Below are 67,476 nucleotides of genomic sequence, written 5' to 3'. Positions count from 1 at the left end.
TCAATGCACCTTGGCATAGATTCTACAGGTGTCTGGAACAAGAAGTTCCATCCTTTGGTGTTTTGTTGATGGTGGTGGAAACCGCTGGTTCAGGCGCCTCTCCAGAATCTCCCATAAGTGTTCAATTGGGTTGAGATCTGATGACTGAGACGGCCAGGGCATATGGTTTACATCGTTTTCATGCTCATTAAACCATTCAGTGAACACTCGTGCCCGGTGGATTAGGGAATTGTCATCCTGGAAAAACCACGCCCATCAGGATAGAAATGCCGCACCATAGGTTGAAGGTGATCACTCAGAATAGCTGTGTATTAATTGTATAAAATGATTTTCCATGCCAGGAAAATGCACTCCACATCATAACAGAGCCAGAACCCTCATTTACTCAAGTGTTTCTTTTATTTTGGCACTTACCTGTGTATCTTAATAGGCTGCTGTGACAATGTACAGTAGTTGAAGCTTTTTTTATTTGATGTGACAGGTTTAATAGAGGTTAATCAGGGACAACAAATCAGAAGGCTCGTGAATGTTTTCCACGGCTATTTCAGGCACTTGTCAGAGCCTGTTATTGTGATATATGCAGAAGTGAGATGTGATATTTAAACAATAAGGCACAGTGGGGTGTGATATATGGCCAATATACCACGGCTAAGTGCTGTTCTTTTGCATGACGCAACGTGGAGTGCCTGGACACAGCCCTTAGCCATGGTATATTGGCCATATACTACAAATCCCCGAGGTGATATTATAAACTGGTTACCAACATAATTAGAGCAGTAAAAACAAATGTTTTGTCATACCTGTGGTATACGGTCTGATATATCATAGCTGTCAGCCAATCAGCATTCAGGGCTCGAACCACCCAGTTTATAATATGCAGCAAAACACTGACATTCATAGTTCCAGTAGGATAGTAAAGTTGTCCTCAACTTTAATGATTGGTATATCTGAAGTATTTATAGGCCCAATGTTCTGGAGCCGGTATTCTATGTGGCTTGAGCTTCTTGTGATCTTGTCTCCCCCCCGGCCTCCCTCTCCAGATAATAAAACATGTAGTTATGACAACGGGGACAGGCATGTCCCTCCTGTCACCAGTAATATGCCACATAACTGTTCAACTTCTCCTCCAGACATTCCACATGCTTCCCCTGGCCTATACTGTACATGAGTTGTGTGCAAAATGGCAGCCTATTTATAGTGCACTACTTTTGACCAGGGCGTTGGTCAAAAGTAGTGCACTAGGCTACATCCACGCAATAAGGACCGAGAGGGTGTGGTGTATGGCCAATACCTCGCCTAAGGGCTGTTGTTAGGCGTAATGGGAAGCCATGGTATGTCAAGAACAGCGCAGCGATACTCCAGATACAGCAGTAAAGAAGTATTTTTATGTCGTCCCGGCTGGAATGCTGTTTTTAGACAGACTACCCGTTTTATGAATAGGGAATGGGGTACCATATTAGATGTGCTCATGATCTGTCTTTTTGGAGTTCAAAAGCATACTCTTATAGTATTTATAAGGAATTTATTATACATTTTATGAGACCATATTTATTATTAGACAGTCAATTGTTGGCATGTCATAAAGTTTCAAGGGATTGGAGGAAATATGGCAGTCAGACACATGAAAACATATCAGTCGCCACAATGCCACTCTGAATCAATCCCCACAATGTGTATAACGTAGCTGTATACTGTAGTGTTTATAGGCCTGTACTGTTGTTTTTGCCGAGGGCTCAGAGCATATACTGGATGGGAACTACAGGGTTCTCATTGGTCATCGAGCTGATACCCCCTCTCGGATGGAAAAGAGGTACGAGGGACAGGAACAGGGGTACAGAAGGGACAACAATGTCCGAGGGGGGTGGAGGCAAATGTTCTGTCATCACTCCCTCAGTGATCCCCAGCAGGTGGGCTGGCTATTTCTGCAGCAACCTGACACACACACACACACAAACACACACACACACAGCTATCTGAGACATTCTCAACATGCACTTCTGCTGTCGTTATGATTTCGGATAGGTACTGACGACTCAATATGTTGCCCTGTACGTGCCTCCGTAATGTGCTTACGCTTGTAAATCTGATCACCGCAGCCATAACCTGTTCTGTTCATGAGTCCTAGGCTTATTGTCACCTGTGTTTTTGTCATTTGCCTGTTATAAGATGATGCTCTCCTAAGGGGTATACTACGAAGCAGAATCAATGAGCTAACTTACCAGTTGCCTTAGCATTCTGAAATACATTTGGACAAGTTTGAAATGGACATGGTCTAATTAATTCAACAACCAATTAGCTTGAATTCGAAAATAATTCGTTATTTCAGGTTGTTTATCAAATTTAGCTGGCTAACTCATTGATCCTGCTTTGTAGTATACCCCCCTGGTTCATGTCCAGCCCCGCCCAGAATAAACTTTCTACAGATACTCTGAAACAGTTTGTCAAAAATATTTGCTCCAATGCTTTGGTGGCAGGTAGCCTAGAGGTTAGAGCGTTGGGTCAGTAACTGAACGGTTTCAATATGTGAGCTGAGCAAGGCGCTTAACCCTAATTTGCTCCAAGGGTGCTGTACTACTGAACCTGTAAAACAACACATTTCACTGCACCTATCTGGTGTATGTGACAATATTTTTTTATTTTTAACATATCGAGATTCCAGAAGGGCACCAAACCTTTATCTGGCTTGGGAATCATCTAAGAACACAACAACCTTTATATAGGACGTGATGTGACCTGTTAAAGCCAAAGTCTGCCTTTTGACAGTGAGCAAACAACTGGCAACAACTGCTCTGTCTTTAGTGAACAGCTGACGTAGGTTGAGCCCAACATCATGCCAGGTTATTCTCTGTCCAGGAGGGTGGCTAACCTTGATACTAGGGGGGGGGGGGGGGGGGTGGGGGGGGGGCAGAGATGGCACATACCCCTGTATGCCTCAGTACCCCCCCTCACTAAATATATCTCTCTGTCCATATCCCCGCAGCGAGCAGGCTAACCAGGCTAACCAGGCTGTCAAATCCCATAGTTCAGTTCAGTCAAATTCCCTCACGGAACTGGTGGTCTTCTACACAGATCTGGCTCTATCAAGATGCTTAAAAAAAATAGATTTCACCATATGTAGGCCTTAAAGGAACCCTTTTTGACCCTTTTTGAAATGTTCACCTAAAATGACATACCCAAATCTACCTGCCTGTAGCTCAGGACCTGTAGCAAGGATATTCATATTCTTGATACCATTTGAAAGGAAACACTTTGAAGTTTGTGAAAATGTGAAATTAATGTAGGAGAATATAACACATTAGATCTGGTAAAAGATAATACAAACAAAAAACATGCGATTTCTATATTATATTTTTTTTCATCATCTTTGAAATGCAAGAGAAAGGCCATTAAATCACATAGGAGTTTAAGCGCAATTTAGATTTTGGCCACCAGATTGCAGCAGTGTATGTGCAACGTTTCAGACTGATCCAATGAAGCATTGCATTATTGCACAGAATTTTGTATCAAGTCTAGCCAAATGTGCCGAATTGGTCAATTGATACATTTTCAAGGACATAAGTATAGACAACTTACAAAAATTATATGGTAATACAAATGTTGAGTTTACACACTCCCAGGAATGTCAAAAAATGATGGATAATTAGCTTCCCTACAGAAAAGACGCTAACCTGTGGGGCCAGACACAACAGGGGTTCAAACTGTAGGACCCAAATCCTACATTTGAATATAAAAATTATTTTCTCAAGCAAAACTACGCTACATTTTATCTCTGGGACCCTCAAGATGACAAATCAGAGCAACATTACTGAATGCGAGTACATTATTTACTGTGATAAAAGTTTTGTTGTTGTGCACTCTCCTCAAACAATAGGATGGTATTTTTTCACTGTAATAACTACCTTAAATTGGACATTTCAGTTAGTTAGATTGTCCTGTCAATCAGAAAAATCGGCCTTTGTTTGTACCAAGAGGGGTGTGGCAGAAGGCATCATCACCATTAGTATCCCAATCAATCAAAGAAAAAGATGAGGCAAGACAACCTGCTGTCATTAAATAGAATATGCCACAGGGGGCAGCACAAGACTGTGCTAAAGGCACCCGTTCACAGCAGGGAGCGACGAGGCGCATTCTCAGCAGCACAAGAAGCACTTTGTTCCAGAGATAGGGTGGGTTGCAAAGGGAGAGAGAAGAGGAGGGATCAGCCTGGTCTCATAGACTAGACGTAACATAGTACATTTACATCCGGGACACTCAAATTAGTATGATATGCTATGTTTAGTATGGTTACATAAGACAGAAGGTTACATAAGGCAAAAACAGAAGTAGGGTGGTTGGTCGGGGTTGATGGGTTGGCATATAACGTGAACGTCTAGCAACTCAAAGGTTGCATTTTAGATCATTAGCAACTTTGCAACTATTACTACTTTTTAGGTCATTTGTACATGTAGGTAGGGGTGAAGTGACTATGCATAGATAATAAACAGCGAATAGCAGCAGTGTACAAAACAAATGGAGGGGGCGGGGGGGGGGGGGGTGTTAATATTTGTGGAAGCACCTTTGACAGCCATTACAGCTGTGAATCATTTTCATTAAGATTCTACCAACTTTGCACAACTCTTAGGGCAACATATATCCATAATTTTTTAAAACATTTCTCAGGCTCAGTAAATTTGGTTGGGGATCATTGATGGACAGCAATTATTTAAACCTTGTCTCAGATTTCTTAAGCAGATTTAAGTCAGGACTGAGATTAGACCACTCAGGAACACTTAGCACCTCTTGAAAAGCCATTCTGGTGTATATTTTGAATAAAAATGTGTGTAATTGTTAATCAAATGGCTACCCGGACAATTTGCATTGTCCCCACCCCACTCCCGCTGCTGCTCCTCTCTGTTTATTATCCATGCCTAGTCACTTTACCTTTACCTCTATTAACTCAATTACCTCGACTAACCAGTGCCCCCACATATTGACTCTGGTTTTATTTTATTGTTGCTCCTAATTATTTGTTATATTTCCATTTTTTTCTTAAATGTTGATGCCAAAGACACACGAGAATGGCTTCACAAGAGGTGTTAAGTGGCAGCAGGTAGCCTAGTAGTTAGAGGGGTGGCAGGTAGCCTAGTAGTTAGAGGGGTGGCAGGTAGCCTAGTGGTTAGAGGGGTGGCAGGTAGCCTAGTGGTTAGAGCGTTGGACCAATAACTGAAAGGTTGCTGGATCTAATCACTGAGCTAATAAGTAAAAAAAATGTGTTGTTCTGGCCCTGAAGAAGGCAGTTAACCCACCGTTCCCTGCTAGGCCATCATTGTAAAGAAGAATTTGTTCTTAACTGACTTGCCTAGCTACATTTAAAGAAATTCAGTGTTCCTGAGTGGTCTAGACTCAGTATTGACTTGAAACTCAGAGACAGGGTCTGAATATTGCTGTCAATCAAATATTCCCTTCCAAATTTAGCTTGAGCAATGTTTTTCAAAATATTTGTTGCCCTAAGAGTTATGCAAAGTTGGTAGAATCTTATTCCAAATGATTCACAGCTGTAATGGCTGCCAGACGTGCTTCCTTCAAGTATTACAGTTTTTCCTTGGATGCTTGAACACATCTGTCCCAACAGAATTCCCTTTTTTAAAACAATAACACTAGCCCCAAATTGAAACACGTTGGCCAAAATGACACATTTCATTTGCAAAATGCATTAAGACTCTCAAAACATTAAATATGACAAAATCAGCTACCTCCATCAAAACATACAACTTGTTAATTAAAAGTTATTTCAATCAATCATTACACGATGGCCCAATAAATACTAACTACAACTATCAACATACCTAACATGGTCAACCCTCTTGTATATGTTTGTGCCATTTGTTGATACTATAATTATAGTATGCACCATTAAAGGCAAGTAAACATATTAGCACAGCATGGGTTGTACTATTTTTTCCTAAAATGATTGTACCAAAGATGTCCCATACAGAAAGAATATCAGTCAAGAGCATGAATATCCAGAATCAAAAGTCTTTATTTGACCTTTTTCCCCTTTGACCTGAGAGCTGAACTATTTTCCTCTGCGGGCCCCGCTACCTCTCCTTTGTCCTTGTCCTTGGTCCATTCTTGCAAACAGCAACTCAGAAGTGACCACTCTTATGCATGAATAAGAATTGATTGCTGAATGAAAAATTGTACAAAGAAGTTTTGTGCAGAAGAGGTTCACAATCATGGGAGTCATTTGTATCAGCTGTGACCAAATGTTTTGATTTGGTTTGTTATGATTTACTCAATTGAGTTTTTATCTTTTATGGAGAATAGTGTTTACTGTTTTGCCTACCATTTGTGTTGTGTTTGAAAGCAATGAGAAATGACTTAGTTTTGTACAAAGTAATATTTTTTTGCTCATTAGGTTATGTTGGAGATCAAGTGGACCCGGTTTCATTAAAAGTGTGTTACTAATCGAGAAGAACTGTCACTGTTTTTTTCTTAATTTTTTAAAATGTGCTTTAACTTTCTTTCATTGTAGTAAAACAATCTACATTAATCTCTTTAGATTGAACTTTAAGGTAGACATTTTTGAAAAAAGTTAAGGGGGTGTAGACTTTCTATAGGCACCATAAGAAATGTAACCCACTGTATCCTGGAGTGTCCTGGATTTACGTTTACTATGTTACGTCTACCCCTGAGTCTAGGTTGGAGGGATGTAGAACTATGGTAGTTAAAGAGGGGGAGAGAAAGAAAGAGATTCAATGGATTTTGCCCAGTACACTTGCAAGGTGTCCAAGAAGATCCAGCAGGACAAGGAGAGAGGAGATGAGGAAGGGGTAGCATGGTCCATTCGGGTTGGATGTACCAAAATAAGTGACCACAAAGGGCGATGGGAACCGGACAGGGATTTCACACAAGACCGCTGTTGTGTAGGGAGAGAGCGGCGGACATCTAGGTGATGCATGCGGGGTCAGTGATGCACCAAGACGAGTCTGGTGGATTCCAGCAACCCGCCGCTGCAGAGAGCGAAGCCCGCTAGCTTACCGCCGGCCGAGATGGCGCATGGATAGCGGATCCCTTCATACTACAAAACATGACCAAGCGTTTATAACAAAACCGGCAGTTTGGGAGCTAAACTAAGGAATTCGATGCTTGCACTAGCAGGAAGAATTACAAACCCGCATTTCCATTGAGACTCCGAGGCTTCTGGATGAGAAAGGATGCCATCTCCATAAAACCTATCATACATAGCTAACGGAGAGGGCCAGCTTGCGTTTTTTCCACCATACTAGATTGGTTTGAGTAGGCCGGTTGTGATTCGTGAACCACAAGCTGTAACGATGTTGGTGAGATGCCACCGGAGCAAGCTGTCGGTGTGGGCCGTTCTCTGTGTGCTCGTGTTATGCTGGCTCTACATTTTCCCAGTGTACAGACTCCGGAGCGACAAGGAGATAGTTGATGAAGTGCTGCGGCAGGGACAAGTATGGCAGAGGAACCAGACGGACATCGATCTGTTCAGGTGGGTTTTCACTCATTTCAAAACATTAGGCCTATGCGATTTGGCCCTCATAAATAATTCATAGCAATATTAACATTCTACAATATAGCAGAACATTATTACATGATTGTGTCCAAGTAGCCTAACATCTCCTACAGTCTATTTATGCACATAACAAGACAATACATAGGCTAATTATAATAATAATGTTTATTAAATGGAAAAAGAGGAATGGAAATGGTGAAAAGAAAATCTATCACGATCAAGATGAATTTCCAGGGCACAACAGTTACGGTATGGTAGGCCCATTTGTTGTATCTAGTCGCATTCTCACGAGAATATGACGGGATTCGTAGGCTAATGCACTGAGGAAAGCAGATTAGGGAAATGCGCAGAACGTGGCACCTGCACGGAAAGGCACAGAGACGCGTTTTATGATGGTGCAAGAGGGAATTAGAATAATTGAATAGGATCGCTATGGTTCAGCACGTTTGGAGTTGAAAAGGTTGCCCCCCAATTCGAAGCTGTGTGTGTGTGTCCATGGAAACGACAGAAATGCAACTGAATTGATGGTGCTGAATCTAGGACAAAGTAACCATCAACAACCAGCCTTTTTCCATTTTCCATTTCCACACTTCCACGCTTCAAATTCGCCAATTGACGCCCACAGTTGGACTGAAGATGATATTATTTATCATATCTGTGCAGACTCCTAATTTATTCCAAATGCATTTCCACTACTCAGGCTCCCCCACAGTAGGCCTACTGTCGATGCAGACAGGATTTATGAAGCATGTATGAATGTGTCATTGTGTTAAAATAGCATGCATGACACTTGGACACTGTATCAATTGAGACAGTTGTCTCATGATCTGAATTATAGTTGACAGTGCCCACTCCGCAATGAGTGTTTATTTAATCAATAGAGAATGCTCAAATTACATGTGGCCCAGAGTCCCGGACTGGTAACTATAATTCAGATCAAGAGACCGTCTCAATTTATACACTGTCTGAGTGTCACTCAATGACAAATTCTCTTCTCATTTTGACTGTCTATTTATAGCTCAGGGTTAAACGTTTCCCATATTTACCACAGATCTTGGTTCAGCTTACCCTCCCCAAATCCCAAACTCACACATAAGTGATGACACCCTAAATTGACATTAGATCAGTGTTGAGATACAACATCATCCTACTTCCTCTCTCGTTACAGGAAGCTGCTTTCAGAGTGCTGTGACCCAAGGAGAATGTTTGCGGTGACCAAGCAGAATTCACCTATGGGGAAGGTCCTGTGGTACGATGGAGAGTTTTACCACTCACACACAGTCAACAATGAGACCTACTCTCTCTTTGTGCAGGTAGGCCTCTACTCTGGTCCTGGAGGCCAGCAGTGTACAGGCTTTTGTTCCAGCCCAACTCTAACACACCTAAAAACACAATAATATATTTGTGTGTGTGTTTGTATGTGTTTGTGTCTGTGATCACACTTGCATGGTCACTGATGGTAGTGTAGAGAATTTGTGCATTGTCCATATGTGGAATTGAACTCCAAACCCCCTGACCCCAATAAAAACACACCAACCATAGTCTGTGTTAATGGTCAACACTCTTTTAAGATTTTAACAAGGGCAGGTTCTCTACAGTAACTTGCTTCACAATGATGGCCATAAATATATGTAACAACTTAATGAGTTTTTCACCACCTTCCCTTTCACCCAAGCTCAACGGTGAAATCCCCACGCTATCACCCTTTTCACAGGTCTCCAAGATAACATCATTACAATCTCACTAAAACACTAAGTGAACAATATACACGTTGAACTGAGAAGTGAGTCTAACCTTTGCAACATACACTGTAAAACATGTGACACGTCGATAACCTAACTAACTGGAGTGCTTCTAGTGCTTAGAAATTGATGTGACTTTCAATGCCTTTTATTCAGATCAGTGTTAGTAATGTCTGTCACCTTACCTACATTTCAGCACAACTGAAAAGGGCCCGGCTTCCTGATAGCGATGGCTAACGAGTGTTTTAACGATGCATCTTTCCTGCAACGGACGAAGATGTAACATGCGTTTCCTAAAACACCACTCAGAGAGAACGGTTGCTAAGGGCGTCGTTGGAGCATGTGTCGATTGATACTGATAAGATCTTAATAAAGGGAGCGCTGCTCTCGGATCAGCTTTCTCCATTCAAATCTTTCCTTAACATTATAATTTTTTCACAATACTGACGACAGATCAGCTCCTACAGAGATATTACCACCTATGGCTGCAAATGTTGAGGCGGCTTATTCTAATGCTTACCCAATAACCCAACTAGGCCATAACTGAAGGCTGAGGAGAACTAGGCAATAACTGAAGGCTGAAGAGAACTAGGCCATAACTGAAGGCTGAGGAGAACTAGGCCATAACTGAAGGCTGAGGAGAACTAGGCCATAACTGAAGGCTGAGGAGAACTAGGCCATAACTGAAGGCTGAGGAGAACTAGGCCATAACTGAAGGCTGAGGAGGACTAGGCCATAACTGAAGGCTGAGGAGAACTAGGCCATAACTGAAGGCTGAGGAGAACTAGGCCATAACTAAAGGCTGAGGAGAACTAGGCCATAACTGAAGGCTGAGGAGAACTAGGCCATAACTAAAGGCTGAGGAGAACTAGGCCATAACTGAAGGCTGAGGAGAACTAGGCCATAACTGAAGGCTGAGGAGAACTAGGCCATAACTAAAGGCTGAGGAGAACTAGGCCATAACTAAAGGCTGAGGAGAACTAGGCCATAACTGAAGGCTGAGGAGAACTAGGCCATAACTGAAGGCCTTATGACATGTATAGTATGTGGTCATAAAGGGTTTACTTTGAATTATTATTTATTTATATATTAGGATCCCCTATTATTATTAGTTATTACATTACATTTATTTATTTACACTTTTTAATTGAGGATCCTAATAAATCAAATAAATCATAATTAAAAGTAAACCCTTTATAACCACATACCATACATTTCATACATTGTGGTATGAAATCTGGCTCATGGGCCACATCAGACCTGCAAGTCACAATAAATACATTAAATAAATAACTCATCCTTGGGTCCAAACAAAATACATAATATACATCATATACATAATACTACATAAAACTACATAACACTGCATAATATACATAATACTACATAAAACTACATAACACTACATAATACTACATAAAACTACATAACACTGCATAACACTACATAATACTACATAACACTACATAATACTGCATAAAACTACATAACACTGTATAGCATTACATAATACTACATACACTACATAATACTACATAACACTACATAATACTACATAACATTACATAATACTGCATCATCTCCTGCCTCTGCCTCACGCTTCAGAAGCAGGAGATGGCTCCTGCCCTATAAGCCCTTCCTACATAATACAATACATAATACAATACAAAATATATAAAAATGGCTGTCTCTTCACACTCCTCGTTGTTCCGTAAGGTGTCCTTTTATACGTTTTTATGCTAGCTTGAGTTACCTGGGGTGGCAGAGAGTTCCATGTCGTCATGTCTATATTTAATACGGTGTTTCCCAGCCTCTGTACTGGACCTGGGGACTGTGAAAACCTCAGATTGCATGTATTGTGTTGTACCGATGAGTGTCCGAACTGTGTGACAACTGCTTGAACAGACAGTTTGCTACCGACAAACACATCAACACATCACATAAAGACCAATCGTGATGCAGTCAATCTCTCCTCAACTCTGAGCCAGGAGAGACTGACATGCATGTTACTGACATTCACTCTCTGTGTACATCTAAGTGAGATACCTGCTGCTTTGTTCTGGACCAACTGCTATTGACTTACAGTGGGGTAAAAAAGTATTTAGTCAGCCACCAATTGTGCAAGTTCTCCCACTTAAAAAGATGAGAGAGGCCTGTAATTATCATCATAGGTACACTTCAACTATGACAGACTAAATGAGAAAAAAAATCCAGAAAATCACATTGTAGAATTTTTTATGAATTTATTTGCAAATTATGGTGGAAAATAAGTATTTGGTCACCTACAAACAAGCAAGATTTCTGGCTCTCACAGACCTGTAACTTCTTCTTCTTCTTCTTCTTTCTTTCTTCCTCTGTCCTCCACTCGTTACCTGTATTAATGGCACCTGTTTGAACTTGTTATCAGTATAAAAGACACCTGTCCACAACTTCAAACAGTCACACTCCAAACTCCACTATGGCCAAGACCAAAGAGCTGTCAAAGGACACCAGAAACAAAATTGTAGACCTGCACCAGGCTGGGAAGGCTGAATCTGCAATAGGTAAGCAGATTAGTTTGAAGAAATCAACTGTGGGAGCAATTATTAGGAAATGGAAGACATACAATACCACTGATAATCTCCCTCGATCTGGGGCTCCACGCAAGATCTCACCCCGTGGGGTCAAAATGATCACAAGAACGGTGAGCAAAAATCCCAGAACCACACGGGGGGGACCTAGTGAATGACCTGCAGAGAGCTGGGACCAAAGTAACAAAGCCTACCATCAGTAACACACTACGCCGCCAGGGACTCAAATCCTGCAGTGCCAGACGTGTCCCCCTGCTTAAGCCAGTACATGTCCAGGCCCGTCTGAAGTTTGCTAGAGAGCATTTGGATGATCCAGAAGAAGATTGGGAGAATGTCATATGGTCAGATGAAACCAAAATAGAACCTTTTGGTAAAAACTCAACTCGTCGTGTTTGGAGGACAAAGAATGCTGAGTTGTTGAAAGTCTGTGTTGCCCAGCCCCAAAACATCACTGCTCTAGAGGAGATCTGCATGGAGGAATGGGCCAAAATACCAGCAACAGTGTGTGAAAACTTTGTGAAGACTTACAGAAAACGTTTGACCTCTGTCATTGCCAACAAAGGGTATATAACAAAGTATTGAGATAAACTTTTGTTATTGACCAAATACTTATTTTCCACCATAATTTGCTAATAAATTCATTAAAAATCCTACAATGTGATTTTCTCGATTTTTTTTCTCATTTTGTCTGTCATAGTTGAAGTGTACCTATGATGAAAATTACAGGCCTCTCTTATCTTTTTAAGTGGGAGAGCTTGCACAATTGGTGGCTGACGAAATACTTTTTTGCCCCACTGTACCCCACTCTTCGCCGCACATGACCACATAACTGGGCAGTAGTCACCGCAGCAGGCCGTTTGCCTCTTGGTAGGCCGTCATTGTAAATAAGAATTAGTTCTTACTTGACTTGACTAGTTCAATAAAGGTTCAGTAAAAATAACTAACTAAATGAGTCCAGATGCGACAGAACTAGGACCTGTCTGGTCCACTGAGATGTCCAGAAAGCACAACCACAGACCTCTTCTCATTTCAGCAACCATTGAGTCTATATGTTTTGACCATGACAGCTTGCTATCTAGGGTTACATCCAGCAGTTTAGTCTCCTCAACTTGCTCAATTGACACATTTTTTTCAAAAATAGATCTAGATGAGGTTTAGGGTTGAGTGAGTGATTTGTCCGAAAAGATACTGATCACCAGCCTATCGCTAGTTAACCCATTGTAAAACTGACTGGAGCTCTATGGGGGTCAGTTATTTATTTTACTGTCATAGCCGACGTGTATACTGTTGAGTCATCAGTGTACATAGACACACAGGCCTTATTCAAGGTCATCAACCTAGTGTAACAGTAAACCAGTAAGGGGGAAATGTCAATAGTCTGTGGTTTCCTCTCCTTGTCTCCTCTCCTTCAATCTGCACTGGTCTGAAAAGAGTCGAGAGGTGAAAATCTGTTTAGTTGAAGGAGTGGAGACACGGTAGAGGAATCTATTTTAGATGATTGAGATACCCCCTAAATTACTCAGAAGGGTATAGGAAACTTAAAAATGCTTCATCTATCTAGAGACTAAAGAAGGGAACAGATTGTGCTGTTAGGAAATGATTTGTCATAGGTCACGAGCCCCGGGGAACATGGGAATATGACACCCTGAATGCAAGCTGTGGGATTCGAGATGGATGCCACTTCATCATGACAGAGAGGACATAAAGGAGGATGTGAAAACCCTCATTGGAGATTGGATCAGATAACCGGAGATATTCAGTCCTCAAAATGTGGAGAAAAACACAGATGGGTTGTCAAATTGTGGCCCTCATCAGATATATCCATTAGCCTGTATAGGCCTACATGTTTTTTGCCAGGTGGTGTGTGTCTGTGTGTGTGCATGTGTCTGTGTGTGTGTGTGCGTGTGTCTGTGTGTGTGTGTGTTCTAAGCAGAACATTGAGAGTAATAATGAAAGAAATGTTGGACTCTTCCTCTTTCATTTGTATCTGTCCCTCTGGTTACTAACAACAGGCCATCCCTTGTTACTCAGAGCAGAACATGCAGTATGACCCCCCCCCCCCCCCCCCCCCCCCCCCCCCCCCCGTTGCAGGTGTTAATGGTTTCAAGGAGAGGTGGAAAAAGCTACTGTGCGTCCCAGCCCCCAGGACTGTTGATGCATGGCCTGCTTGCCCACTACTACCTAGCCCTGAGAAAACACTAGTGTGACAAGACAACTGTTGTTGTTATTCTAGGTAGGGACAATGTGTGTGTATCTGTAGAGGGGGGTGTAGGTGTGTGTGTGTTAAGGCAAGTGTCTGGATGTGTGTGTGGTGTGTCTTGTGTGATTGTATGTGTGTGTGCTGTATTTTGAGTGGGAGAAGATAAGGAGGAATAGAGAGAAAACAATTCCACTGCAGAGGGAGAGAGAAACGGCAGCATTTTAGCTACAGTGCCTTGCGAAAGTATTCGGCCCCCTTGAACTTTGCGACCTTTTGCCACATTTCAGGCTTCAAACATAAAGATATAAAACTGTATTTTTTTGTGAAGAATCAACAACAAGTGGGACAAAATCATGAAGGGGAACGACATTTATTGGATATTTCAAACTTTTTTAACAGATCAAAAACTGAAAAATTGGGCGTGCAAAATTATTCAGCCCCTTTACTTTCAGTGCAGCAAACTCTCTCCAGAAGTTCAGTGAGGATCTCTGAATGATCCAATGTTGACCTAAATGACTAATGATGATAAATACAATCCACCTGTGTGTAATCAAGTCTCCGTATAAATGCACCTGCACTGTGATAGTCTCAGAGGTCCGTTAAAAGCGCAGAGAGCATCATGAAGAACAAGGAACACACCAGGCAGGTCCGAGATACTGTTGTGAAGAAGTTTAAAGCCGGATTTGGATACAAAAATATTTCCCAAGCTTTAAACATCCCAAGGAGCACTGTGCAAGTGATAATATTGAAATGGAAGGAGTATCAGACCACTGCAAATCTACCAAGACCTGGCCGTCCCTCTAAACTTTCAGCTCATACAAGGAGAAGACTGATCAGAGACGCAGCCAAGAGGCCCATGATCACTCTGGATGAACTGCAGAGATCTACAGCTGAGGTGGGAGACTCTGTCCATAGGACAACAATCAGTCGTATATTGCACAAATCTGGCCTTTATGGAAGAGTGGCAAGAAGAAAGCCATTTCTTAAAGATATCCATAAAAAGTGTCGTTTAAAGTTTGCCACAAGCCACCTGGGAGACACACCAAACATGTGGAAGAAGGTGCTCTGGTCAGATGAAACCAAAATTGAACTTTTTGGCAACAATGCAAAACGTTATGTTTGGCGTAAAAGCAACACAGCTGAACACACCATCCCCACTGTCAAACATGGTGGTGGCAGCATCATGGTTTGGGCCTGCTTTTCTTCAGCAGGGAGAGGGAAGATGGTTAAAATTGATGGGAAGATGGATGGAGCCAAATACAGGACCATTCTGGAAGAAAACCTGATGGAGTCTGCAAAAGACCTGAGACTGGGACGGAGATTTGTCTTCCAACAAGACAATGATCCAAAACATAAAGCAAAATCTACAATGGAATGGTTCAAAAATTAACATATCCAGGTGTTAGAATGGCCAAGTCAAAGTCCAGACCTGAATCCAATCGAGAATCTGTGGAAAGAACTGAAAACTGCTGTTCACAAATGCTCTCCATCCAACCTCACTGAGCTCGAGCTGTTTTGCAAGGAGGAATGGGAAAAAATGTCAGTCTCTCGATGTGCAAAACTGATAGAGACATACCCCAAGCGACTTACAGCTGTAATCGCAGCAAAAGGTGGCGCTACAAAGTATTAATTTAAGGGGGCTGAATAATTTTGCACGCCCAATTTTTCAGTTTTTGATTTGTTAACAAAGTTTGAAATATCCAATAAATGTCGTTCCACTTCATGATTGTGTCCCACTTGTTGTTGATTCTTCACAAAAAAATACAGTTTTATATCTTTATGTTTGAAGCCTGAAATGTGGCAAAAGGTCGCAAAGTTCAAGGGGGCCGAATACCTTCGCAAGGCACTGTACATAACCAAAAAGACATTTCCAGAAAAACAACAATCTACAGCCTAGGATATTCATTCATTACACATATATGTACTGTACATTCATGTGACTCAATGCTACACTCTTAGAGAAAAGGGTTCCAAAAGGGTTCTTCAGAAGTCCCCATAGGAGAACCCTTTTTGGGTTGAAGTGTGAAGAGGAGGTGAAGTGTGTGTGTAATTTGTGCCATAAGGTCATGGTTCGTTATCTACACCAAGTCCACAGACAGAAGAGGAGAGGAAGTAGGGAATCAACTCAAACACAAAGTTTCTTAATACATATTGGGTTACAAATGTTACCATATAGGAAGATGTGAAGATATTTTGAATTCCTTCTACATTGTTTTCAGTTCCCTAAAAAGGGATAGAGTCAGTTACTTGCGTTCTCTTTTGTTCCTCGCTCTATCCCTCTCTTGCTCCCACTCCTCTCTCATTCGCTCAGATATGCCATCCTTAAAAAAAAATCTCTCTCTGTCTCTCACACCCTAATGTTCTCCATCTCCCCTTCTCTTCCTCAACCCCCTCTCCCCCTCCTCTCTCTTTCTCTCTGTATCTCCCCCCACACACTCCTGATTGAGCTCTGCTGAACCTATTTGGGGTCATGGTGATCACTCATTTATCTTTTTCTCCATGGCTACCCACTGGACATGAACGTCATCTCAACGTTGTCACGTTCGTCGTATGAATCGGACCAAGGCACAGCGTCGTATGAATCGGACCAAGGCACAGCGTTGTATGAATTGGACCAAGGCACAGCGTTGTATGAATCGGACCAAGGCACAGCGTCGTATGAATCGGACCAAGGCACAGCGTGGTATGAATCAGACCAAGGCACAGAGTCGTATGAATCGGACCAAGGCACAGCGTTGTATGAATCGGACCAAGGCACAGCGTCGTATGAATCGGACCAAGGCACAGCGTCGTATGAATCGGACCAAGGCACAGCGTCGTATGAATCGGACCAAGGCACAGCGTCGTATGAATCGGACCAAGGCACAGCGTCGTATGAATCGGACCAAGGCACAGCGTCGTATGAATCGGACCAAGGCACAGCGTTGTATGAATCGGACCAAGGCACAGCGTCGTATGAATCGGACCAAGGCACAGCGACGTATGAATCGGACCAAGGCTCAGCGTCGTATGAATCGGACCAAGGCACAGCGTTGTATGAATCGGACCAAGGCACAGCGTCGTATGAATCGGACCAAGGCACAGCGTCGTATGAATCGGATCAAGGCACAGCGTCGTATGAATCGGACCAAGGCACAGCGTCGTATGAATCGGACCAAGGCTCAGCGTCGTATGAATCGGACCAAGGCACAGCGTTGTATGAATCGGACCAAGGCACAGCGTCGTATGAATCGGACCAAGGCACAGCGTCGTATGAATCGGACCAAGGCACAGCGTCGTATGAATCGGACCAAGGCACAGCGTGGTATGAATCGGACCAAGGCACAGCGTCGTATGAATCGGACCAAGGCACAGCGTCGTATGAATCGGACCAAGGCACAGCGTCGTATGAATCGGACCAAGGCACAGCGTCGTATGAATCGGACCAAGGCACAGCGTCGTATGAATCGGACCAAGGCACAGCGTGGTATGAATCGGACCAAGGCACAGCGTCGTATGAATCGGACCAAGGCACAGCGTCGTATGCGTACATTCTTTATTATTATAAGAATGAACACTGAACAAACTAACCAAAATAACAAAATGACACGTGAAGCTATACAAATGAGTGCTGACAGGCAACTACACATAGACAAGATCTGAAAAACACCAAAGGGAAATGGCTACCTAAATATGATCCCAATCAGAGACAATGATAAACAGCTGCCTCTGATTGGGAACCATATCAGGCCACCATAGACATACACATCACCTAGACCTACAAAAACCCTAGACATACAAAAAACCCTAGACAATACAAAAACTAGCGTACCCACCCTAGTCACACCCTGACCTAACCAAAATATAAAGAAAACAGAGATATCTCAGGTCAGGGCGTGACAAAGGTCTAGTTTTGATATACATTTGGTTGAGATGTAAACTAACGTCAATTCAATGTGAAGTCAACAAACATGTCATTTGATTTAGGATAAAAGTTGGTGGTACGGGGGGGTGGGGTCTCTGGTCGTTGTGGGGGATTGGGAGGAATGTAAGGGGAGACTCAGGGGATGGGTGGGTGGGAGGGGGACTGGTAAGCAACCTCGGTTGCTAGGTGGGATGGAAAGGGGTGGGAGCCATGCTTTCTTCCGGTCGGGGAGAGGGGCTTTTATTGTGTGTGGGTGTGTGTCAGTCTCCCTACTAGTAAAGGTTGCCTTGACACCATCTAATGTACCTGTTTATGACTGAGGCATTGACGTTACAGCAATCCTCTTGACTTGACGTGGAGAGAGAGGGATCCAGAGAGTGTGTGTGCGTGTCACTGTGCGCTGGCGTGTAAGTCCTGTGAGATCTGTGTGCTGTGTTTGCAGAGCATGTGAGTGAGTGTGTGTCAAGTGCGTGTTTGTGTACCCTATCCTCCCACGTCCTAACCACCAGTGGCTACTCACCCACACACACATTATACACAAGGACAGCTCTAGACAGCACTGTATAATCACTGCCTGACAAAAATAGAGCCTGAAGCAGGGAAGAGGAGGCAAACACTCACATACTCACTCACTCACTCACTCACTCACTCACTCACTCACTCACACACACACACTCAAGTATTCATACACTATTTGCCTACTTTTTCCCTGTGCATGAATGTTATAAACTCATAAACCCTCTCTGTTGAGCGATGTCTCTCTCTCTCTCTCTCTCTCTCTCTCTCTCTCTCTCTCTCTCTCTCTCTTTTGACATGGACACACACACTTGGGTTGTCATGAGTAGGACTAACTTTTCTGTCTCAGGCGGAGCACTAATTGCAGGTCTGGGCATAGAGAGCGAGCCATGCCTGACCAGAACTGGCAGTGCCACCAAGCTCATGGGCACAGCAAAACAGAGCCCTTCTGACCACGCAGTGAAGCGTTGGCATCACCGTCCATTGGAGGAATGTGTCATTTAGGAGTTGGCTGATTAATGGAGAAGCTTTGTTAGCTTTGATCACATAGAAAGGGCTTTTAGGCTTTTAGGCTGTGATCGCTTCTGCCCTGGTCAGTAGTGCTCATCATCTCTCATCCTCTCATTTGTTTGGTTAAAAATGTGTTGTTTTTTAAAGTATGGCCTGTTTTTTTTTTAACCGTCTTGGTCTGTGTGTTGGTCTGTGTTTTGGTCTGTGTGTTGGTCTGTGTGTTGGTCTGTGTTTTGGTCTGTGTGTTGGTCTGTGTGTTGGTCTGTGCGTTGGTCTGTGTGTTGGTCTGTGTTTTGGTCTGTGTTTTGGTCTGTGTGTTGGTCTGTGTTTTGGCCTTTGTTTTGGCCCGTGTTTTGGCCTTTGTTTTGTTCTGTGTTTTGGCTTGTGCTAGCCCTACTCTCATCTCATAATACTTCTCTCAGTGAGATATAATACAAATATAACTAATGTTTGGATCACATGTGTTACAATGATATGGAGTGATATGTTCCCAGAACTGTGAGCTGGCCATTGTTCTCCTCTAGCTGGCTCAGCCCCTTTCATGGTTCACCAGACACCCTGGGGGGAACACAGAGGGGGGGGGGGGGGGGGGTAGAGAAATAGGAGGATGAGGGGGTCTAGTCCTCCACTCCAAAGGGAATAATGAGAGCATTTGTTTCTCTCAGGACTCTGTTCATCGCTGGCACCGGCTCAAGCAGGGCGCAGACTCACAGCAACAGGCCAAACGAATAGAAAGGATTTGCCTCAAGAGGCACCCATAGACACCCCATTCACTGGCCAACACTGGCCATGCTTAGGCCCTTATGGTCGGCCTGTAATGGAGGTTGAGAAGAGAGTACCCAGCTCTCCGTCTGGGAACCTTCCCAGGACTTTTAGTTCACATTCCTAGTACGTTCTAAATGTATAAAGTGCATTTGTTTATTTACTTTACATGCATCCAAATTTAACTCATCACAAGAACTGGTCAAAATATTATAGCAATGGAAAATAAGTGAATGTCCTCTGTCCACTCAATGTTTGCTGTCTGTCTGTAGCAAACTGTGAGCAGACATGTATTGCTTTATACTTTTTTAGGAAAGTAGTCAACATTTACAGTACATTCAGAAACCATTCAGACCCCTTGACTTTTTCATTCACAATAAATCCATGATTTATTTTAGACAGGTCTAAAGAAGCATTAAATGAAGAAAATGTAGACTATTTCAGAAGAACAGAATAGCATATTCTGAGTTGTCCTTATGTTAGGTCCTGATCTGGATATGCCATTTGGCTGTGGGCTACATTAGTTAATTTAGCAGACCAGATTTGCTTAAAATTCCATTATTTTAAATTATTTTATAGTATGAAGAATACAATTGAACAAAGCTGAATAAAGTAGGAAGGATATTTTCTCCCAGCGATTTGAGTGTTGCACATGCGGCTATTCTGTGTTGAGCGGTTAACATAGAAATAGGTATCCTATATGCTTCATTTAGAGTTATTCATGTAAATTGTTCTACAAACGTTGGGCTATATGTTTTGATTTTTATTTTTAATACATTGTAAGGCTGCATGATGCGACTTGAAAGGCATGTTTTTTGCTCAGGTTGCACACACTTTATCAGTTTCTCTTTCACAATTTGACAAACACTTGATAATGCCTCGAATTTCACAGCGGCATCCCCTTTGTGTGGTCACAAATGTGTCATAATGCACCCTAAAAAAGTCCATGCCTTTTGCGGCCAGTGGCTGCTGTGCTCTTGGCACGGAGTGCTGCGTTGTGCCCTTCCCCCTGAGTGCTGCATTGTGCCCTTCCCCCTGAGTGCTGCGTTGTGCCCTTCCCCCTGAGTGCTGCGTTGTGTCCTTCCCGTGAGTGCTGCGTTGTGCCCTTCCCCCTGAGTGTTGCGTTGTGCCCTTCCCCCTGAGTGCTGCGTTGTGTCCTTTCCCCTGAGTGTTGCGTTGTGCCCTTCCCCCTGAGTGCTGCGTTGTGTCCTTCCCCCTGAGTGCTGCGCGCTCCAAAGCACCTCTCACGCACATTGCTCTCTATCACGTGATCGAGTGTTTCTCACAGGTTACAAGTGAAGACAGAAATATCTGGGGCGCAATTGCCCGAGTCCTTATCCAATTCCAAGGTCCATATTGAAGATATTGGAAGAACTGTTCACATTTACTTTTCGTCTGCCAACAAGATGAGTAGGCCTAACAAACAGCAAAAGCATTAGCCTATGTCAATCTACTATCCCTCATAGTACAAAATTCGACCTATTCTGTGTGAGAAAGAAATATTCCAAACATAGTCTGGGACGGTTGTGGGATGCGATAGATCCCAAATTAATACAACCACTAGCATAAAAAAAAACGTTTTCACGCAATATGGTTGACTAAACAGATCAGAGCGTTATTCACACATGGTAGTAGGATATAAGCATAAAAGTTCCATTAGCGGAAAACACCATTATCAAAAGTGCCCGCAAATGTGATTATGCATGTAATTATTTTATTATATTTGGTGTATTTTTATGGTGAAAATTATCTTCCCCAAACTTCAAACTCACTCGCTGCTTATGTATGCCAGTTAGGCTCGACACCCCTTGCAAACCGGATTAATGTGCTTCATTTTAAGAAGTTATTTGGCCACTTTAGTTGTGATACTCACATATAGGCCCAAGAGCTAGGCTACACGAGGTGTGCGACTATGATCACTTTTTTTTAACAAAAAGTTTGTTTCTTATGCTGGGCATCATTCACAAGTGATAATATATCATTCACAAGTGATAGGCTAATATTGTCACCCATCAGACTATTCTTGATTTAATCTTGTCTTTACATATACTAAATAATATGTGTGAAATGTATTTTGATTTAGAATGGACCATTATCATGCACCTGTCTCCAAACAGGGGCAGCGGGGAAAATACATATCATCTATACACTTAAAAACTTCTTAGGGCTGCAATCCCGTTAACGGGATGATATGACAACAGCCAGTGAAAGTGCAGGGCGCCAAATTAAAAACAACAGAAATCTCATAATTAAATTATCCAAACGCTAGTGCAGGTCGAGCATTACTTCGGACAAAAACTTCAAAAAGTTATATTACAGGTCGAAGACACACTTCAAACTAAGTATAGAATCAATCATTAGGATGTTTTTATCATAAATCTTCAATAAAGTTCCAACCGGATAATTCCTTTGTGTTTAGAGGAGCAGGTCGATATCATGTGGAATGCGCATGACCAGGAAATGGCTCTCTGCCAGTAACCTGACTCATTCAGCTCTTATTCAGTCCCACAACACAGTAGAAGCCACATTAAAGTTTCTAAAGACTGTTGACATCTAGTGGAAGCCTTAGGAAGTACAACTTCATTCATGTCCCACTGTGAATTCAATAGGGCCTGAGCTGAAAATCGACCAACCTCAGATTTCTCACTTCCTGTTTGGATTTCTTCTCAGGTATTTGCCTGCCAAATGAGTTCTGTTATACTCACAGACATCATTCAAACAGTTTTAGAAACTTCAGATTGCTATCCAATACTAATAATAATATGCATATGAGACTGAGGAGCAGGCCGTTTACTCTGGGCACCTCTTCCCCAAACTTCCGAGCTTCCAAGCTACTCAATACTGCCCCTGCAGCCGTTAAATAGCATGGTTCATTTTCATGCCAGCCAGGTAGGCTATACACATTTTTTGGGTACATTTTAACCCCCTTTTTCGCAATGTCCCATCGCTGCAACTCCCGTATGGATTTGGAAGAGGCGAAGGTCGAGAGCCATGCGCCCTCCGAAACATAACCTTGCCAAGCAGCACTGCTTCTTGACACACTGCTCACTTAAACCGAAAGCCAGCCGCAAGTGTCGGAGGAAACACCGTACAACTGGCGACCGAAGTCAACGTGCATGCGCCCTGCCCGCCACAAGGATTTGCAAGAGTGTGATGGGACAATTATATCCCAGCCGGCCAAACCCTCCCCTAACGATGCTGGGCTGCGACACAGCCCGGGATTGAACACGGGTCTGTAGTGATGCCTCAAGCACTGCAATGCAGTGCCTTAGACCTCTGCGCCACTTGGGAGGCTTCCTGTTGTAGAGAGAAGCAATGTGCTTAATATTAGGAAAGTTGAGAAATAAATATAGTAGGCCTAGCCTACAGAAAGCTGATGGGATCCTCCTCTTTTTAATAGAGGCCATCACTCTGTTTTCTCACGCAATTGCATAGCCGAAAGAAATGTTGCGCAACATGAGCTCATGGACTTTTTATTTAACCTTTATTTAACTAGGCACGTCAGTTAAGAAAAAAATATTATTTACAATGACGGACTCTCATTAAGTGTTTGATTCGATTTTCGATTACATTTGATGTCAGAGTGATTAGAGGGACAATAGAGTGCTGAGTACCAGGCAGTTAGTAAGTCTGGTAGGCTAATAATGACCATCAGCAGCATCAAAGCTTGGAGAAGCCTAATTACCATGACTAAACGGTCACGTGGAATTTGACTGCCTTCATGACTCGTGACTGCCGGTGTGATGGTAATATGGTCGTTGCAGCAGCCCTATCTATCCCTCTCACCTCATTTGACTTGTCGTTACCGTTGTCTTTGATTGTTCACAAACGTTTCAGGCCAGTCCACTTCAGGATGTGTGTGTGTACGTGTGTATGTTTACCCACTTCATGACACTCACTTCCCTCTTGTTTACCAGGAGACACCTCTTCAGCGTCCCCTCAAAAAGTGTTCAGTGGTGGGCAATGGAGGGGTCCTGAAGCACAGCGGCTGTGGGAAGGACATTGACCAGGCTGACTTTGTCATGCGGTAAGAGAGGGGCTGTTCGCTCCAGTGCCCGTCCAAATATGATTTGGCCATCCTGCGCTCGCCGGGGCCAGAAAGAGCAGCCAAAGAACATCAGCCATCAGAATTAATGAGAACAGGTGTCATATCTGAGAGAGAGGGAGAGAGAGAGAGAGAGAGAGGTGTCATAAGAAATGCCTGGGTTTTGAAGGGGGCAGATTAAGTCAGTTTGGCTCTGGAGCCTTGAGAACTAACAACAGAGGGTCTGATTTAGTTGACTAGACTAGTTCTACTTTGGATCACTGTTGTCCCCCCCATCTCAGGCATGCCTGGCTGGCTTAAACCAGGCTTAAACCAGGCTTGAAACTGGGAAAGGCAAGACTGAAATAATAACTTTGGAGCTCCAACTCCATCCAAAGCCTATAGGCTCACTGGCTGCCTGACTGGAAGTTTGCACTAGAGAAATGTTGTGTTCATTCAATGCAGATAAAACTATTTTCTAAGTTATAATTTTGTTACAACTTTAGTATCACAATGTGTTAACATTAAATGGTTAAGAAAAGGCAAGACAAAAAGCTAAAAGCTAATTCCATTCTGAAAGAAAAACATGAATAACCACTATCTGCAATCCTGACCAAGTTGTCAAATAGTGAAAGATTTATGGACACTGTAAAGTCACTATCAGTATATTAATACACATGTGTACTTGTGTTTTTCGTATCTAGGTGCAACCTTCCACCACTGTCTAGGGAGTATGTTGAGGATGTGGGGACCAGAACCAACCTGGTGACAGCCAACCCCAGCATCATTGAGAAGAGGTACACTCCTTTCCTTTCAAAACTGCTGTTGACTGTGAAATGTATGGGTGTGTGGGACAGCATCCAAGTCTTCTCCTTTTCAGTCCTCTCCCTCTTTCTCTCCATCCTTTCTCTCTACTACTCTGTTTCCCATTCTCTCCCCGCCCTATCTCTCTCACTCTCTTATTCTCTCCTGCTATCTCTCCTCTCCAGTTATCTCTCTCTCTTTCCCTTTCTCTTTCCCTCTCTCTTTCTCTCCTACCATCTCTCCTCTCCAGCTCTCTCTCCCACTCTTATTCTCTCCTGCGATCTCTCCCTCTCTTATTCTCTCCTGCGATCTCTCCCTCTCTCTTTCTCTACTGCTTTCTCTCCTACCAAGGTCTCTGTCTTCTCTCCCTCTCTGTCTTCTCTCCCTCTCTATATTCTCTCCCTCTCTCTTTCTCTACTGCTTTCTCTCCTACCAAGGTCTCTGTCTTCTCTCCCTCTCTGTCTTCTCTCCCTCTCTATATTCTCTCCCTCTCCCTTTCTTTCTCCCTCTCATGATGTCTACTGTCAGTTCCAGATGTTACATCCTAAGAGCTTTGTCTGTTGTCTTGTCCTAGCAGCAGCTTCCCTCCTCCAGATTGGTGTTTTATAGAGGAGCCATGATCCAGAGCCAAAACGTGTGTGTGTGTGTGTGGTCTTGTTCTTCTATCGTTGTGGGGACCTGAAATCCCCAAATGGCCCCCACAAGGATAGTACAACAAGGAATATTCTCCCTCATGGGGACTATTTTAAGCTTAGGGGTTAAGTTTAGGGTTAGGGTAACAATTTGGGTAAGAATTGGGGTTAGGGTTAAGGGTTAGGTTTAGGTTTTATGAATGGACATACATTTTAGGTCCCCACAAGGAGACAAGAACAAGTTTGTGTGTGTGTGTGTTTGAACAGAGCCTCTTTGTGTCTGTTTAGAATGCTACTCTGTGCTGCTGAAATGTGTTCCCATTTTCAGCAATGCGTTTCCTCTCAGTGTGTTTCTGAACCACGTTGTTGCCAACACACCCCCTGCTGCTTCCCATCATCTCATCTCTGTGCATTTAAAGATTGACATCTCGTGACATTATCATTGGATGTTGGCACAACCTCACTCTTGTCCTCAAGACATTTTGTTGATATTTTGAAGCTCAATCACGGTGAGGGCAGGTAGGCTGTACTGTATATTGTTTACATTTGGGTTGATTCGAAATGCAATGCAGTACAATTGAATCCCCGCCTCCACAAGCCACTACACCGACACCTATAAACCGGCTAGATTATGAACAACACATACAGTATGACATATCCCGAGAGCACATATCCATAATACCATAGTCCATAAATACCCATGGAATGAGGACGCCAATTCTATCAGAACTCTATAGATACTTCCAGAACCCATTTCACATGACATCCACAGTAGATTTAGCCTGGAATGCATGACCAGATCAAATAGATTTACCAAAACAATCACCCTCTGTGACCATAGTGTGTGTGTGTGTGTGTGTGTGTGTGTGTGTGTGTGTGTGTGTGTGTGTGTGTGTGTGTGTGTGTGTGTGTGTGTGTCTGTACATCCACGTGGCTCTACTGGCATAGAGTTTAGAATTCCAAAGGCAACATTTGCATGGATAAACAGCAAGTGGTAGTTACCGTAGAAATATAATGACTACAACAGGGAAAGCCCCCTCTGACCATAGCAATGCAGATGTCGCTCCACCATTTCCTGGTGGTAAAATGTTCGAATGTGTAAATGTTCTAATAGTTTGGCCTAATTTCAGTTTGTGACAAAACAAGTCATTGTGTAGAGAATCATTGTACCATCTAAACCGCTGTGAAATAAATATTATTTAAATTACCAAAAATATTGTATTTTCAGCTGTTTGAAGCTGGTGCACTAAACCAAAAGAAAAAGACGCAAAAACTAAACTTAAGAATGGAAAGTATAGAAATAGGGCACATAGAGCTGGTCTTCCGCTTCTTAGACTTGCTTTCAATGAGAATTACAGATCTATAACACATTTCTATGTGAATTTGATCAGGTCTACCAAAAACGTACATATTGTAGCTTTAGCTGTACACTCATGGGTACACCAATATGACCTCCGGTCCACTGTCATGGAACGTTGACTGGGGCTGTCCATTCTATAGGTTCTATTTCTATGGTACTCACACATTCTCATCTCTATCTCTCTCTCTCCCTACTCAGGTTTCAGAACCTTCTTTGGTCGCGGAAAAGCTTTGTGGAGAGCATGAAGGCCTACGGCTCCAGCTACATTTACATGCCAGCCTTCTCCATGAAGCCGGGCACCGACCCCTCCCTGCGGGCACACTACGCCCTTGCCGACACCTCGTCCAACCTCACCATGCTGTTTGCCAACCCCGAGTTTCTCAGGACCGTGGGAAAGTTCTGGAAGGGTCGCGGAGTGCATGCCAAGCGCCTGTCCACAGGCCTCTTCCTGGTCAGCCTGGCGCTGGGGCTGTGTGAGGAGGTGACGGCCTACGGCTTCTGGCCATTCAGCGTTGGGCTCGACGAGCAGCCCGTCAGCCACCACTACTACGATAACGTGCTGCCGTTCAGCGGGTTCCACGCCATGCCTGAGGAGTTTGTCCAGCTCTGGCAGTTGCACAAGAGCGGCACACTGCGTATGAGGGTGGGACACTGCCCACCTCGGGAAGGGGCTATATAAGACTCAAGGGACCCTCCCCTAATAAATCTTCCCTTCCTTTCGCTTACAACCCACCAGCCCCCTGCGATCGTCCCCAGCAAACCACCCGCAAACTACCACCTCTTTCTTCACCATTAGCATGAGAATGTAACCCATGGTTACCCACCCAGCCGAGAAAGCCCCCACACACCCCCTCTCTCTATCCTGTCCTCCATCCACTCTCACTATGTGTGTGTTTGTGTGCGTGCGTGTGTGTTTGTGTGTGTGTGTGCGTGAGTGCAGAGAGGAGGTCTACTAACGGTCTCAGCTGGGTCTGGAGGATTCTTTGTGTTTTGACTACTCAATGTGACATAGGGAGCAGCTGGGCCCAATGCCCCCACTGAGTCTTTGTTAAACAGAGACAGAAGGAACAATCCTAACCAAGAGGTTTTCATAGAAGTCTTAAGAGAACAGACTGAAAGACTAGAAACACAGAAGGAAAAAGGAAAGGAGGAAGCAAGATGTCCTGGTACCTAGGTCTCCTGGTACTAGGCTATGGGTGTCCTGGTACCTAGATGTCCTGGTACTAGGCTATGAGTGTCCTGGTACCTAGGTGTCCTGGTACTAGGCTATGAGTGTCCTGGTACCTAGATGTCCTGGTACTAGGCTATGAGTGTCCTGGTACCTAGGTGTCCTGGTACTAGGCTATGAGTGTCCTGGTACCTAGATGTCCTGGTACTAGACTATGAGTGTCCTGGTACCTAGATGTCCTGGTACTAGGCTATGAGTGTCCTGGTACCTAGGTGTCCTGGTACTAGGCTATGAGTGTCCTGGTACCAAGGTGTCCTGGTACTAGACTATGAGTGTCCTGGTACCAAGGTGTCCTGGTACTAGACTATGAGTGTCCTGGTACCAAGGTGTCCTGGTACCTAGGTGTCCTGGTACTAGGCTATGAGTGTCCTGGTACCTAGATGTCCTGGTACTAGGCTATGAGTGTCCTGGTACCTAGGTGTCCTGGTACTAGGCTATGAGTGTCCTGGTACCTAGGTGTCCTGGTACTAGGCTATGAGTGTCCTGGTACCTAGGTGTCCTGGTACTAGGCTATGCGTGTCCTGGTACCTAGATGTCCTGGTACTAGGCTATGAGTGTCCTGGTACCAAGGTGTCCTGGTACTAGACTATGAGTGTCCTGGTACCTAGATGTCCTGGTACTAGACTATGAGTGTCCTGGTACCTAGATGTCCTGGTACTAGGCTATGAGTGTCTTGGTACCTAGGTGTCCTGGTACTAGGCTATGAGTGTCCTGGTACCAAGGTGTCCTGGTACTAGACTATGAGTGTCCTGGTACCAAGGTGTCCTGGTACTAGGCTTGTATGAGAGCAGACTAAAAGGGAGAATGAAAGATGTCTTGGTACCTTGCTCGTTCGAAGGAGTTTGTTATTTTTTGTCTTGAACAACAACCCTTCACGGACATCTTAAGCAACCAATCAGCATTGAGGTTCAAAGTAGGATCCAATAGAAAAGGAGAGTGAAGCACGATATCGAGCTCCTAGAATGTTCCATTTTACAGCCAAGCTGAACAGATCCCTGTTCACTAAAAGGGAAGTCAAGAACATTGCAGTGTTTGATAAATATCTGTATGTTATTTATATTTGTTAATCATGACTTTAATTATACATGTTTTTCATTTGATATAGGTTGATGTTCTACGTTGATTTAGTAATGTTACGATTGAGAGCTGAGTATGTATTTAAATCTTTTCACAAAAATCCACTGCAGAGAAAAAGATGTGAGCTTTACAAATCATGACCTCATCTGTGTGTGTTCATCGAGAGGTTGTGGCCTTGAAGGTTCACCCCCCGTTCACGCTACGAGTGCTTATTGGTATGGTCCACTTACAAACACACTCCATTGACAAGCTACCATATCTTTCACTCTTGACTGAGTGATGACAACACGGCATGTTTCTGTTCAGGTGCCGGACACCTGTTCACATTGAACTTGAACATTCATACTCTTCTTCATCACCATCGTCATCGTCCTCACCATCATCAGTGTGCGTCTGAATGTCAGGTCAGTGACCTGAACTTTGCTGTCCTGCATTTATTTCTAGGTGTTTTTTTTATGTCATTCATAACAGGGATTATGGGATCCTGTAACAGGGATTATTGGGATCAATTCCATTTAAACTCGGTCAATTCAGGAAGTAAACTGATATTCCAATTGAAATGGAATTGACTCCAACCCTGATCCGTATACACATACAAGGGAATGAACATATGATGTGTAGTAGGTGCTAGTTCTTCTGTCCTTCTGTCATCATCACCAAACAGTTGAGACAGTGGAAGAGGGCTGGCCCTTTAGGTTTTACATGGACTCCTGTCTTGAATTTTGTTATGATACGTTTAAATGTTGTTACTGTCATTGATATTTTGGTTGTGCAAATGTGACCAGTACCAAATCATGTCATGGGCCCATCTAGGTCCGCATGGGTCTTGCACGGAGTCTAGCACCAACACTGAAACAACATTTAAACAACGTTTGGACTAACCTACAGGTACAGAACAGCTCATGTGAATTATGAGGTTTCTTCAAACCCATATCTACTGTATAATGAAAGGTTTTTGTGCCTTCAGAATTCACCAAGGCAAAGGGAAATGCTAGACATTACTGTATGCTGTCTTTAGAATGACATTTTCCCTTGTGCCCCTTTTGAAGCTGATTTCCACAATCACAATGTGACACTGCGACATCACAGAATAATATAGTACTACAGTAGAGAGGATCATATCGGGAGGTGGTAATACAGTAGTATGAATTATTTGAGCCATTTGAATGTTTGAAGTATTTCAAGTGTGCATCTGAAATGGCACCCTAATCCCTATGTAGTGTATTACTTGTGATCATAACCCATAGGGTGCACTACATCTGGAATAGGGTACCATTTCTGACAGTACCAAGTCAAAATGACCCCCTTGACCTCTATATGAAAACCATTTGACTAAGGAAACAAGTCCAGAGTCTTAGATTGAGCTGGTTGTTGTTGGACCAAGTCAGTTAATGTTAAACCAAACCTGTTTAAAGTCTCTTCATTGCCAGTCTTGATGAAAACTTGTGCTCTCTTCCAACCAGGAATTGAACTGTTGATCATTTTTAAAAACGAATGTGATTAAATTGATGACACGTATTTGCACCTTCGGGCCCACTTTATTTGGATAGTCTGGATAGTCCATCTGTAGATGGTCTTACTTACTATCAACAAACTATCTGTTGAGAAGCAACTGATTGCTAAGGTTAGGGTAAAGGTTAGGGCTAGGGTAAAGGTTAGGGCTAGGGTAAAGGTTAGGGCTAGGGTAAAGGTTAGGGCCAGGGTAAAGGTTAGGGCTAGGGTAAAGGTTAGGGCTAGGGTAAAGGTTAGGGCTAGGGTAAGGCTTACTAGATAGTTAGTTGACATGTTATCCAAATAAAGTGTTCTCACCGTCTGGTTCCTCTGCCCAGTATTGTGAATGAGAAATATTTCACTGTGTCATTTGCAGTAAGCATGACTGTGACTCTGTATGTGTTTTGGGGTTCTGACTTTCAAACTCATTCTGTCCATTATTTTGTGAAGCGCCATATTGGGTTGATTATGCCCCAAAATAAATAGCGCAAATTGTACCTCAATATCGGTTTTGCTGGCAATCCCTTTTAGCCTTAGTATGGGTACCAGTCATTTGCCAAAGGACAGAAGTGGCAAGGAGTGGAATGTTAGCTAACAATACTGGTACTCAGTCTATATTAGCCTACTCTGGGGTTGAATTGTGACGTAATGCAAACACAATGTGACGTTCTCAGCTACACAGTGTGTGTGAGCGAATCCTACTTACTGTGTCATGAATAAGATGACGTCTAGTTAACGAGGGCTTCTGCACAGTGCTACTTTGAATCTTTCCTACGTATATTTAGATGTGTTTTTAGTGTATGCCATTACCAGGTTCATTTGGACAATAGATATAAATGTGTTTTCTTTGCTTTGCCTTGAATTTGTTTTGGAAAAATACTTTGGAAAGGAAAAAAAGCAGTGAGGTTTTTACATTATTAAACTGTTAATGTGTATTCAAACCTTGTGTCAATCACCTTACGTCAGCTCAATGCTGTTTTTGGCGAGAGTACCCTGCCTGAGCATGTTCGAATACAGGAAGTCAAAATGAAGGACTGAAATGTGTTTTATGTGCCACCTGGACTATGCCAAGAAAATCATTGCATCCAAATAAGAGGTAAACACTGGTATCCAATAAAGAAGGGGATAATATTGAATCACTACCACTCTTGTGTTTTGTTTTCACTCTTCTTTGTTCTCAAATGATTCCATTGTCTTTTAATTCAATGGGGCTATGGTCCCCTTCACTTACAGATGGGCAACATCTGTTATCGTAGCTAATGGTCATTAGTTAACCAGCACATTTAATTGATTGATGAAACGCAGATGGGTGCCATTAACCCATTGTGCCTCAGAAAGCCTATTGTAGTATAGCCTTGTGCAAACCATCCTGATCGCATGAGCTTACTACAAGGATAGCAAAACAGAACGGAAACTCGCAAAATCTAGATGGTTCGTACGAGGATAATTGTGATTGGGCCTGCTGTTCAACTCAAGGCAAGCCTATGGGAGAAGGGCGTGTACAACTACTAAACTATTTTGCGAAGGATCTTTTCATTTGCCTTGTCATTGCGTGATATGGGTAATTCCATGTAACTGAATTACCCTGAGACTCTGACGTTTCACTTTAGAATGTAGTATGCCAAACAAAAAACATGGATTTCAAAGTTTAACAAACCAACTCTGCGCAATGATGACTTTGAACAATTCACACAGAACATAAAAAAAATATTATTCTGTTACCAAACATTTCTTCCAGTAAATGTGTTTTGTCAAATTCTCAGTGGAAATTGTAAAAACTAGTCCTTGTACATAGAGTTGGATGGTTTGTTAAACTTTGAAATCAATCTGTTTTGTTTGTTATACATTTTAAAGTGAAAAGTCTCAGCGTAATTCCGCTACCATGGAATTATTGCCCATATGTAATCTTGTCCACCAGCTGGCTCTCTCTCTCTGTTTAACCTATGTAGTAGCAATTGAGCCTGGGGACGAAGTTATGTGATATACCAGAGCTGAACCACAAATCGATGTCCCTCAGGTGCTTCTGAGTTTTGTTTTGCCGGATGTCTAGCCCGGATTTTCTGTACTTGAAACACTTGTGCTTTGCTTTTCAACTCGCTAAAAGCTAGCTAGTTGGAGTCTGTGTTTACTTCTGTTTGTACCACCTCACGGTAAAGCAACGCATGAGTTGAAAATATTGAAGGCATGCAGTACACAGAATGGACCGCAGCTTAGTGCGGAACCCCCAAAGTAGGGTTCCGGACTGCTCCTTTAAAAATGAACAACTTCCGCTGAAATGCAAAGAGTTTGATGCATCTGGTGGACATGAGGTGTCAGGCACAAGAACTTATGTGAACTCAGAAAGCAGGTGTTGGTGACATTACATTAACTTCCTGTTGTAATGATTGCATGTGTGTTTATAATGCATAAGGAGATAACTCTGATGGTGGTCAAGTTCAGAAAATCTATTTAATATGCAGAAATCGCTCCTCCATTTCCTGGTTGCTAAAAATCTAATCGTTCGCACCATTTCAGTTTCAGTGTAGAGAATCATTTTATCATCTAAATCTCTGTGAAATATATTTAGCATTATCAAAAATATTGTATTTTCAGCTGGTATACAAAACCGACAGTAAAAGGTGCTAAAAAATGAAACTTAAGAACAGGAAGCGTAAAAGGAAACTTAAGAACAGGAAGCATAAAAATGTAGCACATAGAACAGCTTTACTACTTCTTAGACTGTCTTTCTATGAGAATGACAGCCAGTTTGCTCTGCTCTGTGAAGGGAGTAGTACACAGCTTTTTAAGAGATCTTCAGTTTATTGGCAATTTCTCGCATGGAATAGCCTTCATTTCTCAGAACAAGAATAGACTGACAAGTTTCAGAAGAAAGGTTTTTGTTTCTGGCCATTTTGAGCCTGTAATCGAACCCACAAATGCTGATGCTCCAGATACTCAACTAGTCTAAAAAAAGGCCCGTTTTATTGCTTCTTTAATCAGCACAACAGTTTTCAGCTGTGCTAACATAATTTCAAAAGGGTTTTCTAATGATCAATTAGCCTTTTAAAATGATAAACTTGCATTAGCTAACACAATGTGCCATTGGAACACAGGAGTGATGGTTGCTGATAATGGGCCTCTGTACGCCTATGTAGATATTCCATTAAAAATCAGACGTTTCCAGCTACAATAGTCATTTACAACACTGGTGGATGTTCTTTTAAAGGGGGAAAAATGCTTTTCATTCAAAAACAATGAACTTCTTCCTAAGTGACCCCAAACTTTTGAACGTTAGTGTATTTTTCCAGGTGTGTTAGGGGTTACAACAGGGTAATTGTGTTTTATAGTATGAATAATGGAGGTGCTGTAGAGTGGTGGCTCAGCCTCTGAAACGTCGATTAACACAGTCAAAGTGGCCTAGTTCCTTGGCCCATGCATTTTGGACCATGTGTCAGCAAAAACTCCCCAGCTGCTCTTCTGTCCCAGACGCAGACATTTCAGCATCACAGGGTTATTTTTATGATCAAGGCTGTCATTTGTAAGTCTGGAGAAAGAGAGAGAAGGAGAGAGAGAGAAAGAGAGAGAAGGAGAGAGAGACAGTCTTACAGGAGTGGAGAACAGGGGATATGGAGAAAGATATGTGTTATTAGATGACAGGTGTTTATCCGTGCACAAACAGTCATTTTGTGTGTGTGTGTGTGTGTGTGTGTGTGTGTGTGTGTGTGTGTGTGTGTGTGTGTGTGTGTGTGTGTGTGTGTGTGTGTGTGTGTGTGTGTGTGTGTGTGTGTGTGTGTGTGTGTGTGTGCACAGTACCGGTGGGCATGAGGAAATGTTTATGTTTTATATGCACTGATTCCTAAACCAAGGATCCGTAAACCACCTGACATTATCACGTATGGTTTACGGTTGCAGATAAGACTTGGATTTACAGTTACTGGAACAGCATTATTGTTTCATACTTTATCTGCAACTTGAATGTGTTTTACTGTTTGCCATTATTTCCTAGCGTGACCTTACTGCTGGATGGTAATCTGATGGAGATCTAACGTTTATGAAACATGATAATATCCCAGATAATGGGCACCAGATGAAAGCTTTAAAAGCCACCAGGAAATGGATTTCAGCGCCTACACACTGACTAACATGCACGAAGACATGCACGAACACATACGTACACCCACCCACACTGCTTTCAGAGAGAGCATATCATTTGCAGGAGAGAAATCATTGCAATTTTCACACTGCTGTTTATTCTTGTTTTAGTTAACCAAACTCTCTGCAGCACACTGATCTGCCCTGAGGTGGGATTTATTCTACAATTCTTCATATGATTCTCCACTCTCTCTCTCCCTCTCATTCTCTCTCTCATCTGCTGCATTCGTCTCCCACTCACTCCTTAGTCGTGGACCTCTATTCATCTTTCCTGCTCTCCTGTAAACCCCTTTCTTTTTTTTTAGAAGGATGCTCGCCTCAGAGGATGAGCTGTAAATAAATTCAGCCCCAGAATGTTAATAGAAATAGGTTGAAAGAAGAGCCGCTACCTTGATCTGTATCCAAGCCTCTGGAGTAGACAGACGTATTGAGCAGAACAGATACTCATGATGTCAATGTTTGCAGATGTTGTTTGTTGATGTCTGTACTGACGTGGGACTGTCCTACAGCTATCTATTTTGTCTGGTGTTTTACACAGTATCCACTGTATAGACCAGTGTTTCCCAACTGTTGGGGGTACTGGAGGACCAGGGTTGGGCTGTTGGGGGTACTGGAGGACCAAGGTTGGGCTGTTAGGGGTAATGGAGGACCAGGGTTGGGCTGTTGGGGGTACTGGAGGACCAGGGTTGGGCTGTTGGGGGTACTGGAGGACCAGGGTTGGGCTGTTGGGGGTAATGGAGGACCAGGGTTGGGCTGTTAGGGGTAATGGAGGACCAGGGTTGGGCTGTTGGGGGTACTGGAGGACCAGGGTTGGGCTGTTGGGGGTAATGGAGGACCAGGGTTGGGCTGTTGGGGCTACTGGAGGACCAGGGTTGGCCTGTTGGTGGTAATAGAGGACCATGTTTGGGCTGTTGGTGGTAATGGAGGACCAGGGTTGGGCTGTTGGGGGTACAGGAGGACCAGGGGTGGATGAAACTGGTGTAGACAACCGTTCCAGCCAGGGATGTGAGTGAGTGTGGGATTGGATAGCAAGATCTTTAAGCAATGTTGTGCTGCTATTTTTATTGACTTGGCCAAAGCTTTTGATATGGTAGACCATTCCATTCTTGTGGGCCGGCTAAGGAGTGTGGGTGTCTCTGAGGGGTCTTAGGCATGGTTTGCTCTCTCAAAGAGTACAGTGTATAAAGTCAGAACATCTGCTGTCTCAGCCACTGCTTGTCACCAAGGGAGTACTACAAGGCTTCTCAATTTACATCAACAACAAAGATCATGTAGTACGAAGCTCTCTCATCCATTTATATGCAGATGATACAGTCTTATACTCAGCTGGCCCCTCCACTGATTTTATGTTAAACGCTCTACAACAAAGCTTTCTTAGTGTCCAACAAGCTTTCTCAACCATGAACACCTCCAAAACAAAGGTCCTGTGGTTCAGTAAGAAGAATGCCCCTCTCCCCACAGGTGTGATTACTACCTCTGATGGTTTAGAGCTTGAGGTAGTCACCTCATACAAGTACAGTGCCTTGCGAAAGTATTCGGCCCCCTTGAACTTTGCGACCTTTTGCCACATTTCAGGCTTCAAACATAAAGATATAAAACTGTATTTTTTTGTGAGGAATCAACAACAAGTGGGACACAATCATGAAGTGGAACAACATTTATTGGATATTTCAAACTTTTTTAACAAATCAAAAACTGAAAAATTGGGCGTGCAAAATTATTCAGCCCCCTTAAGTTAATACTTTGTAGCGCCACCTTTTGCTGCGATTACAGCTGTAAGTCGCTTGGGGTATGTCTCTATCAGTTTTGCACATCGAGAGACTGACATTTTTTCCCATTCCTCCTTGCAAAACAGCTCGAGCTCAGTGAGGTTGGATGGAGAGCATTTGTGAACAGCAGTTTTCAGTTCTTTCCACAGATTCTCGATTGGATTCAGGTCTGGACTTTGACTTGGCCATTCTAACACCTGGATATGTTTATTTTTGAACCATTCCATTGTAGATTTTTCTTTATGTTTTGCATCATTGTCTTGTTGGAAGACAAATCTCCGTCCCAGTCTCTTTTGCAGACTCCATCAGGTTTTCTTCCAGAATGGTCCTGTATTTGGCTCCATCCATCTTCCCATCAATTTTAACCATCTTCCCTGTCCCTGCTGAAGAAAAGCAGGCCCAAACCATGATGCTGCCACCACCATGTTTGACAGTGGGGATTGTGTGTTCAGGGTGATGAGCTGTGTTGCTTTTACGCCAAACATAACATTTTGCATTGTTGCCAAAAAGTTCAATTTTGGTTTCATCTGACCAGAGCACCTTCTTCCACATGTTTGGTGTGTCTCCCAGGTGGCTTGTGGCAAACTTTAAACAACACTTTTTATGGATATCTTTAAGAAATGGCTTTCTTCTTGCCACTCTTCCATAAAGGCCAGATTTGTGCAATATACGACTGATTGTTGTCCTATGGACAGAGTCTCCCACCTCAGCTGTAGATCTCTGCAGTTCATCCAAAGTGATCATGGGCCTCTTGGCTGCATCTCTAATCAGTCTTCTCCTTGTATGAGCTGAAAGTTTAGAGGGACGGCCAGGTCTTGGTAGATTTGCAGTGGTCTGATACTCCTTCCATTTCAATATTATCGCTTGCACAGTGCTCCTTGGGATGTTTAAAGCTTGGGAAATCTTTTTGTATCCAAATCCGGCTTTAAACTTCTTCACAACAGTATCTCGGACCTGCCTGGTGTGTTCCTTGTTCTTCATGATGCTCTCTGCGCTTTTAACGGACCTCTGAGACTATCACAGTGCAGGTGCATTTATACGGAGACTTGATTACACACAGGTGGATTGTATTTATCATCATTAGTCATTTAGGTCAACATTGGATCATTCAGAGATCCTCACTGAACTTCTGGAGAGAGTTTGCTGCACTGAAAGTAAAGGGGCTGAATAATTTTGCACGCCCAATTTTTCAGTTTTTGGTTTGTTAAAAAAGTTTGAAATATCCAATAAATGTTGTTCCACTTCATGATTGTGTCCCACTTGTTGTTGATTCTTCACAAAAAAATACAGTTTTATATCTTTATGTTTGAAGCCTGAAATGTGGCAAAAGGTTGCAAAGTTCAAGGGGGCCGAATACTTTCGCAAGGCACTGTATGTGGGAGTATGGCTAGACGGTACACTGTCCTTCTCTGGCACATATCAAAGCTGCAGGCTTTGTCCGGGAGAGCTCTCACCTGGGCTACTGTTGTGTGAGAACAACAGCCGGCCATATGCGCTTGTCTGGAGTGGTTTGTGGGAGAAGTGAGGAAGGTTTTTGAAGCCCCGTTCTCCGGGAAAGAGGGTGCCTGGAAGCTAATCCAGCTTCGGCAGGACTCCTGCAATGATTTCCACACGTTGGCAGCAGAGAGTGCTTGGAACCAAGAGGCACTTTTCGATAAGTTCCTGCACGGCATCTCGGAGGGGGTCAAGGACGAGGTTGCAGCCTGGGAGTTACCTACACATGTCCAGGGATCCCACCTTGCCTCCGAGTCATCCCGGAAATTCCCGACGGTCTTGTTCCTGAGAGATCCCGAGGCTTCCCAACCTGCCCCGAGGGCTGCCGAAGATGGCCAAGTCACCACTTCCTGAGCCTATGCCACTAGGCAGAGCTAGGCTGTTGCCAGTGGAACGGCAATACAGGATCGACGCGAAGAGATACGGGAAGGGGACGAGTGGAATACCGCCTTCAACACGGTCAGCAGTCACTACGAGTATCTGGTACGACCTCGGGCAGGGGGTTCAAGTACCTGGTTGACTGGGAGGGTTATGGCCTGGAGGAGAGGTGCTGGGTCCTCGCCAGGGACATCCTGGACCTAGGCCTCATTGCGGATTTTCAACGCCGACACCCCGGTCAACCAGGTATGCGCCCAGGTAGGACGCCTTGAGGCGCCCCTTGGGGGGGGGGGGGGACTGTCACACCCTGATCTGTTTCACCTGTCTTTGTGGTTGTCTCCACCCTCCTCCAGGTGTCGCCCATTTTCCCCATTATCCCCTGTGTATTTATACCTGTGTTCTCTGTTTGTCTTGTGGGAAATTTTCTGTTAAACCCTACTCATGCTTGTGTACTAAACAATCCTTCTTTAAGCCTGACATTGGGCTTGAGATAGTTTCTTTAACCAACTCATATAAGATAGGAAAAGTGTGTGTGCGCATTGAGAGAGGCCTGTTCTAACTGTTCTGTGTGTGTAGAGGGACCCATGATGTCTGGGCACTCAGCCAAGAATATGACATAAACTGACTGGTTCCTCTTGATCCTAGACAGAGTAAAGGTTATATCCTGTACACCAGTAACAGAGACATTATTCTGTTTTGTAGCCTGTTTCTGGGGAAAGATTGTGGTGGAGAAATCTGAATTAGCTAAGTAACAAAGATAATTAGGATGTCTTATCTGCAGAATATGCTTATGATTGGACTTTTGAACTCTTGCCATTAGAATGTCTCCTTTCGTACTCTGGTGTTGGCAGCTGCACTTCCTGGGGAAGTGGGGAACCATTCACTTGTCTCCACAGTGTGCATCAGTCACCTCCTCCTAGGGGGAGATTTTTTTCTCCCCTAGTTCAAGGTGGAAACTAAGTAACAACAAATGTCCTAAGTTCTTAGTACTGAACAAAGCAACAAGTTCTTTGTAATTGGGGCCGAAGGTCTGGCACAGGATATGTGGGCTTGGTGTTAGGAACCATTGTATGTCATCTCTGAGGTTGCACCTATACTGACCTATCCTGAGATAGCTTCTTGGTTATATACTAACTCCACTCAGTGGGCTCTCACTCCATCTCTCCTTTTGCCTCTCCTAGTTATTAGTTAAAGGTAGAATTTCCACCACAGTCTGTTGCCAGTTTGTCTTGTTTGTCAAATCAACCAGCATTTTTCTCAGCTCCTGCTTTTTCCCAGTCTCTCCTTTTCTCGCCCCCCTGCTTTTGAACCTCTGCCTGACCAGACCGTGAGCCTGCCTGCCGTCCTGTACCTTTGTCGCTGACTGCCTTGACCTGCCTTGACCTATAAGTAAAATTCTTTAATAATAAATGGGTATATATCGTTAATTCTGTTATTATGCCTCTCTTTAGGGTATTTTGAGGAATGGAGGGGTATTTTGAGGGAAAGAGGGGAATTTGGATGGATGGAGTGGTATTTTGATGGATGGAGTGGAATTTTGATGGATGGAGGGGTATTTTGAGGGTATTTTGAGGGGTATTTTGATGGGTGGAGTAATATTTTGATGGCTGGATGGATATTTTGAGGGGTGGAGGGGTATTTTGATGGATGGGGGAGTTTGATGGATGGAGGGGTATTTGGATGGATGGAGTGGTATTTTGATGGATGGAGGGGTAATTTGAGGGGTGGAGGGGTATTTTGAGGGGTGGAGTGATATTTTGATGGCTGGATGGATATTTTGAGGCGTGGAGGGGTATTTTGATGGCTGAATGGATATTTTGAGGTGTAGAGGGGTATTTTGATGGCTGGATGGATAGTTTGAGGCGTGGAGGGGTATTTTGATGGCTGGATGGATATTTTGATGGATGGTGGGGTGTTTAAAGGGATGGAGTAGTATTATGAGGGGTATTTTGAGGGGTTGTTTAAAAGTCTTACTCACATCGGCTGCGGAGAGCATGATCACACAGTCGTCCAGAACAGCTGCTGCTCTCATGCTTGTTTCAGTGTTACTTGCCTCGAAGCGAGCATTGGAGTTATTTAGCTTGTCTGGTAGGCTCGAGTCGCTGAGCAGCTCTCGGCTGTGCTTTCCAATGTAGTCTGTAATAGTTTGCAAGCCCTGCCACGTCCGACATAAAACAAGCTTATATTTGGAGTTCTGGTGGGCTGACTGTTGAAATAAGCTTATGAAGCATTTATAAGTGACATTCTTCAATAATAAATGGATATATATCGTTAATTCTGTTATTATGCCTCTCTTTAGGGATGGAGGGGTATTTTGAGGGGTGGAGGGGTATTTTGATGGATGGAGGGGTATTTTGAGGGAAAGAGGGGTATTTGAGGGATGGAGGGGTATTTTGATGGATGGAGGGGTATTTTGAGGGGTGGAGTAGTATTTTGATGGATGGAGGGGCATTTGGATGGATGGAGGGGTGTTTTGATGGATGGAGGGGTATTTTGAGAGGCATTTTGAGGGGTGGAGGGTATTTTGAGGGATGGAGGAGTATTTTGATGGATGGAGGGGTGTTTTGAAGGGGTATTTTGAGGGGTGGAGAGGTATTTTGAGGGATGGAGTGGTATTTTGTGTGGTATTTTGAGTGGACGTCCTTTAGGGACAACAGATTTTTTTATGAAAACAGCTAACTTCCTGCATTTCAACACATTATGCCATGGGGCAGAGAGAAAAATGTGACGCTTTATAGCTCAACTCATGCACTTCACATTTTGCCTTGAAGATGTGAGAACATTTTGCATTTTTAAAGCTACATTTTTGCTACTCTACACATTTTGCCATTAGGTTGAGAGAAAGTTACTGTCCGAGTTACTGTTACTGTTCTTATTCTGTTAACTCGTACACAAATAATGTTGTAAACTCATCCATAATTGTATGTGTGGCCAAAGCATAAATTGTACTTTAAACAACCTTTCTCAAATGTGTATCTCGACCAGACCATTTTGATATGCCCACACTATTTTAAAGCAGAACATCTGCTTTTTAACATACTTCATTGCAATTTTGGGGAAGGAAAACTATTTAACTCATAGTGTAATGAATTATAGGTCATAGTTCATAGAAATCTGGAAACACTGGACAGTTACTTTAAATAACATATTTCAACTGTATAACTGATCAATGCCCCAACATACCAGGTCATGTAATGATTACATGTAAAATACACATTTGAGGTGGGGTTTTAGAATGATTTTTTTCTCAAATTTATGCTTTGGCATCAAACATGAGTATAGGAGTCAACAACATTGCTTGGGTATGAGTTAAAAGAATATGAGATTTTAATTTGACAGTTACTTTAATCACATCCTTCTGGCAGTAACACAATAGTTCAATGTTAGGAAATGGATTTGCAATGTGTAGGCCTCTTTCCCTTTTGTTTTCAGTCGGTGTGCATTTGAAGCAGCTGTATGGCTGTGCCATATTTTGGTCATAAAACACCCTGTCTTAGAAACCAGATGCAGTAGCCCTGTGAATAGAAGGTGTTATCTGTGTGAGCCAGGCTTTTTATTAAAAGCTATAGGCAGACCAATCAATAGTGAAATATCATCATGGAGCGGTCTCCCCATCCGGTGAGAGGCCTGTTTCCCTGGCTACCAGCTTGGTCTCACTCACTCACTCACAACAGTTTTTTCCAAGGTAGGCTTCTTTGTATGCTCCATTGCTTACCTGGTATTGAGAAAAAAATCAGAGAAAGCATGGAAGAGGAGCTAACTGTTGAGCTAGAATGTATCCTGACATGATTATCAGTCACGGCAGATAGATTTTGATAGAAACAAGAGCGCAGAATAACAGGATGTTGGTGGTCTAAAAGCAAACCATGAGATGTGCTAGAAAACAAACACAAACTGTTGCCAAAGAGTCTGGATTAAACCTACAGATAAGACTTCCTTCCGGTCTGTTGCTTGTAGAATATCCACATCTCAGGAAATCGTTTGAGAGCCATTGATGTTTGACGGCCAGAATGTCTGACGAATATTGAAACTTAAGCCAATTTTACCACGTTTTTTCAACAAGCTTTTCGCTAAAGATGTTTTTCTTTGCTCTTCCACGCACCTGTCGGGTAAGGTTGAACTCCTCCTCTCCTAATCAGCCTCCCGAAAAATGCTTCTCCCAAGTGGGTGGGACACCTTCTCTTGTTGCCTGCTGCACTGCGGCTTGGATCCCACCTGGCAATCTGTTCCCCATCTGCCCTGGCCTGTCTCACCATGTCTGGTACAGGTACCTCCATCACACTCACCCCTCTCTGTTCACCGTCTGCCCTGGCCTGTCTCACCATGTCTGGCACAGGTACCTCCATCACACTCACCCCTCTCTGTTCCCCATCTGCCCTGGCCTGTCTCACCATGTCTGGTACAGGTACCTCCATCACACTCACCCCTCTCTGTTCCCCATCTGCCCTGGCCTGTCTCCCCCTGACTGGTACAGGTACCTCCATCACACTCACCCCTCTCTGTTCACCATCTGCCCTGGCCTGTCTCACCATGTCTGGTACAGGTACCGCCATCACACTCACCCCTCTCTGTTCCCCATCTGCCCTGGCCTGTCTCCCCCTGACTGGTACAGGTACCTCCATCACACTCACCCCTCTCTGTTCCTCATATGCCCTGGCCTGTCTCCCCCTGACTGGTACAGGTACCTCCATCACACTCACCCCTCTCTGTTCCCCATCTGCCCTGGCCTGTCTCCCCCTGACTGGTACAGGTACCTCCATCACACTCACCCCTCTCTGTTCCCCATCTGCCCTGGCCTGTCTCACCATGTCTGGTACAGGTACCTCCATCACACTCACCCCTCTCTGTTCCCCATATGCCCTGGCCTGTCTCCCCCTGACTGGTACAGGTACCTCCATCACACTCACCCCTCTCTGTTCCCCATCTGCCCTGGCCTGTCTCACCATGTCTGGTACAGGTACCTCCATCACACTCACCCCTCTCTGTTCACCGTCTGCCCTGGCCTGTCTCACCATGTCTGGTACAGGTACCGCTGCCACACTCCTCTGTCCCGCCTCCAGCACACACACACATACACACACACCGTAGACTTTGGACTGATCTGAATTTTATGTAGGCTAAGGAACTTGTGAAGGTTATTATGTCAACTTACTCAGAAATGCTTTAATTAACTAGTATAGGCCTACAATGTATTTATTTATTTAATCTCTTTTATAGCCTACTGGACTCATAGCGAGCTACTCTCTGAAGTTATCTTGTTGGGGAGAGTTACACTTTGACCTTAAAATGGCCCCAAGTCGTTATATTTGTTTCTTGCGCTTTATGTTATTTGCCCCATGACTCCTGCTTGCTTTGTAGACTATGAACTGACTTGTTGACCCTGACCGTGGGACAGACAATGTTTGTTCCCACACACGCGACTGACTCTCTATTGGTTACACGGACTCTTGGCCACTGGCCCGTCTACTGTTGCTAGCCCCAATCCTGACTGGTGCATGTACACCCTGGCCTGTCTACTGTTGCTAGCCCCAATCCTGACTGATGCATGTACACCCTGGCCCGTCTACTGTTGCTAGCCCCAATCCTGACTGATGCATGTACACCCTGGCCCGTCTACTGTTGCTAGCCCCAATCCTGACTGATGCATGTACACCCTGGCCCGTCTACTGTTGCTAGCCCCAATCCTGACTGATGCATGTACACCCTGGCCCGTCTACTGTTGCTAGCCCCAATCCTGACTGATGCATGTACACCCTGGCCCGTCTACTGTTGCTAGCCCCAATCCTGACTGATGCATGTACACCCTGGCCCGTCTACTGTTGCTAGCCCCAATCCTGACTGATGCATGTACACCCTGGCTTTATTATTATTACAAAAGTAACAGAAGCCGAGCACTTCCATGGAACAACTGACCTCTCCGGTCTCAGCACTCTGCTTTTATAAAGTTTTGCCCTTGCACAACATACTGTACATGGTCACGCCTCTCTTTGTAAATGATTAACACCTCTTGGCATTTTTCCACTATTATCTTCCTGTCTCGCTTCTGGCTTGTTCACACCTACTTCTGACTTATTTATGCTCGTTTTAGAATATATTGGTGGCGTCACCATAGTACTAATACAAACAATAATTTAAATATATTACATATATATGTTCCCAACAGAAGTGTATGTCTAAAATTATTACGCGCCCATAAAGAAAATGAGAATTAAAAACAGGTTCAGCCCCTGGTTCGACCGTGATCTGGCAGTTACTCCACCTCAAGAATTCCATTTGGCGAAAGGCTCAGCACACGCATACTCAGGCTGACTGGCTCTCGTTCAGGCAAAATTAGAAATAAGTGCACTCAGGCAATCCGGAAGGCCAAAGTTAGTTACTTTAAGGAGCAGTTCTCTCTCTGTGGGTCTAACCCCAAGAAGTTCTGGAAAACAGTTAAAGACCTGGAAAATAAACCCTCCTCCTCACAGCTGCCCATGTCCATTAATGTTGATGATGTAGTTGTTTCTGAAAAGGAGCCCATGGCTGAGCTCTTTAATCACCACTTAATTCAGTCAAGATTCCTATTTGACTCAGCCATGCCTCCTTGCCCGTCCAACATTTCCTCATTTCCAGCCCTTCTAGCCCCCAATGCTCTTCCCTCTTTCCCCCCTGCCCCACTACAAAGTTTCTCCCTGCAGGCGGTCACTAAGTCTGAGTTGCTAAAGGAGCTCCTTAAACGTGACCCCAAAAAAACATCTGGGTCAGATGTTTTAGATCCTTTCTTCTTTAAGGTTGCTGCCCCTATCATCATCAAGCCTATCTCTGCCCTTTTTAACCTGTGTCTCCTCTCTGGGGAGGTTCCCATTGCTTGGAAGGCAGCCAAGGTGCGTCCTTTATTTAAAGGGGGAGATCAAGCTGATTGTAACTGTTAGGCCCATTTCTATTTTGCACTGTTAATCAAAAGTATTGGACAGATTTATCAATAATCAACTGACTGGCTTTTTTGATGTCTATAGCATTCTGTCTGATATGCAATCTGGTTTCCGCTCAGGTTATGGATGTGTCACTGTAACCTTAAAGTTTCTAAATGATGTCACCATTGCCCTTGAATCGAAGCAATGTTGTGCTGCTATTTTTAATGACTTGGTGAAAGCTTTTGATACGGTAGACCATTCTATTCTTGTGGTCCAGCTAAGGAGTATTGTGTTTCTGAGGGGTCTCAAAAATGTAGTGTTTAAAGTCAAAACATCTGCTCTCTCAGCTACTGCCTGTCACCAATGGAGTACCACAAGGCTCGATCCTAGGCCCCACGCTCTTCACAATTTACATCAACAATATAGCTCAGGCAGTATGAAGCTCTCTCATCCATTTATATGCAGATGATACAGTATTATACTCAGCTGGCCCTTCCCAGGATTCTGTGTTACAGTTTTTCTCAGTCGCTTTGGTGCATTTCTTAGATCAAAAGTGCAATTCTTGATACATCTTGTACAAATTCCAAATCATCTAGTCACTTGTGCACATCATTAAAGCAATTTCTTATTCCTTTGAACAAATTGCAATTGATAATGTACAACTGTCAGCTTTTTTCCACATTATCAATTGCTCAGGTCATGTTGATCAAAATATAGTAGATGGTTCTCTGTTGAATAGTCTTAGCCCTCAAAACATCTAGGCATTAGTTCCTTGCATAAGCCAATACATGCAAAATTGTTGAACTATTTGTCATAAACTGTCAAGCATAGTTTTACACATTTCTATTAGACATTTTGTACAAAAACGTGAATTGATGAATCGTGCAGGTGAAATTGACCCTCACTCATGAAGGAATGTAAAGTGTTAGTTCAACCAACAATCAACTGTCACGGTTTTCTAGGTGTGAAGGAGAGTCGGACCAAAATGCGGCGTGTCTATTGCAATCCATGTTTAATGAAGAAACACACTAAAACACAAACACTACCAAAACAATAAACTTAACGAAAACCGAAACAGCCTATACTTGTGTATCCTAACACAGAAACAATGACATCAGGACACTAAGGACAATCACCCACGACAAACTCAAAGAATATGGCTGCCTAAATATGGTTCCCAATCAGAGACAACGATAAACACCTGCCTCTGATTGAGAACCACTTCAGACAGCCATAGACTTAGCTAGAACACCCCACTAGCTACAATCCCCATACATACCACCTACAAAAACCCATGCCACACCCTGGCCTGACCAAATAAATAAAGATAAACACAAAATACTTCGACCAGGGTGTGACAGAACCCCCCCCCTAAGGTGCGGACTCCCGAACGCACCTCAAAACAATAGGGAGGGTCCGGGTGGGCGTCTGTCCATGGTGGCGGCTCCGGCGCGGGATGTGGACCCCACTCAATCAATGTCTTAGTCCCCTCTCCTCGCGTCCCTGGATAGTCCACCCTCGCTGCCGACCATGGCCTAGTAGTCCTCACCCAGAACCCCACTGGACTGAGGAGCAGCTCGGGACTGAGGGGCAGCTCGGGACTGAGGCAGCTCGGGACTGAGGGGAAGCTCAGGCAGGTTGATGAATCTACCAGATCCTGGCCGGCTGGCAGATCTGGAAGAGTCTGGCCGACTGGCAGATCTGGAAGAGTCTGGTCGACTGGCAGATCTGGAAGAGTCTGGTCGACTGGCAGATCTGGAAGAGTCTGGTCGACTGGCAGATCTGGAAGAGTCTGGTCGACTGGCAGATCTGGAAGAGTCTGGTCGACTGGCAGATCTGGAAGAGTCTGGTCGACTGGCAGATCTGGAAGAGTCTGGTCGACTGGCAGATCTGGAAGAGTCTGGTCGACTGGCAGATCTGGGAGAGTCTGGTCGACTGGCAGATCTGGGAGAGTCTGGTCGACTGGCAGCTCTGGCTGCTCCATGCTGACTGGCTGCTCCATGCTGACTGGCAGCTCTGGCTGCTCCATGCTGACTGGCAGCTCCATGCCGACTGGCAGCTCTGGCTGCTCCATGCTGACTGGCTGCTCCATGCTGACTGGCGGCTCTGGCTGCTCCATACTGACTGGCAGCTCTATGCCGACTGGCAGCTCCATGCCGACTGGCAGCTCTGGCTGCTCCATGCTGACTGGCTGCTCCATGCTGACTGGCGGCCCTGGCTGCTCCATGCTAACTGGCAGCTCTGGCGGCTCCTTGCAGACTGGCAGCTCTGGCGGCTCCTTGCAGACTGGCAGCTTTAGCGGCATCCTGCAGACAGGCAGCTCTGGCGGCTCCTTGCAGACTGGCAGCTCCATGCAGACTGACAGCTCCTTGCAGGCTGGCAGCTCCTTGCAGACTGGCAGCTCCTTGCAGACTGGCAGCTCCTTGCAGACTGGCAGCTCCTTGCAGACTGGCAGCTCCTTGCAGACTGGCAGCTCCTTGCAGACTGGCAGCTCTGGCTGCTTCATGTAGACTGACAGCTCTGGCTGCTCCTTGCAAACTGACAGCTCGGGCTGCTTCATGCAGACGGACAGCTCAGGCTGCTCCATGCAGACTGACAGCTCAGGCTGCTCCATGCAGACTGACAGCTCCTTGCAGGCTGGCAGCTCCTTGCAGGCTGGCAGCTCCTTGCAGGCTGGCAGCTCCTTGCAGGCTGGCAGCTTTAGCGGCATCCTGCAGACAGGCAGCTCTGGCGGCTCCTTGCAGACTGGCAGCTCCATGCAGACTGACAGCTCCTTGCAGGCTGGCAGCTCCTTGCAGACTGGCAGCTCCTTGCAGACTGGCAGCTCCTTGCAGACTGGCAGCTCCTTGCAGACTGGCAGCTCTGGCTGCTTCATGTAGACTGACAGTTCTGGCTGCTCCTTGCAAACTGACAGCTCGGGCTGCTTCATGCAGACGGACAGCTCAGGCTGCTCCATGCAGACTGACAGCTCAGGCTGCTCCATGCAGACTGACAGCTCCTTGCAGGCTGGCAGCTCCTTGCAGACTGGCAGCTCATTGCAGACTGGCAGCTCATTGCAGACTGGCAGCTCATTGCAGACTGGCAGCTCATTGCAGACTGGCAGCTCGGGCTGCTTCATGCAGACTGGCAGTTCTGGCTGCGCTGAACAGGCGGGAGACTCCGACAGCGCAGGAGAGCAGAAAGGCTCTGGCTGCGCTGAACAGGCGGGAGACTCCGGCAGCGCAGGAGAGTAGAAAGGCTCTGGCTGCGCTGAACAGTCGGGAGACTCCGATAGCGCAGTAGAGAAGAGAGGCTCTGGCTGCGCTGAACAGGCGGGAGATTCCGGCAGCGCAGGAGAGCAGAAAGGCTCTGGCTGCGCTGAACAGGCGGGAGACTCCGGCAGCGCAGGAGAGTAGAAAGGCTCTGGCTGCGCTGAACAGGCGGGAGACTCCGGCAGCGCAGGAGAGGAGAAAAGCTCTGGCTGCGCTGAACAGGCAGGAGACTCCGATAGCGCAGTAGAGAAGAGAGGCTCTGGCTGCTCTGAACAGGCGGGAGACTCCGGCAGCGCAGGAGAGGAGAAAAGCTCTGGCTACGCTGAACAGGCAGGAGACTCCGATAGCGCAGGAGAGAAAAGAGGCTCTAGCTGCGCTGAACAGGCGGAAGACTCCGATAGCGCATGAGATGAGAGAGGCTCTGGCTGCGCTGAACAGGCGAGGCGCACTGTAGGCCTGATGCATAGTGCTGGCACAGGACGTGCAAGGCTAGGGATGGGCACAGGAGGCGTGATGCGTGAGACTGGAACCAACTTCACCAGCCGACTAAAACGGACCTCAGGACGAGTATGGAGCGCTAACCCAGGTGCCATCAAATCCCTGACACGTTCCGTCAGGCGAATTCTATGCAAAATGCACCAACACAGCAACTCCCTCATTTCTCTCTCCTCCAATTTCCCCATTAACTCCTTCACAGTCTCTGTTTCACTCACCTCCAACACCGGCTCTGGTTCTGGTCTCCTCCTTGGCTCCTCACGATAAACAGGGAGAGTTGGCTCAGGTCTGGCTCCTGACTCTGCCACACTCTCCCTGAGCCCCCCCCCAAGAAATTTTTGGGGCTGACTATGGGGCCTCCGTCCGCGCCGCCTTGCTTGCTTCGCAAACTCCATTCTCCTATATCCTTCCGCGCACTGCTCCATCGAATCCCAGGCGGGCTCCGGCACTCTCCCTGGGTCGGCCGCCCACCTGTCGATCTCCTCCCAAGTCGTATACTCCATACTGTACTCCTCTTTGGGCTGCTCCTGTTGTTTCTTCTCCCGCTGCACCTTTGGGCGGCTACACTCCCCTGGTTTAGCCCAGGGTCCTCTCCCGTCGAGGATTTCCTCCCATGTCCAGAAATCCTTATTGCGCATCTCCTCGCGCTGCTCCTGCCTGTTGACACGCTGCTTGGTCCTTTTGTGGTGGGTGATTCTGTCACGGTTTTCTAGGTGTGAAGGAGAGTCGGACCAAAATGCGGCGTGTCTATTGCAATCCATGTTTAATGAAGAAACACACTAAAACACAAACACTACCAAAACAATAAACAATAAACGAAAACCGAAACAGCCTATACTTGTGTATCCTAACACAGAAACAATGACATCAGGACACTAAGGACAATCACCCACGACAAACTCAAAGAATATGGCTGCCTAAATATGGTTCCCAATCAGAGACAACGATAAACACCTGCCTCTGATTGAGAACCACTTCAGACAGCCATAGACTTAGCTAGAACACCCCACTAGCTACAATCCCCATACATACCACCTACAAAAACCCATGCCACACCCTGGCCTGACCAAATAAATAAAGATAAACACAAAATACTTCGACCAGGGTGTGACATCAACCAGTTGTCTAAATTGCTCAAAGGTGCATCTCATGAAGAATCAATTGGCAAGCATATATAGACAGACCACAACACAGAGTTGCAATTTTCCAATAATGGATGGACCAGGAAACGAACAGGGTCAACAGCCAAGAGGAGGAAGAAGAGGAGCAAGGATGTGTGGTGGAAGGCAAAACAGAGGAAGAGGCAGAAGAGGACATAGGAGCATATCTGATGACATAAGGGCCCCTATTGTAGACCATGTTGTCAATCATGGCCTTACAATGGCTGAGGCGGGTCGAAGGGTGCAGCCGAATATTGGGAGATCAACAGTGTCCTCAATAGTTCAAACGTTTCGAAGAGAAAACAGGTCTGTCCACCAATGTACAGTGCACTGTTACTGTATATAAGCAGTATACTGTATACTTCCTACAATGCTTCATATTACAGTAGTCCACTTGTATTTCACAGCATACAGAAATATACTCTATACAGATACAGTGGGGCAAAAAAGTATTTAGTCAGTCACCAATTGTGCAAGTTCTCCTACTTAAAAAGATGAGAGGCCTGTCATTTTCATCATAGGTACACTTCAACTATGACAGACAAAATTAGAAAAAAAATGCAGAAAATCACATTGTAGGATTTTTAATAAATGTATTTGCTAATTATTATTTGAATTACAGGTTGTAATGCAATAAAATAGGAAAAACGCCAAGGGGGATGAATACTTTTGCAAGGCACTGTAGCAAAACCAGAACCCTCAACTCTCTATGTAAATAAATATAAACTACATTTAATCTAATGGGGAAGCTCTGGTGATGTTCATGCATAAAAAAACAGACAAAAGTATCTCTGTTAAGTTTCTAGACAAGGTTAATGGCTAATGTCACCCCGCCACAGGCTAACTTCCTGCCATTCATTACCTCTTCCTCTGTAAGAGTTGAGGGATAGGCCAATTTAGGGAGACCAAGAAAGTTGAGGCGAGACTGGAAATAGAGTTAGTTTGCTAACTCTAGCTTCGCCTGGCCCTCAAATTCAATTTTGTTGTTTAGTTGCAATCGAACCCAGTGGCCAATTCCGGAAACTCCTCCAGGGTTTTTTTGTGTTAAATTCATTTTGTGGAAAAACTCAAAGATGAGCGCCTCTGTGTCAGTATCAATAAAGCTTGAAACATTTTGTCTGAATAACTGCGACAAAGGGACAAGCAGATAACCAAATATATTTTGCTTGGAGTTTGAATATACAAAACCTGGCCATGAAGAGAGAAGATGAATACTGTCTAATCGACATGTTAATCTAGTTTCTACTATCTCTTACTGACCGGAGGAGGGGTAATAATGGTACAATGTGGCCTGTACTGGACTGTTTGTCCCTGAAATGTTTATCACCATCTGTCTCCATGTATACCTCTCCCTCTTCACCTCTCTCTCTCTCTTTTTTTCTTGTTATTGTCCTGGCTCATTTTCTCTCTGTTGTGTGACCTACCCCCTACCCCTCTCTCTCTCATGTGTACACTGAGTGTACAACACATTAGGGATACCTTTCTTAGATTGAGTTGCACTCCCTTTTGGCCTCAGAACAGACTCAATTTGTCGGGGCATGGACTCCACAAGGTGTCGAAAGCGTTCCACAGGGATACTGGCCCAAGTTGACTCCAATGCTTCCCACAGTTGTGTCAAGTTGGCTGGATGTCCTTTGAGTGGTGGACCATTCTTGATACACATGGGAAACGATTGAGCGTGAAAAACACAGCAGCTTTATAGTTCTTGACACACTCAAACCGGTGCGTCTGGCACCTTCTACCGTACCCCATACAAAGGCACTTACTGTATATCACAAAAGTGAGTACACCCCTCACATTTTTGTAAATATTTGAGTATATATTTTCATGTGACAACACTGAAGAAATGACACTTTGCTACAATGTAAAGTAGTGAGTGTACAGCTTGTTTAACTGTAAATTTGCTTTCCCCTCAAAATAACTCAACACACAGCCATTAATGTCTAAACCACTGGCAACAAAAGTGAGTACACCCCTAAGTGAAAATGTCCAAATTGGGCCCAAAGTGTCAATATTTTGTGTGGCCACCATCATTTCCCAGCACTACCTTAACCCTCTTGGGCATGGAGTTCACCAGAGCTTCACAGGTTGCCACTTGAGTCCTCTTCCACACCTCCATGACGACATCACAGAGGTTGTGGATGTTAGAGACCTTGCACTCCACCTTCCGTTTGAGGATGCCCCACAGATGCTCAATAGGGTTTAGGTCTGGATACATGCTTGGTCAGTCCATCACCTTGACCCTCAGCTTCTTTAGCAAGGCAGTGGTCGTCTTGGAGGTGTGTTTGGGGTCGTTATCATGTTGGAATACTGCCCTGCGGCCCAGTCTCCGAAGGGAGGGGATCATGCTCTGCTTCAGTATGTCACAGTACATGTTGGCATTCATGGTTCCCTCAGTGAACTGTAGCTCCCCAGTGCCGGCAGCACTCATGCAGCCCCAGACCATGACACTCCCACCACCATGCTTGACTGTAGGCAAGACACACTTGTCTTTGTACTCCTCACCTGGTTGCCGCCACACATGCTTGACACCATCTGAACCAAATAAGTTTATCTTGGTCTCATCAGACCACAGGACATGGTTCCAGTAATCCATGTCCTTAGTCTGCTGGTCTTCAGCAAATTGTTTGCGGGCTTTTTTGTGCATCATCTTTAGAAGAGGCTTCCTTCAGGGACGACAGCCATGCAGACCAATTTGATGCAGTGTACGGCGTATGGTCTGAGCACTGACAGGCTGACACCCCACCCCTTCAACCTCTGCAGCAATGCTGGCAGCACTCATACGTCTATTTCCCAAAGACAACCTCTTTACAGTGCCTTGCGAAAGTATTCGGCCCCCTTGAACTTTGCGACCTTTTGCCACATTTCAGGCTTCAAACATAAAGATATAAAACTGTATTTTTTTGTGAAGAATCAACATCAAGTGGGACACAATCATGAAGTGGAACGACATTTATTGGATATTTCAAACTTTTTTAACAAATCAAAAACTGAAAAATTGGCGTGCAAAATTATTCAGCCCCTTTACTTTCAGTGCAGCAAACTCTCTCCAGAAGTTCAGTGAGGATCTCTGAATGATCCAATGTTGACCTAAATGACTAATGATGATAAATACAATCCACCTGTGTGTAATCAAGTCTCTGTATAAATGCACCTGCACTGTGATAGTCTCAGAGGTCCGTTAAAAGCGCAGAGAGCATCATGAAGAACAAGGAACACACCAGGCAGGTCCGAGATACTGTTGTGAAGAAGTTTAAAGCCGGATTTGGATACAAAAAGATTTCCCAAGCTTTAAACATCCCAAGGAGCACTGTGCAAGCGATAATATTGAAATGGAAGGAGTTTCAGACCACTGCAAATCTACCAAGACCTGGCCGTCCCTCTAAACTTTCAGCTCATACAAGGAGAAGACTTATCAGAGATACAGCCAAGAGGCCCATGATCACTCTGGATGAACTGCAGAGATCTACAGCTGAGGTGGGAGACTCTGTCCATAGGACAACAATCAGTCGTATATTGCACAAATCTAGCCTTTATGGAAGAGTGGCAAGAAGAAAGCCATTTCTTAAAGATATCCATAAAAAGTGTAATTTAACGTTTGCCACAAGCCACCTGGGAGACACACCAAACATGTGGAAGAAGGTGCTCTGGTCAGATGAAACCAAAATGTAACTTTTTGGCAACAATGCAAAACGTTATGTTTGGCGTAAAAGCAACACAGCTGAACACGCTATCCCCACTGTCAAACATGGTGGTGGCAGCATCATGGTTTGGGCCTGCTTTTCTTCAGCAGGGACAGGGAAGATGGTTAAAATTGATGGGAAGATGGATGGAGCCAAATACAGGACCATTCTGGAAGAAAACCTGATGGAGTCTGCAAAAGACCTGAGACTGGGACGGAGATTTGTCTTCCAACAAGACAATGATCCAAAACATAAAGCAAAATCTACAATGGAATGGTTCAAAAATAAACATATCCAGGTGTTAGAATGGCCAAGTCAAAGTCCAGACCTGAATCCAATCGAGAATCTGTGGAAAGAACTGAAAACTGCTGTTCACAAATGCTCTCCATCCAACCTCACTGAGCTCGAGCTGTTTTGCAAGGAGGAATGGGAAAACATTTCAGTCTCTCGATGTGCAAAACTGATAGAGACATACCCCAAGCGACTTACAGCTGTAATCGCAGCAAAAGGTGGCGCTACAAAGTATTAACTTAAGGGGGCTGAATAATTTTGCACGCCCAATTTTTCAGTTTTTGATTTGTTAAAAAAGTTTGAAATATCCAATAAATGTCGTTCCACTTCATGATTGTGTCCCACTTGTTGTTGATTCTTCACAAAAAAATACAGTTTTATATCTTTATGTTTGAAGCCTGAAATGTGGCAAAAGGTCGCAAAGTTCAAGGGGGCCGAATACTTTCGCAAGGCACTGTATTTGACGCTGAGCACGTGCACTCAACTTCTTTGGTCGACCATGGCGAGGCCTGTTCTGAGTGGAACCTGTCCAGTTAAACCGCTGTATGGTCTTGGCCACCTTGCTGCAGCTCAGTTTCAGGGTCTTGGAAATCTTCTTATAGCCCAGGTCATCTTTATGTAGAGCAACAATTCTTTTTTTCAGATCCTCAGAGAGTTCTTTGCCATGAGGTGCCATGTTGAACTTCCAGTGACCAGTCAGTATGAGGGAGTGTGAGAGCGATGACACCAAATTTAACACACCTGCTCCCCGTTCACACCTGAGACCTTGTAACACTAACGAGTCACATGACACCGGGGAGGGAAAATGGCTAATTGGGCCCAATTTGGACATTTTCACTTAGGGGTGTACTCACTTTCACCTGGATTCACCTTGTCATGGAAAGAGCATGTGTTCCTAATGTTTTGTACACTCAGTGCATGTCTTCCCCAGGTGCCAGACATGGGTGTTTCCTGGAAAGAGCCATGCAGGTCAAGTATACCAGCGGCAGCCAGACTCCCCCCTCCCACTATCTCCCCCCCTCTTTAATGCTCTCCCTGTCTCTCTCTCTCTCTCGCTCTCTCTGTGTCTCTGTGTCTCTCTCTGGCTCTCTCTCACTGTATCTTTCCCTGTCTCGCTCTTTCTCCCTTTCTCCCAGTGGGGTTTTAACAGCTATAAAGCAGACCTGACTGCTCTGAACAAGTCAAGTCAACATGGGTCTCAACACACTTTACAGCATGAGGCATCAACAAACCCAAAGGAATAAACCAATGAAAGAACAGACCTATATGAACAAGTCCTGGGTCTGCTGATGCTGGAGGATGTTTAGACGTACTACCTCACCAAGCCAGCCATTGTGAGATAACTGGAGATAAAAACAATCTTCCAAGGTTTTGTTTCAGTGTGTCTGAGAAGATACACCCGTTAATCTGGTGTGAGAATGTGTCAATTAAAGTGCTAAGTTAGGGTAGGACTGTTTATCTGGTATTTGGGCAGGGTAGGACTGTTTATCTGGTATTTGGGCAGGGTAGGACTGTTTATCTGGTATTTGGGCAGGGTAGGACTGTGTATCTGGTATTTGGGAAGGGTAGGACTGTTTATCTGGTATTTGGGCAGGGTAGGACTGTGTATCTGGTATTTGGGCAGGGTAGGACTGTGTATCTGGTATTGGGCAGGGTAGGATTGTTTATCTGGTATTTGGGCAGGGTAGGACTGTGTATCTGGTATTTGGGCAGGGTAGGACTGTGTATCTGGTATTTGGGCAGGGTAGGACTGTGTATCTGGTATTTGGGCAGGGTAGGACTGTTTATCTGGTATTTGGGCAGGGTAGGACTGTTTATCTGGTATTTGGGCAGGGTAGGACTGTTTATCTGGTATTTGGGCAGGGTAGGACTGTGTATCTGGTATTTGGGCAGGGTAGGACTGTTTATCTGGTATTTGGGCAGGGTAGGACTGTTTATCTGGTATTTGGGCAGGGTAGGACTGTTTATCTGGTATTTTGGCAGGGTAGGACTGTTTATCTGGTATTTGGGCAGGGTAGGACTGTTTATCTGATATTTGGGCAGGGTAGGACTGTTTATCTGGTATTTGGGCAGGGTAGGACTGTTTATCTGGTATTTGGGCAGGGTAGGACTGTTTATCTGGTATTTGGGCAGGGTAGGACTGTTTATCTGGTATTTAGGCAGGGTATGACTGTTTATCTGGTATTTGGGCAGGGTAGGACTATGCTCACAAGCTGCTGCATAACATTTGTCAACCCTTTTGACAGATTGTGGGGAAAGACTAAACTGTAGGTTTAGCATATCAGCATATCGGTTTCAGTATGCAGGCTGGGGAAGGAGATGCTGCATCGTTATTCAGAGAAGAGGGTCGGCAGGGTAGTATTTTGACTCAGCTGGCTTTTTTACTGTTGGTTAGAGAGGTCGCTCAGAATGAACACTATGACTGGATACTGTTTTTTCGCCTACCAGCAATGACTTTGCTGATAACTTCTTTATTGAGGAAATATTCACTTACTATGGCTGAGATATGAATGCACTAATTGGAAGCTGTTTGGATAAAAGCATCTGCTAAATGACTAAAATGTGATGTAAATTAAACACACACCTGTACAGACAGACGGCACATTTTAGGCTCAAAGTGAAACCAAAATACCCCACTTCTTATTGATAATATATCTCCTTCATTATAACCATAAATACAGTCAATTTTACCACACCACAAATCACATTGATGGATTGAGGTGTCCTATCTTATGATGGACTAGCAAGTCCTGTAGAAGAGTAAAAAGAAAAGGCTGATTGTCTTCTAATGACTCTCCTCTGCTGCCTCTCCATTTTTCATGCTTCCACCATCTATATTTAATCCACACTGTTGATGAGGACCACAGAGCAGAGATATCTTTCTGTCTCTGTCTTCCTCCCTCCCTCCCCCTCTCTGTCTGTCTTATTTTCTGTCTCTCTTCCCGTCCGTCCTCTCTCTCTTCCTCTTTCTCTCTCCCTTTCCTTCTCTCTCTACTCATCCTGATCCATCCCATGGTAATCTAATTGAAAGTGAAAGTGCCAGTCAGTGGTGGAGAAGGAGGCGAACACTAACATGTTTCCCCACAGGCACCCAAAGTCAGCTCTGATTACCTCCAGCAGCAGCCCCCTGGGCCAATTAGCTGTTTTGCTTCGTGCTCTGTGATTGGCCAGCCTAAGCACCTCCCCTGTGTTGACATTCTAAGGCTAATGAGAAAGAGACTGGTGGGAGGTCAACACACAGGGAATGTTTCAATCAGTGTGAAACAGGGAGTGAGGTATGTGAATCCGTCTCACACAGCACTGTATTGGCAATGGACAGGTCCTTGATGCTCTAGTAGTACAATAATGTACTTTTGTATTGTTGCACCATGTTACACAAACAATATTTTGACTTCCCAGACACTACAAACTACATATACCTTGAATTGGATTTGTATCAGCAGCAATGTTCTTCAACTCACCATTTTATTTTGTCATTTAGCAGATGCTGTTATCCAGTGACTTACAGTAGTGAGTGTGTAACAGTATAACTTTAATCCGTCCCCTCGCCGGGCGCGAACCAGGGACCCTCTGCACACAGACAACAGTCACCCACGAAGCATCGTTACCCATTGCTCCACAAAAGCCGCGGCCCTTGCAGAGCAAGGGGAACCACTACTTCAAGGTCTCAGAGCAAGTGACGTCACTGATTGAAATGCTATTAGCGCGCACCCCCGCTGACTAGCTAGCCATTTCACATCCGTTACAAGTGCATACATTTTCATACTTTCTTCATACTGGCCGCCCGTGGGAATCAAATGCACAACCCTGGCTTTACAAGCGCCATGCTCTACCAACTGAGCCACATGGGACCATGACTTGATACATTATATGACTGTAATCATATGATTAATTAAGTATTTTCATGCTGCTGACATGGTTGGCCACAGCTCCCAGGACGCATTATTTTCAGTCGTTAATGAAAGCTGGCTAACTAGCTTTAATCATTCCACTGCAGATGCTTTATCTCCCCTGACATCAGCTTGTGTGTGTGCGTGCCTGCATGCGTGCGTGTGTGCAAGTGTACATGTTGAGGATAGAAGCTCTTTGCACACGGAGGATCCTTAGCATTCCAGGTATCTCTCATTCTTCTTCTCCCTCTCTCTCTCGCCCTTTCTTTCTCCCTCTCTCTCTCTCTCTCTCTCTCTCTCTCTCTCTCTCTCCCTCTCTCTCTCTCTCTCTCTCTTATCTCTCTTTCTCTTCCTCTCTCTTTCTCTCTAGCTCTCTCTGTGTTTCTCGCTCCCTCGCTCTCTTTCTCTGTTTCTCTCTGCTGTTCAGTCAGGGGATCCATTATTCACGTCTTCTTGGTCCTTGACCTCCCGGCGCCACAAAGTGACGATGAGACACACCAATAACTGCAGGTGCCTCTGTGTCTCCAAAATATAGTAGGACGATTACGATTTGGGCAAGAGTATTGATCCTGTTCCTGTGGGCAATTTCTACCCTGAGTCTTGAATAAGATCAACTGGGCAAACAATTGGTTTGATTAGTCATACATTTCAGCAAAGCAGAAGGATGAAAATAGGAGTGGCGGTTGTTGGTTGAAGTTGCTTATTGGTGCTGCTGATGGTAACTGTGTGATTAAAAACGCAATAATGAACAAGAAAATAATTCCACAAACATAGAAATGCAGTTATCAAGCCTAGTCCAATAAAGAGTAGTCAACACACTCCAATCAACCGTTTAGAATCAGGACAATATGTCACGCCTACTCTTGCTCCTCCCCTCCGGCGTGCGACGTTGCTGGAGTACTACCCACGGGTCCTGGGGTCATCATAACGCACACCTGACACTCATCATTATGATTCACACCTGACACTCATCATTATGATTCACACCTGACACTCATCATTATGATTCACACCTGACACTCATCATTATGATTCACACGTAGACCTCATCATTATGATTCACACCTGACACTCATCATTATGATTCACACCTGACACTCATCATTATGATTCACACCTGACACTCATCATTATGATTCACACCTGACACTCATCATTATGATTCACACCTGACACTCATCATTATGATTCACACCTGACACTCATCATTATGATTCACACCTAGACCTCATCATTATGATTCACACCTGACACTCATCATTATGATTCACACCTGACACTCATCATTATGATTCACACCTGACACTCATCATTATGATTCACACCTGACACTCATCATTATGATTCACACCTGACACTCATCATTATGATTCACACCTAGACCTCATCATTATGATTCACACCTGACACTCATCATTATGATTCACACCTAGACCTCATCATTATGATTCACACCTGACACTCATCATTATGATTCACACCTGACACTCATCATTATGATTCACACCTGACACTCATCATTATGATTCACACCTGACACTCATCATTATGATTCACACCTGACACTCATCATTATGATTCACACGTAGACCTCATCATTATGATTCACACCTGACACTCATCATTATGATTCACACCTGACACTCATCATTATGATTCACACCTAGACCTCATCATTATGATTCACACCTGACACTCATCATTATGATTCACACCTAGACCTCATCATTATGATTCACACCTGACACTCATCATTATGATTCACACCTAGACCTCATCATTATGATTCACACCTGACACTCATCATTATGATTCACACCTGACACTCATCATTATGATTCACACCTAGACCTCATCATTATGATTCACACCTGACACTCATCATTATGATTCACACCTGACACTCATCATTATGATTCACACCTAGACCTCATCATTATGATTCACACCTGACACTCATCATTATGATTCACACCTAGACCTCATCATTATGATTCACACCTGACACTCATCATTATGATTCACACCTAGACCTCATCATTATGATTCACACCTAGACCTCATCATTATGATTCACACCTGACACTCATCATTATGATTCACACCTAGACCTCATCATTATGATTCACTCCTAGACCTCATCATTATGATTCACACCTGACACTCATCATTATGATTCACACCTAGACCTCATCATTATGATTCACTCCTAGACCTCATCATTATGATTCACACCTGACACTCATCATTATGATTCACACCTGACACTCATCATTATGATTCACACCTAGACCTCATCATTAGGATTCACACCTAGACCTCATCATTATGATTCACACCTGACACTCATCATTATGATTCACACCTGACACTCATCATTATGATTCACACCTAGACCTCATCATTATGATTCACACCTAGACCTCATCATTATGATTCACACCTGACACTCATCATTATGATTCACACCTAGACCTCATCATTATGATTCACACCTAGACCTTTTCATTATGATTCACACCTAGACCTCATCATTATGATTCACACCTAGACCTCATCATTATGATTCACACCTAGACCTCATCATTATGATTCACACCTAGACCTCATCACCTCCCCTTTATAGGTCCCTTCCTTTTGTCCATTCCTCAGTTGGTGTTGTTCCTGTTTTCATGCAATCTTGCCAGTGTTACGTTGTCGTGTTTCATGCTTGTTTTATTAAACACTTCACCTGCGCCTGCTTCTCGACTCACAGCGTCATCATTACACAAAAGTTGCTAAATCTAGAAAGTTCAGCCGTGCATGCTTCCTGTCTTACCAGCAGGAAATGAACACCATTAACTTTAAACAATGCACCTGCCACCACCTGGAGTATGCTGCCAGAGATGTTGCTGTGATCTCATATTCACAAGAGCTGCATGTGAGGCATTTGGCCTTACATTATTGTCTTCTCTCTCCAAGTGACTCAACATTTTTCTCCAACCAATCCGTTCGGCATGAATGGATGAATGAATGAATGAATGAACATGTGTTCTTTCCAAAGGTGAGTGAAGGATAATTTGGAGGAGGCTCATTTAAGCCATTTGTCCTGATTGAATCAGTCAGATATCAGATAGGGGTGAGCCAGGGACATTTGGAACGCTTCCCAAAAGAAACCCTGTTCTCTATATAGTGCACTACTTTCGACCAGGGCCCATGGGGCTATCCTGAGAGATGGGAAATGCGTTAGTCGGCCAAAACAAGTTGAGCTTTCATTGGAGTACAGAGTATACTGACCCCTACTCTGCACTGTGCTGGATGATGATCCTCTGCTGTAGGATTTTATGTTATTGAAGGTTGAGAATGGACTGTACGAGCCTGTGTCATGGCTAGGAGATTATATTTGTGCCAACTCTCGTTCTCTCCCTTGCTCTCGCGCTCTCGCCCTCTCTCTCTTCCTATTTCATTATTTCTTGGTCTGATGACTCTCTCTCTCTCTCTCTCTCTGGATGTCACTCCACACATCCCCCTCTCCCTCTGTCCTCTGTAAATATAGGCTGGCATCAGAGGTTATCAGTCCCTGTACAGTCTGTGCTTTTACTTTTACCTCAGAGGGATGGAGGGAGCCAGAAAGAGAGCTAGGGAGAGGGTGAGAGAAAAAAGTGAGAGGGAAGCCAGATTCCCCTCAGCCAATCAATCATTACTGTCCGTCCGGCTCCAAGACCAATGACACTCCAGCACACCTGGAGGTAAGCCAATCAGAAGCTGGTTGGCGCACGGCCAAGAAGTGTTGAGAAGGCGAATAAGTGATTGAGTCCTGATCTTCCGAGGCCGGTGCTAGCAGAAATCAATCCACTTAAAAGCTTTGGTAAGTGCACGTGGCCCAAATAAATCAGCAGGTTCAATCTGTGCTCCTCCCCTCACTGGAGCTAAATCAATGCATGGCACTCTTGGATTGCATCCCAACTGGCACCCTTTTTGAGTACACTACTTTTGTCCAGGGTCCCCAGTAGGGCACTATGCAGCCACTCCGGTCCCCTGCTGCAGCTCCACTCCTTTGGCGAGAGCTTCATCCGGGTGGACTGAGCTCTGCCAACACTGCTCACCCAGTTTCCACCCCAGCCACTGCATACAACGACTTGAGGGAGGTCTGTCGACTGCTCAGTCTTCTCTGCTCTCACGTGGTTGACTAGGGACCTTGGCAAAGTGTCAGCTCACGCAACAAATATCTGCAGATGACCCTATACCTGTTAGCTCTTAAGGTAATGAGCTGAATATCCCCTCTGACTTTAAATCTCCTAAGGGGCTTGGGCTAATGCACCTAAATTTACCAAGTGTGATTTAAAAAATGGACACAATTGACATTTTGGTGCAGCAATCATGTCCTGACATTCTGGTTCTCTCGAAAACATGGTTAAATGGTTCTGTCTCTAATAAAGACATTGAAGTTCATTCTTATAATGTATTTAGGGGGAGGAGTGTGGCGGGCCAGGCGCAGTGTGCGCTAACCAAGGTAGCCAGGTGCACGGTGTTTCCTCCACATTGGTGCACATTGGTGCGGCTGGCTTCCGGGTTGGAGGCGCGCTGTGTTAAGAGGCAGTGCGGCTTGGTTGGGTTGTGTCTCGGAGGACGCATGGCTTTCGACCTTCGTCTCTCCCGAGCCCGTACGGGAAATGTAGCGATGAGACAAGATAGTAATTACTAGCAATTGGATACCACAAAATTGGGGAGAAAAAGGGGGTAACATTTTTTAAAATAAATTAAAAATACAAATAAAAAGATTAGGATGCCATGATTTGAGACGAAGGACGAAAGTCGAAAGCCACGCGTCCTCCGAAACACAACACGGAAGCGAGCCGCACCAATGTGCACCAATGTGGAGTAAACACCGTGCACCTGGCTACCTTGGTTAGCGCACACTGCGCCTGGCCCGCCACAGGAGTCGATGGTGCGCGATGAGACAAGGATATCCCTACCGGCCAAACCCTCCCTAACCCGGATGGCGCTTGGCCAATTGTGCATCGCCCCACGGACCTCCCAGTCGCGGCCGGCTGCGACAGAGCCTGGGTGCGAACCCAGAGTCTCTGGTGGCGCAGTGGTCTAGGGCACTGCATCGCAGAGCTAGCTGTGCCACCAGAGACTCTGGGTTCACACGCAGGCTCTGTCGCAGCCGGCCGCGACTGGGAGGTACGTGGGGCGATGCACAATTGGCCAAGCGCCATCCGGGTTAGGGAGGGTTTGGCCGGTAGGAATATCCTTGCCTCATCGCGCACCAGCGACTCCTGTGGCGGGCCACCCGGGAGGCGGCATCCCAATCTTTAACTAATTCTGTTCCCAAGAAATTTGAGCTGCTGGTTGTAGATGTGTCCATAAACCAGAATACATTGTAGGGGATTTGAATCTGGATTGGTTATCCCCGGCCTCAGATTAATTTAAGAGTATATGCATTGATTTTAATCTGACTGAATCCATCTCAAGACCCACATGTCAAAAACCCTGTTAACTCCTCATTGATTGATTTAATTCTTACTAATAATCCCCATAAATATTTGTCTAGTGGAGTATTTGCATATGATATCAGTGATCATTGTCCCATAGTATGTATTAGAGATACGAACTAGCAAAATACTAACCTCGTTTAATTAGGAACAGAAATGTTTAAAGGTTTTCTCCTCAAGGGTTTCTACATGACATGTTCTTCTCTGATTCAGCCACTGTTTCCTGTATTCCAACTCTGAGTTGGCTTTAGAAAATGTATCCTTCATATGTATTTGTCTGGCAGATAAACACGCCCCTTTTAAACAATTCAGAGTCAAAGATAGTTCATAAGAAAATCAAGGGTTAGATCTATCTAAGCTCATTCAGATGAGAAATCAGGCCTGGGCCAAAGCAATGAAAACTGACTCTGTAGTGGACTGGAAATCTTTCAGACAACTGAGAAACCGATTAAGAAAGCTAAATCAAGCTACTTTTTAAGCTCTATCTCTGACTCTGCTGGTGATCCTTCTACATGCACTGAAGCGTACAAATTCCTCTTCTTCCCTGCTTAACAAGTTATGTCTGACTCTGGTATCACAACTGAGAAGAATAGGGTTTTAATCATCATTGCTTTTAATCATCATTTTATCTCAGCAGTCTTATTATTTGAGAGAAGCTGAGGTTTAATTGACCCTGATCAGTCAATCGACTGCTCTTCCCTCTGCCAGCCTCGAGCTGACTCAATGGTTAACCTGTCAACTTTTAGTGAATCTTTGTTTTCATTTCAACAATTTACTACCTGTGATGTGCTAGATGCCTTGCTTAAGAATGATGTAAAAAATAAAAACAAATCCACTGGGACTGATATGCTTGATCCATTTTTGCTGCAGCTCTCTGCCCCCCTGATTTCTGAATCATTAACCCATATATGATTATATCTGGTACTATCCCCAAGGTTTAGAAATTGGCCCATGTACACCCCCTTCACAAAGGTGGTGACCCTTGTGACCCAAATTATGATTGCCCCATTTCTAAACTTTCTTGCCTAGCTAAAATATTAGTAACTTTGATTAATTCTCAGCTAAGATCTTTGTTATCTTTTAAATGTATTCTAAATGTGTTTAAACTTCACCACAACCAGGTCTCAGGGATGGCTAACTGAACTAACTGAACAGTCCTTTGATCTCTGCTGAGTTAGGTAAAGCAGCTTTTCTAGCACCTCGTTTGTGGAACAATCTTCACAATATTCTTCAATTGGGTGTTTTGGTGCCTCAAGGGTAATTCAGAAAGCTGATGGAGGACCTTACTACTGTTTGAGAACCTTAATGTGTTTGTATTTGTGGGGGGTTTTCTGCTTGAATTGGACATTTTAGGCTGTTTTTAACCACAGGCACCTGGGAACCCAATGTAAATCAATGAGAGAGCTGAATGAATAATCTTACATCACTACACACTGATTAGCAATGGAAAAGTGAACTATTCAGTTACCAGAAGACAGACTGTATGGAGAAGTGGCCTATTCAGTTACCAGAAGACAGACTGTATGGAGAAGTGGCCTATTCAGTTACCAGAAGACAGATTGTATGGAGAAGTGGCCTATTCAGTTACCAGAAGACAGAATGTATGGAAAAGTGGCCTATTCAGTTACCAGAAGACAGACTGTATGGAAAAGTGGCCTATTCCGTTACCAGAAGACAGACAGATTGTATGGAGAAGTGGCCTATTCAGTTACCAGAAGACAGACAGACTGTATGGAGAAGTGACCTATTCAGTTACCAGAAGACAGACTGTATGGAAAAGTGGCCTATTCAGTAACCAGACGACAGACTGTATGGAAAAGTGGCCTATTCAGTTACCAGAAGACAGACAGATTGTATGGAGAAGTGGCCTATTCAGTTACCAGAAGACAGACTGTATGGAAAAGTGGCCAATTCAGTTACCAGAAGACAGACTGTATGGAAAAGTGGCCTATTCAGTTACCAGAAGACAGACAGACTGTATGGAGAAGTGACCTATTCAGTTACCAGAAGACAGACAGACTGTATGGAAAAGTGACCTATTCAGTAACCAGACGACAGATTGTATGGAGAAGTGACCTATTCAGTAACCAGAAGACAGACTGTATGGAAAAGTGGCCTATTCAGTAACCAGAAGACAGACTGTATGGAAAAGTGGCCTATTCAGTTACCAGAAGACAGACTGTATGGAAAAGTGGCCTATTCCGTTACCAGAAGACAGACTGTATGGAAAAGTGGCCTATTCAGTAACCAGAAGACAGACTGTATGGAAAAGTGGCCTATTCAGTAACCAGAAGACAGACTGTATGGAAAAGTGGCCTATTCAGTTACCAGAAGACAGACTGTATGGAAAAGTGGCCTATTCAGTAACCAGAAGACAGACTGTATGGAAAAGTGGCCTATTCAGTTACCAGAAGACAGACAGACTGTATGGAGAAGTGGCCTATTCAGTTACCAGAAGACAGACTGTATGGAGAAGTGGCCTATTCAGTTACCAGAAGACAGACAGACTGTATGGAAAAATGTCCCATTCAGTTACCAGAAGACAGACAGATTGTATGGAGAAGTGGCCTATTCAGTTACCAGAAGACATATTGTATGGAGAAGTGGCCTATTCAGTTACCAGAAGACATATTGTATGGAGAAGTGGCCTATTCAGTTACCAGAAGACAGACAGACTGTATGGAAAAGTGGCCTATTCAGTTACCAGAAGACAGACAGACTGTATGGAGAAGTAGCCTATTCAGTTACCAGAAGACAGACAGACTGCATGGAAAAGTGACCTATTCAGTTACCAGAAGACAGACAGGCTGTATGGAGAAGTGGCCTATTCAGTTACCAGAAGACATATTGTATGGAGAAGTGGCCTATTCAGTTACCAGAAGACAGACAGACTGTATGGAAAAATGGCCTATTCAGTTACCAGAAGACAGACTGTATGGAAAAGTGGCCTATTCAGTTACCAGAAGACAGACTGTATGGAGAAGTGGCCTATTCAGTTACCAGAAGACAGACAGACTGTATGGAAAAGTGGCCTATTCAGTTACCAGAAGACAGACAGACTGTATGGAGAAGTGGCTTATTCAGTTACCAGAAGACAGACAGACTGCATGGAAAAGTGACCTATTCAGTTACCAGAAGACAGACAGACTGTATGGATAAGTGACCTATTCAGTTACCAGAAGACAGACAGATTGTATGGAGAAGTGACCTATTCAGTTACCAGAAGACAGATTGTATGGAGAAGTGACCTATTCAGTTACCAGAAGACAGACAGATTGTATGGAGAAGTGACCTATTCAGTAACCAGAAGACAGACTGTATGGAAAAGTGGCCTATTCAGTTACCAGAAGACAGACTGTATGGAAAAGTGGCCTATTCAGTTACCAGAAGACAGGCAGACTGTGTGGAAAAGTGGCCTATTCAGTTACCAGAAGACAGACTGTATGGAGAAGTGGCCTATTCAGTTACCAGAAGACAGACAGACTGTATGGAGAAGTGGCCTATTCAGTTACCAGAAGACAGACTGTATGGAAAAGTGGCCTATTCAGTTACCAGAAGACAGACATATTGTATGGAGAAGTGGCCTATTCAGTTACCAGAAGACAGACTGTATGGAAAAGTGGCCTATTCAGTTACCAGAAGACAGACATATTGTATGGAAAAGTGGCCTATTCAGTTACCAGAAGACAGACAGACTGTATGGAAAAGTGGCCTATTCAGTTACCAGAAGACAGACAGATTGTATGGAGAAGTGCCTTATTCAGTTACCAGAAGACAGACAGACTGTATGGAGAAGTGACCTATTCAGTTACCAGAAGACAGACAGATTGTTTGGAGAAGTGGCCTATTCAGTTACCAAAAGACAGACTGTATGGAGAAGTGGCCTATTCAGTTACCAGAAGACAGACAGACTGTATGGAGAAGTGACCTATTCAGTTACCAGAAGACAGACAGATTGTATGGAGAAGTGGCCTATTCAGTTACCAGAAGACAGACTGTATGGAAAAGTGACCTATTCAGTTACCAGAAGACAGACAGATTGTATGGAAAAGTGACCTATTCAGTTACCAGAAGACAGACAGACTGTATGGAAAAGTGGCCTATTCAGTTACCAGAAGACAGATTGTATGGAAAAGTGGCCTATTCAGTAACCAGAAGACAGACAGATTGTATGGATAAGTGACCTATTCAGTTACCAGAAGACAGACAGACTGTATGGAGAAGT

The 67,476-nt window shown here is 44.3% G+C and overlaps 1 protein-coding gene across 6 annotated transcripts; it reads left to right on the top strand.

Moving 5' to 3' along the window:
• Positions 1 to 6,760: 6,760 nt before the first annotated feature.
• LOC118936578 (alpha-N-acetylneuraminide alpha-2,8-sialyltransferase-like) lies at positions 6,761 to 31,479 on the top strand. 6 transcript variants are annotated; one of them, XM_036957094.1, is made up of 8 exons: positions 6,761 to 7,495; positions 8,688 to 8,832; positions 23,641 to 23,750; positions 24,452 to 24,544; positions 26,742 to 27,717; positions 27,794 to 28,021; positions 28,114 to 30,484; positions 30,557 to 31,479. In XM_036957094.1, exons 1-5 carry the CDS (start codon positions 7,317 to 7,319, stop codon positions 27,220 to 27,222), a joined length of 1,008 nt encoding a protein of 335 aa, XP_036812989.1. In that variant the 5' UTR covers positions 6,761 to 7,316; the 3' UTR covers positions 27,223 to 27,717; positions 27,794 to 28,021; positions 28,114 to 30,484; positions 30,557 to 31,479. The 6 variants fall into 6 exon arrangements, with proteins under 6 accessions (XP_036812989.1, XP_036812988.1, XP_036812986.1 ...); XM_036957093.1 differs by having other exon boundaries at positions 27,756 to 28,021; XM_036957091.1 differs by having other exon boundaries at positions 26,742 to 27,853; positions 28,098 to 30,484.
• Positions 31,480 to 67,476: the final 35,997 nt, after the last annotated feature.

This window comes from Oncorhynchus mykiss, chromosome 21, assembly GCF_013265735.2.
Source record: "Oncorhynchus mykiss isolate Arlee chromosome 21, USDA_OmykA_1.1, whole genome shotgun sequence".
NCBI classification, from domain to species: Eukaryota; Metazoa; Chordata; class Actinopteri; order Salmoniformes; family Salmonidae; genus Oncorhynchus; species Oncorhynchus mykiss.
The sequence above is the reverse complement of the archived record's forward strand: the minus strand, read 5'-3'. Positions and strand labels throughout refer to the sequence as shown.

What these genes read in the sequence shown, in the direction of transcription:
- LOC118936578 (XM_036957094.1), top strand. Translation starts at nt 7,317, where the DNA reads ATGTTGGTGAGATGCCACCGGAGCAAGCTGTCGGTGTGGGCCGTTCTC. An exon ending in ACGGACATCGATCTGTTCAG is followed by an intron (nt 7,496 to 8,687) that starts GTGGGTTTTCAC and finishes CTCTCGTTACAG; the next exon opens with GAAGCTGCTTTCAGAGTGCT. An exon ending in CCTACTCTCTCTTTGTGCAG is followed by an intron (nt 8,833 to 23,640) that starts GTAGGCCTCTAC and finishes CTTGTTTACCAG; the next exon opens with GAGACACCTCTTCAGCGTCC.